The sequence below is a fragment of the Hordeum vulgare genome, chromosome 6H (genome assembly GCF_904849725.1).
Source record: "Hordeum vulgare subsp. vulgare chromosome 6H, MorexV3_pseudomolecules_assembly, whole genome shotgun sequence".
NCBI classification, from domain to species: Eukaryota; Viridiplantae; Streptophyta; class Magnoliopsida; order Poales; family Poaceae; genus Hordeum; species Hordeum vulgare.
Window position 1 is genome coordinate 60,350,538 of NC_058523.1, and position 72,089 is coordinate 60,422,626.

Here is a 72,089-nt window from a genome sequence, read left to right on the forward strand (position 1 = left end):
ACGCTCCCGAGGACACACGGGAATTTCTGTCATGCTAGTTTTCATCATGTTCATATGATTCGCGTTCGTTACTTTGATAGTTTGACATGTGGGTGGACCGGAGCTTGGGTACTGCCCTTAGTTGGACAAGCATCCCACTTATGATTAACCCCTCTCGCAAGCATCCGCAACTATGAAAGAAGAATTAAGACAAAGTCTAACCATAACATAAAACTAGTGGATACAAATCAGCCCCTTACGAAGCAACGCATGGACTGTGGTTTAAGCTTCTGTCACTCTAGCAACCCATCATCTACTTACTACTCCCCAATGCCTTCCTCTAGGCCCAAATAATGAAGTGTTATGTAGTCGACGTTCACATAACACCACTAGAGGAAAAACAACATACAACATATCAAATTACCGAACGAATACCAAATTCACATGACTACTATTAGCATGACTTATCCCATGTCCTCGGGAACAAAAGTAATTACTCACAAAGCATAATCATATTCATGACCAGAGAGGTAATGAGTAGCATCAAGGATCTGAACATAAACTCTTCCACCAAGTAATCCAACTAGCATCAACTACAAAGAGTAATCAACACTACTAGCAACCTTACAAGTACCAATCGGAGTCGCGAGACGGAGATTGGTTACAAGTGATGAACTAGGGTTTGGAGATGAGATGGTTGTCACATATCTAACCCTTAAGCAAGATAGCATTGTGCTCATGTCTTCTTTGCATTTGCATCTAAGAAGTTTCAACAAAAACAACAAAGTGGCAAAGGAAAAACTCAAAACCCTAGCCACCATTTCAATTAAAGGAAATTTCAAACTAGTTCAAATCAATGAACCCAAAATGGCCTCAAGAAATGTTCAAACTTTCTGATAAATCATGAAAGTAAATGAGCATTGGAGAAAACTATTTTCTTGACACTTTAAGCATTTTAAATAAATGCAAAAGCCACTAGTTTCAAATTTAAAAATTGAAATCAGAAACTATAATTTTCCAAAAATGTTGAAAACCTTGGAAATGAGTGGGGATATTATAACAAATATTTCAGGAGGTCTAAAATAGTTTTTACTTTTTGTTTTGGAGCTGAAATAATTAGCAAAGCAATAAATAGCAAAACAGAAAAAACAAAAACAGAGAAAATGGAAAAAGACTTACCTGTCGCCCAAGCCAGGCCCGGCCCATCTCCCCGCTCGTCCCCTCCCTCGCGCCAGTAGGCAGCAGGAGGTGGCCGCCGCCTCCTCCGGCGCGGCCATGCACCTGCGTGCCTGCCTGGCCGCCGGTTCGCGCTGGCGACGACGGGGATAAGCTCCCCAGAGCTTCCCCTATCCATTCCCCGCCTCGGTTCTTCCCCTCCTCCCAGATCCCCTCCTTCTCCCTGCTGCCGCTATTAGAGCCGAGCTCGGGCTCGAGCTGGCCGTGCCCCTGGCCATAGGATCCCCTCCCAGAGCACGCCATTAGCTCCGCCTCGTCGCCCTGGTCGTCTCTGCAGAAGTCGAAGCCTCCTCGAGCCCTGCAACGCCCGCAACACCGTCGTCTTCCTCCTCCGGCCGCCGGACCTCTCCCGTCGATTCGTCGCCCCCAGGCCTTCCCCGAGCCGTCTGAGCTCTGCTCTGCACTCCCCGTGAGCATGCGGTCGTTTCCCCTAAGTTTTCCCCCTTGATCCCCTCCTCTAGCCCTAGTTTCACCGGAGCCCGACGAGGACCGCCGCTGCCGCTCGTCGCCGGTAGCCCTCTGATGATCAGCTCGTCCTTCCGAGGGCACCAGCAGCTCCAGGACGACGCGTAGATGCCGTAGCAGCTAAGAACCGAGCGTAGATCCCTCTGATTCAAAGCCCTCGACGACGCCCGAGCTTCAGCCGCCACTCCGGCTCGTCGCCGACGCCTCTTCCGGCGACCCTAGCCTCCCCAGATGGCCCTCCCAGATCGACCACTTCGCGAGCATGCTGTAGCTGCAAACCGCGTGCGTTTTGGTGCTGTGCAGCGCCGTCTAGGTCGCCTCGGCGAGCCCTCCGCCGCGGGTCTGGTCGCCGACGACCACCCTCCGGTGGCCGTCGATGTGGCCGACCATTAGGGCATAATCGCCCTCCCCTCAGTGGCTGCCAGAGGGCCCCACGCCTGGTCAAACCCCAATTAGGGGCTGGTCAGCGCGGGATTAGTCCCAGAGAGCCTGACCAGTGGGACCCCCGTGTCAGGTTTGACCTGCACAGGTCGGCTGACCTGCTGAGGTCAGCCTGATGCAATAAATGGAATTTCCAGTTTAAAACTAATTCAGGAAATTGCTAAAATTTGTAAAAATCATAGAAATTAATCTGTAACTCCAATGAAAATAATTTATATATGAAAAAGTATCAGAAAAATTCAAGGATTCTGATTATGCCATTTTCAACTATGTTTGAAAAAGTTACAGAACCCTAAATTGTGAAATAAGGAATAATTCAATTCTTTTAATCACCTTATAAATGGAATTTGCAAAAATATTCAAATTTCATCATATTTACAATGATCACACACTGCCCTAGATATAAATCAGTACCATAACATGACATTTCATGCATGTTAACATTAGGTTGATCTGAGCATCAGGTCGAATCAATTAAACCGGTATCTGAGAATACCCGTTTGAATTGCTTTTCGAATGTGATTCAAATCAACTCTAAACCTAAAACATCTTGATTATAATAACTTATCACTTGCATTCTCATGCCATGCTCATGCATCATTTTGATTGCATATGATTGTTATTGAATGTTGCCATTCATTTCGGTAGGCTCCGCACCCCCGGATTCCACCGAATATCCGTCTGACGGATATCGTTCCTCCTCTCAGCAACAAGGCAAGCAACCCTTTTGATCATCACGATAACTCCTATGTTCTTGCTCCTACACCTATTTATTGCATTAGCATCAAATGCTTCAACTGCTTTTGCCACGATAGTTGGACCCACTTCCTTTGCATGACTTAACCTTGTCACAGTAAATAGCCGAACCTTGCAACCTAGCATACCTGGTAGTTGCTTGAGCTATGATGTGCCTTATCCTGCTATGCATGCTATGCTTAGAGTTGTGTATGGTCTGTCATTTGGGAGACGAACAGAAATGTGGAATGTGTTCGGTGAGCAAAGGTCGTGTGTTGAACTTGATTTGGTAAAGGTACCGGTGAAAGGTTGTGTAGGAGTACATGGCGGGTTGTTTCATTGGAACCGTCCTTAGGAACTGAGTTCCGTGTAGGTAATCCAAGACTAGATACTACCACATGCTGGGCCCTGAGATATGACCCCGCTCGGCCTATTAATCGCGTAGTACTCGGTCCAGGAGATGCAAGTAGTTTCTGGTGTTTATAGTAATGCTGGAGGCCGTGCATGGTGTTGACCTGAGAGGTGGACCGTGATGCGGTAGGCAGTGGAACGGTGTACCAAGTGGCACCCGGATGGTGGGCTTGGGAACCCTGCGCACATCGTTTGAGGCCGTGGCGGAAACCTCGGCCGGACTTCCGTACGGGTTACTCTCAGATAGGCGATAAACCTGGACTAGGTACTAGTGTGGTTAACGGTCGTCGCCGACTCCCTTGCTGGGCTTCCGCTTGAAGGTTGACGAGGTGCATGACGTGCACATGGCGATAAGTGGCGGGAGCGTGTGTGACGAAGTACACCCCTGCAGGGTTATGATCTATTGGATATGGACTACTTGGAGACATATGTTGTTCATAGATAACTTCAATGGCTACTCATAAAATTGTCAAGATAAGCGTGAGTGTCGTGGATGGCATTTCTGTATGGAGACGGAATGATTCCACGATAGTGTATTGTTGTGGTGTTAGTGGACTCGTGTGCGAGAAATCAAGTTGTCAAAACTAATTTCAAAAGGCAAGTTGTCTAGCCACGAGTCAAATGCTGGCTTTCCGCATGAAACCCCACAATACCTTTTGATACCTTGCATGAGTAGTTAGTTCTCCTAAAGTCTTGTTGAGTACCTTCATACTCATGTTTGCTTAATAAATGTTGCAGAGGTTGCTAATGACCCTAATGGAGGGTTCTTCGTAGACATCGACGACGACAAGTAGTTGGTGTCCCAGCTACGATCTGGCCCTACGTCGGCTCTGTAGTATAGTCAGGCCACATGCCTACTAGTTGCCCTGTCTGTACCCAGACAGTTTATAACTCCTCCGCTGGCTTGTATTGTATGACTGCTATTATGGGTCGTGAGACCCTTAATGTGTAATATTATGTGTGTGGCTCTTCCGAGCCTCTTAAATAAAGCTTGTATGGTTATGGTTATGTTGTGATGCCATCGATGTATCTATACATATCGGTATGCCATGCGTACGTGTGTCTTACTTGATATGTATGGGGTTCGAATACCTAGTCGTGAACTTTAGTATTACTCCTTACAAGGAAATGCCCCTTTGTGATCCAACGAGCCTTGGTAGTTCGCTACTGCTCCGGACACATTGGTTGACCGGCATGTGTCCTTCTTAGCTGCTATGTCTGTCCCCTTTGGGGAAATGTCACGCGACGTAATGGAGTCCTTGTAGCTTGCTACGACTCGTCTACGTTCGTTGATGACCGACACCTGCTTTGTTGGGTCATGTATGCCTGTCCTTGTGCGGAACTGCCACTTTGGTTTATGACTAGACATGTCGATCCGGGTTCTTTGACATTGGTTTGCTAGCGACACTATCGCATACGTGAGTCAAAAGACGCAAACGGTCCCGGCTAAGGTAAGGCTGCAGCCGTGGAGTTAACCGTGTGTGAGACCACAAAGGGATGCGATGTGTTACAGGCTGGATTCCTATGGCTTAGGATCGGGGTCCCGACAATGTTGGTATCAGAGCCTGACTGACTGTAGGATTACTAAGCCAAACTGGTCGAAGTTGAGTCTAGAATTGCTTTAGTTATATATAAGGGAATTGTTTGTGGAAGGGAACGTAAGATTCTTGTTCTCTTCTCAAGTTATTATGTTCTGGTCATCCTCGTCTTTTCTGCGGGAATTAAGGACTAGATTTCTCATCTTCTCCTAGGCTCGTGTTTCCGATCGGTAGCTTATAGGACTACGGGTCGAGAGATATTGGGTTTCTTTTATCCCTAGGAAGCAGGAAGTAAATTTGATGATCAGAGAGTTGAACTTGATAGTTGAGTGGTAACGCCATTTCATTTTGGGTTGTCTCGAATTTGTTTTGAGCATTTACAGCCGTTATGCTGCCCAATTTTGCATTCAGAGCTCTAATGCTTTTGCATTACTCTCTACTTACAGATGCCTGGCCGTCCTTCTCGTCAGGTGGTACGTTTGACCAGGTGCATTGATGTACCGGGTCATACGGCCATGCTGGTCAGGGTGATGTCGGTGTGCGGTTACCGCTGGTACCCCGAGTACACGGTAGAGGAACAGTACCGAGACTTCAACCAGAGCCAGTACATCTGCACTGTTAGGGTATTTCCAGACTACCCTGGAGCGGAGAAGCCAATCCATTGGTCCTATGGGTTGGGAGTCACTGTTGACATGGCAGTACAAGATGCTGCCTATTCAATGCTGACTATTATGAGAGCGAGACATGCACTGCTGCAGAATTCAGAGTTCTGCTATGTTCCGGCCTCTCAGTCTGGTGAAGAGGGATACCTAAGTGGAGCCTATTTTGATTCTTCTATGGAGGATCCACTTCTGCAGTCCACTGTTGAGATGCTAGAGAACAGAGACAAGGATCCTCGTGCTCTCCGCATGGAGCTCTATGCTACCCGTGCCCGTCTGTGGACAGCTTTGACGCAGCTGGCACCGGTAGTCCAGACAGGGTATGGAGAGATGGAGATGCTGAACCCTGTTAGGACCCATCTTCCGGCCCACGTTGACTGGCCAGCTATAGGAGGAGTCACACCTCTTCGGGGACCCCTCTTACCACCAGTCAGGGGACCAAGGCCACATCCGTGTCCTTATGGATCCCAGGGATCTCAGGCTAGAGTGTTTCCTGATCCGCAGGTTGAGTTTCCGGGTCATGGAGGTAATCTCTATGAGATGTTCTATGCGGATGCCTGAGCTATGAGCGGAAGGATAGTATGGTAGTAGCCGTATGTTCACAGTCCTGCGTGACTTGTGGAGTATGGTAGTAATGTGAAACGAATTCCGGAGGCCTAGATAAATAATGTATAGGAAGCTTGTAAGCCTATGATGAGTAGTTCCACCATTTCAGTAGTTTGCTCTTCGAGTAAGTTTGTACTGAACTATGTAAGGGTGTGTATGAACCATGGTGTATATATAGCAGTTTCTTGTTACCATGTTGTTCGGATATTCATTTCCGCATTCCGTGTGTTCAGTACATTCTTAATCCATAGTTAGCATTGATATGATATTGGTCTAAGCTATGAGTTTGTTTGTCAGGATGGTGTTCACCAGGTTGAACCGTGCCCCTGCTCATGAGCAAGGTGAGGGTAGTCAAGCGTCGCAGGAAGACCTGCCTCACCCACCTTCTCTAGTAGAAGTGATGCTTGAGGCAGAAAGAAACAAAAGGGAGACCAACCGACTGCTAGAGCGTATTGAGCAGAATACGGCTCGTCAGCCTAGGAATGCTGCAGTGTCCCTCAATGACTTTGTGAAGCTGAATCCTCCAAAGTTTCATCATTCTGTCGATCCCCTCGACGCTGATGACTGGCTGTGCAGCATTTCACGCAAGATTCGCTCTGCGAATGTGTCTGAGGCCGACAAGGTGACCTTTGTGGCGTATTTCCTGGAGGGACCCGCCAACCTGTGGTGGGAGAATTTTGAAGCTATGCGTCCTGCTGAACCAGTGGCCACATGGGCAGACTTCAGCGCAGCTTTTCGTCTGCACCATATTCCAGAGGGCCTGATGGACAGAAAGAGAGAGGAGTTCTGTGCCTTCACTCAGGGAAAGTTGTCTGTGGATGCCTATAGCCGCGAGTTCAGTAACATCGCCCGCTATGCAATAGAGGAGGTGTCTACTGACGCCAAGAAGCAAGCAAGATTCCGTAAGGGTCTGAGCCCTGAGCTCCGTCGAGACCTGCGCCTCCATGAGTGTGCAAGCTTTCGAGCCCTGGTCAACAAAGCGATCAGTGCGGAGACTGGTCATACTGACTTCGAAGCCACAAGGAAGCACTCCCGTGACTTTGGCTCATCTTCTGGTTCCGCGTTTCAAAAACGCAGGTTGTGGGTTCCAAACAGTTCTCTGCCGCCAAGATACACTCCGAGGCCATTCTACGTGGCGCCTCAGACGAATCAGGCCAACCCTCCATCAAAAGCTTATGGTGGTCCAGCTAGCAATGCTGCACCACGTGCCAACCAGGTGATATGCTACAAGTGTGGAGAACCAGGGCATTATTCCCGTGATTGTCCTCAGAATGTGGGTGCCAAGCAACCCGGAAAGTCCGTCGGGCAGGCCAAGTCGGGCAAAGCGTTTTATGTGAAGCCCACTCCTGGACGTGGCCGTGTGAACTATGTGTCAGCAGAAGAAGCTGCAGAGGATCCCGACGTCATGCTGGGTACGCTTCTTGTTAATCATCACCCAGCGTCCGTTCTCTTTGACACCGGGTCTTCTCATTCCTTCATTTCAGAAAGTTATGCATAGTTGCATAACATGTCATTTTGTGATATGCCAATCCCATTGGTTGTCCAAACCCCTGGTAGTAAATGGCAAACCTCTAGGATAGCCTATGACAATGAAATTCTAGTAGACAAGCTAGTTTTTCTAGCCTCATTGATAGCATTGAAATCTTCGGATATTAATATCATCTTGGGCATGGACTGGATGTCAGCTCACTATGCCAAGATTGATACTCACTCTAGAAATGTCCAGCTTACCCATCCGTCGGGTGAGATAGTAAATGTCTCTACTCGAGTTGCCAAATGCCAGCTCTATTCCCTAAATGCCAACCCTCTTCTGGAACTTGAAGACATTCCGATAGTCTGTGACTTCCCGGATGTTTTTCCAGAGGAACTGCCAGGAATTCCACCTGACAGAGATGTAGAGTTCGTGATAGATCTTGTTCCGGGAACTGTCCCAATAGCCAGAAGACCTTATAAGATGGCACCACTAGAGCTAGCCGAACTTAAGAAGCAATTAGATGAGGCCTTGAACAAGGGTTTCATTCGTCCTAGCTCTTCTCCTTGGGCTTGTCCCGTCCTCTTCGTCAAGAAGAAAGACGGAACAGATCGGATGGTTGTAGATTACCGACCAGTTAACCTGGTCACCATAAAGAACAAGTATGCGCTCCCCAGGATCAACGATCTGTACGATCAGCTTGCTGGATCCTCAGTCTTCTCCAAAATGGATTTGAGGTTGGGATACCATCAAATCAAGATTAAGAACGGGGACATTCCAAAAACGGCCTTTGTTACTCGTTATGGCCAATATGAGTACACCGTTATGTCCTTCGGTTTAACCAATGCCCCAGCCACCTTCTCTTGGCTGATGAATTCAATCTTTATGGAGTATTTGGATAAATTCGTCGTAGTATACCTCGATGATATTCTCATCTACTCAAAGAATGAACAAGAACATGCCGAGCATCTAAGGCTGGTATTGATGAAACTTCGAGAGCATCGCCTTTATGCCAAATTTTCAAAATGTGAATTCTGGTTACCAGAAGTGACCTATCTAGGCCACGTAATCTCTGGTAAGGGTATTGCTGTCAATCCCGAGAGAGTTCAAGCTGTCCTTGATTGGACTCAACCTGAATCGGTTAAGCAAGTTAGGAGTTTTCTTGGTCTAGCGAGCTATTGTTGCCGCTTCATCGAGAATTTCTCCAAGGTTGCAAAGCCTCTGACTGAACTCCTCAAGAAGGATAAAAAGTTCGAGTGGACACCATAGTGTGAGCATAGTTTTGAGGAACTGAAAAGACGCCTGACTTCCGCACCTGTGTTGCTACCACCAGATTTTTCTAAGGACTTTGTTATCTATTGCGACGCCTCGCGACAAGGATTAGGTTGCATTCTCAAGCAAGATCGTCATGTGATCGCATACGCATCTCGACAGTTGCGTCCACATGAGGATAATTATCCCACACATGACCTTGAGCTTGCAGCTGTGGTCCATGCACTAAAAACCTGGCGACATTACCTTCTGGGTAATCATTGCGAAATATTCACTGATCACCAAAGTCTGAAATATATCTTCACCCAGCCGGATTTGAATCTCAGGCAAAGACGGTGGGTTGAGTTGATCTCGGATTACGACTTAGGGATAACTTACACCCCGGGGAAGGCCAATGTTATGGCCGATGCACTAAGTCGTAAGTCTTATTGTAACAATTTGATGCTACAACAAGGTCAACCACTTCTCCATGAGGACTTTCGGAAGTTGAATCTTCATATTGTTCCTCAAGGATTCCTTTCTACCCTGGTGGCGAAGCCTACTCTTAAGGATCAAATTATAGCTGGCCAAAAGCGTGACAAGGGTATATCATGGATCAAGGAGAATATTTTTAGCGGAAACGCTAAAGAATTTTCCATGAATGATCAAGGTGTGGTGTTCTTCCAGAATTGTTTAGTGGTTCCTAAGAACCCACATCTAAGGCAGTTAATCCTTAAGGAGGCTCATGATTCCCCTCTCACCATTCATCCCGGTAGTACTAAGATGTATCAGGACCTACGCCAGAGGTTCTGGTGGACTAGGATGAAGAGAGAAATTGCTGAGTTCGTTGCTAACTGCGATGTTTGTCGTCGAGTTAAGGCAGAACATCAAAGGCCTGCTGGCACCCTTCAACCTTTAGCTATTCTTGAATGGAAATGGGATAAAGTTAGCATGGATTTCATTACCGGATTTCCCAGGACCAAGAAAGGAAATAATGCTATCTTTGTGGTCATTGACCGTCTTTCCAAAGTGGCTCATTTTCTTCCTGTTCGTGAGAGTATAACAGCTAGCCAGCTAGCAGAGTTATATATCTCTCGAATAGTGTCTCTTCATGGTGTTCCCATGGAAATTAACTCGGACCGTGGAAGTATCTTTACTTCTCGCTTCTGGGAAAGTTTTCAGAATGCCATAGGGACTCACTTATCTTTTAGCACTGCTTTCCGTCCCCAATCAAGTGGTCAAGTAGAAAGAGTGAATCAAATTCTAGAAGATATGCTCCGAGCTTGTGTTATATCGTTCGGTATGAATTGGGAGAAGTGTCTTCCATTCGCCGAATTCGCTTATAACAACAGTTATCAATCAAGCTTGGGCAAAGCCCCTTTTGAAGTTCTCTATGGACGAAGATGTCGAACACCTCTTAATTGGTCAGAAACCGGAGAGAGGCAACTCTTTGGCCCGGACATGATCCAGGATGCAGAAGAGCAGGTTCGCATTATTCGTGAAAAGTTGAAAACAGCCCAGTCTCGTCAAAAGAGCCAATATGATCGTCATCCTAAGGCTGTGACCTTTGAAGTTGACGAGAAGGCTTACCTTCGGGTTACACCTTTGAAGGGTACCCATCGATTCGGTATCAAGGGCAAATTGGCTCCTCGTTACATTGGACCTTTTCGCATTCTTGCCAAACGAGGAGAAGTTGCCTACCAGTTGGAACTTCCTCTGCATCTTTCCAAGGTTCATGATGTTTTCACGTCTCGCAACTCAGGCGTTGCTTTTTGGATCCTATCCGTGAAGTGGACCACGAAACGCTTGATCTACAAGATAACCTTTCTTACCGAGAATACCCCGTGCGTATTCTTGATCAAGCTGAGCGTACCACTCGACGTTGAAACCTCAAGTTTCTTACAGTTCAATGGTCAAATCATTCTGAAAAGGAGGCAACTTGGGAAAGAGAGGATCGTCTCCGACTTGAATATCCTGCGTTATTCCCGACGACTTCTAAATCTCGGGACGAGATTCTTTTGAGTGGGGGTGAGTTGTCACATCCCTAACCCTTAAGCAAGATAGCATTGTGCTCATGTCTTCTTTGCATTTGCATCTAAGAAGTTTCAACAAAAACAACAAAGTGGCAAAGGAAAAACTCAAAACCCTAGCCACCATTTCAATTAAAGGAAATTTCAAACTAGTTCAAATCAATGAACCCAAAATGGCCTCAAAAAATGTTCAAACTTTCTGATAAATCATGAAAGTAAATGAGCATTGGAGAAAACTATTTTCTTGACACTTTAAGCATTTTAAATAAATGCAAAAGCCACTGGTTTCAAATTTAAAAATTGAAATCAGAAACTATAATTTTCCAAAAATGTTGAAAACCTTGGAAATGAGTGGGGATATTATAACAAATATTTCAGGAGGTCTAAAATAGTTTTTACTTTTTGTTTTGGAGCTGAAATAATTAGCAAAGCAATAAATAGAAAAACAGAAAAAACAAAAACAGAGAAAATGGAAAAAGACTTACCTGTCGCCCAAGCCAGGCCCGGCCCATCTCCCCGCTCGTCCCCTCCCTCGCGCTAGTAGGCAGCAGGAGGTGGCCGTCGCCTCCTTCGGTGCGGCCACGCACCTGCGTGCCTGCCTGGCCGCCGGTTCGCGCTGGCGACGATGGGGATAAGCTCCCCAGAGGTTCCCCTATCCATTCCCCGCCTCGGTTCTTCCCCTCCTCCCGGATCCCCTCCTTCTCCCTGCTGCCGCCATTAGAGCCGAGCTCGAGCTCGAGCTGGCCGTGCCCCTGGCCATAGGATCCCCTCCCTGAGCACGCCATTAGCTCCGCCTCGTCGCCCTGGTCGTCTCTGCAGAAGCCGAAGCCTCCTCGAGCCCTGCAACGCCCGCAACACCGTCGTCTTCCTCCTCCGGCCGCCGGACCTCTCCCGTCGATTCGACGCCCCCAGGCCTTCCCCGAGCCGTCTGAGCTCTGCTCTGCACTCCCCGTGAGCATGCGGTCGTTTCCCCTAAGTTTTCCCCCTCGATCCCCTCCTCTAGCCCTAGTTTCACCGGAGCCCGACGAGGACCGCCGCTGCCGCTCGTCGCCGGTAGCCCTCTGATGATCAGCTCGTCCTCCCGAGGGCACCAGCAGCTCCAGGACGACGCGTAGATGCCGTAGCAGCTAAGAACCGAGCGTAGATCCCTCTGATTCAAAGCCCCCGACGACGCCCGAGCTTCGGCCGCCGCTCCGGCTCGTCGCCGACGCCTCTTCCGGCGACCCTAGCCTCCCCAGATGGCCCTGCCAGATCGGCCACTTCGCGAGCATGCTGTAGCTGCAACCCGCGTGCATTTTGGTGCCCTGCAGCGCCGTCTAGGTCGCCTCCGGCGAGCCCTCCGCCGCGGGTCTGGTCGCCGGCGACCACCCTCCGGTGGTCGTCGATGTGGCCGACCATTAGGGCGTAATCGCCCTCCCCTCAGTCCCTGCCAGAGGGCCCCACGCCTGGTCAAACCCCAATTAGGGGCTGGTCAGCGTGGGATTAGTCCCAAAGAGGCTGACCAGTGGGCCCCCCCTGTCAGGTTTGACCTGCACAGGTCGGCTGACCTGCTGACGTCAGCCTGATGCAATAAATGGAATTTCCAGTTTAAAAACAATTCAGGAAATTGCTAAAATTTGTAAAAATCAAAGAAATTAATCTGTAACTCCAATGAAAATAATTTATATATGAAGAAGTATCAGAAAAATTCAAGGATTCTGATTATGCTATTTTCAACTATGTTTGAAAAAGTTACAGAACCCTAAATTGTGAAATAAGGAATAATTCAATTCTTTTAATCACCTTATAAATGGAATTTGCAAAAATATTCAAATTTCATCATATTTACAATGATCACACACTGCCCTAGATATAAATCAGTACCATAACATGACATTTCATGCATGTTAACATTAGGTTGATCTCAGCATCAGGTCGAATCAATTAAACCGGTATCCGAGAATACCCGTTTGAATTGCTATTCGAATGTGATTCAAATCAACTCTAAACCTAAAACATCTTGATTATAATAACTTATCACTTGCATTCTCATGGCATGCTCATGCATCATTTTGATTGCATATGATTGTTATTGAATGTTGCCATTCATTTCGGTAGGCTCCGCACCCCCGGATTCCACCGAATATCCGTCTGACGGATATCGTTCCTCCTCTGAGCAACAAGGCAAGCAACCCTTTTGATCATCACGATAACTCCTATGTTCTTGCTCCTACACCTATTTATTGCATTAGCATCAAATGCTTCAACTGCTTTTGCCACGATAGTTGGACCCACTTCCTTTGCATGACTTAACCTTGTCACAGTAAATAGCCGAACCTTGCAACCTAGCATACCTGGTAGTTGCTTGAGCTATGATGTGCCTTATCCTGCTATGCATGCTATGCTTAGAGTTGTGTATGGTCTGTCATTTGGGAGACGAACAGAAATGTGGAATGTGTTCGGTGAGCAAAGGTCGTGTGTTGAACTTGATTTGGTAAAGGTACCGGTGAAAGGTTGTGTAGGAGTACATGGCGGGTTGTTTCATTGGAACCGTCCTTAGGAACTGAGTTCCGTGTAGGTAATCCAAGACTAGATACTACCACATGCTGGGCCCTGAGATATGACCCCGCTCGGCCTATTAATCGCGTAGTACTCGGTCCAGGAGATGCAAGTAGTTTCTGGTGTTTATAGTAATGCTCGAGGCCGTGCATGGTGCTGACGTGAGAGGTGGACCGTGATGCGGTAGGCAGTGGAACGGTGTACCAATTGGCACGCGGATGGTGGGCTTGGGAACCCTGCGCACATTGTTTGAGGCCGTGGCGGAAACCTCGACCGGACTTCCGTACGGGTTACTCTCAGATAGGCGATAAACCTGGACTAGGTACTAGTGTGGTTAACGGTCGTGGCCGACTCCCTCGCTGGGCTTCCGCTTGAAGGTTGCCGAGGTGCATGACGTGCACATGGTGATAAGTGGCGGGAGCGTGTGTGACGAAGTACACCCCTTCAGGGTTATGATCTATTCGAATAGCCGCGTCCGCGGATATGGACTACTTGGAGACATATGTTGTTCATAGATAACTTCAATGGCTACTCATAAAATTGTCAAGATAAGCGTGAGTGTCGTGGACGGCATTTCCGTATGGAGACGGAATGATTCCACGATAGTGTATTGTTGTGGTGTTAGTGGACTCGTGTGCGAGAAATCAAGTTGTCAAAACTAATTTCAAAAGGCAAGTTGTCTAGCCACGAGTCAAATGCTGGCTTTCCGCATGAAACCCCACAATACCTTTTGATACCTTGCATGAGTAGTTAGTTCTGCTAAAGTCTTGCTGAGTACCTTCGTACTCATGTTTGCTTAATAAATGTTGCAGAGGTTGCTAATGACCCTAATGGAGGGTTCTTCGTAGACATCGACGACGACAAGTAGTTGGTATCCCAGCTACGATCTGGCCCTACGTCGGCTCTGTAGTATAGTCAGGCCACATGCCTACTAGTTGCCCTGTCTGTACCCAGACAGTTTATAACTCTTCCGCTGGCTTGTATTGTATGACCGCTATTATGGGTCGTGAGACCCTTAATGTGTAATATTATGTGTGTGGCTCTTCCGAGCCTCTTAAATAAAGCTTGTATGGTTATGGTTATGTTGTGATGCCATCGATGTATCTATACATATCGGTATGCCATGCGTACGTGTGTCTTACTTGATATGTATGGGGTTCGAATACCTAGTCGTGAACTTTAGTAGCACTCCTTACAAGGAAATGCCCCTTTGTGATCCAACGAGCCTTGGTAGTTCGCTACTGCTCCGGACACATTGGTTGACCGGCATGTGTCCTTCTTAGCTGCTGTGTCTGTCCCCTTTGGGGAAATGTCACGCGACGTAATGGAGTCCTTGTAGCTTGCTACGACTCGTCTACGTTCGTTGATGACCGACACCTGCTTTGTTGGGTCATGTATGCCTGTCCTTGTGCAGAACTGCCATTTTGGTTTATGAATAGACATGTCGATCCGGGTTCTTTGACATTGGTTTGCTAGCGACACTATCACATAAGTGAGTCAAAAGACGCAAACGGTCCCGGCTAAGGTAAGGCTGCAGCCGTGGAGTTAACCGTGCGTGAGACCACAAAGGGATGCGATGTGTTACAGGATGGATTCCTATGGCTTAGGATCGGGGTCCCGACAATGGTGCTGATGAATATGTTGATGGAGACGAGTCCCCTCCGATGAGAGGAGTGTTGGTGATGACGATGGCGACGATTTCCCCTCCGGGAGGGAAGTTTCCCCGGCAGGATCGTCCTGCTGGAGCTCTAGATTGGTTCTGCTCAAGTTCCGCCTCGTGGCGGCGGCGCCTCCTCGAAAAAGCTCCACCCTGATTTTTTTTCTGACGAAACCCTTCATATAGCAAAAGAGGGGGGCCAGTGGGCCACCAGGGTGGCCACAAGCCCTGTAGCCGCGGCCAGGGGGCAGGTCGTGGCTACCAGGCTTGTGGGCCCCTAGCAGCTCCCCTCTGGCACTTACTTTGCCCAGTATTTTTTATGTATTCCCCAAAAATTCCACGTTGATTTTCAGGGCGTTTGGAGTTGCGCAGAATAGAGGACTCAGACTTGCTCCTTTTCTAGTCCAGAATTCCAACTGCCGGTATTCTCCCTCTTCAAATAAACCTTGCAAAATAAGAGAGAAAAGGCATAAGTATGGTACCACGAAGTATAGTAACAGTCCATAAAGAGCTAAATATCAACATGAAAGCATGATGCAAAATGGACATATCAACTCCCCCAAGCTTATACCTCGCTTGTCCTCAAGCGAAAACCAAGATCCATAAACATGTCCACATGTTTAGGGATGAAGGTGTCGATAAAACATAATACGGACATGAGGGCATCATGATCACACATAGAACAGCAATTCATCATAAAGATTCTTATGGGAAAGTAACAATTCCTTCACAAAGCAAAGTATGAATCAAAAACCTTACCGAGAAGTAGCCAACAACAGTCCATAGTCATTGAAGCAATAGCAATTTATCATATCATCAGAAAGAGTCAAATAAGAGCTTGTAAAGCAAATCCACATACTCAATCATCTCTTTTGTTTTCCACAATTGTTACAACTCACGTGGTACTCATGGCATCAAAGTTTCAGTTGGACACAGAGAAAGTTAGGGGCTTATAATTTTGCCTCCCAACCATTTACCTCAATGGTAAAGTCAACAATAGTAAAGCATAAGTACTCATCTCCAAGTTGATATATGAATACAGATCTTTCCCTAGCATATGACGTTCACCAAAATGAAGACGGAATAGGGAATTGGTGTTGATCACCATGACTTTCACAAGGACGAAAGGAAAGGTACAAGATAGGCCCTTCGTAAAGGGAAGCAGAGGTTGTCATGCGCTTTTAAGGTTTGGATATACGACCTCTTAGTGTAAAGGAACGTCACTTTATATTGCCCCCTGTGATAAAGAACTTTATTATGCAGTCTATCGCTTTTATGTCTTCCTCATCACACGTTCGTACAAAGATTATTTTCCACACACTAATAAATCATACATACTTTAGATCGCAACTTTTTATTGCTTGCACTGATGACAACTTACTTGAAGGATCTTACGCAATCCATAGGTAGGTATGGTAGACTCTCATGGCAAAACTGGGTTGAAGGTTTACGGATGCACAAGTAGTATTTATACTTAGCATGGAAGTTTTGGCTAATCTGAGATGGAAGCAATCGTCACATGCTAGCGGATCTCTAGACATAAAACATTGTTTGGGATCAAGCAAACACAATTCATTATGTTGTCTTCCTTGTCCAACATCTACTTCTAAGCATGTAATAGTTTTGTGAGTGCTCACAATTATAGAAAGTGTCTAAGATGATATATTTATAACTGGGGTCTATGTTGGCCTATTCTCAACAAATTTCAATCATCATACTTGTTATATGTGAAGCTATCACTTTCCATAAGATCATCTCATGATCTTTCATGCTCTCGTTCTTTTCATACATTTGATCACGACACAAAACAAAGCCCTTGACTAAGATACTCTTTATTATATAGCTCGCAAGCTCGAATATATCGGGGGAGACACAAGTTAAAAGACTCAAACTAAACACTAAAGACTTATCCCACTAAGATAAGAAAGTAAAAACTGAAAAATGAAAGAACTAAAACAAAGGTAAAAGCAAAAGATATAAGGGTGATACGATACCACGGCAACTCTCCCAAGCTTGGCACAAGCCAAGGGAGTTGCCCATACCAATGCTTAGTTGTCTTCCTTTGGTGGTGATGGTGGTGGAGTCTTTGCCTTTGATTCCAAGAGAGCTATCAATCCTTGATTTATACCTTGGAGATCTGCGACATGATTCTCCAGCAAAACAACTTCACGAGAAAGGGAAATATTGCGAGCACGACTTGTTTCACAAAACCTCAAGAGTTGAATCCAGGATGGAGACAGCACGTGGAGGAAGGGTTGGAGAAAACCCACTCCTTCAACGTCTTTAATGTTGAACATAGGATGAACTTCCTCCCTAGCTTGGGTTTTCTGCTTAGTTTTGTCCCTGGCTTCCGTGACTTCTACTCTTTTCAGATCAGCATCTACTTCTTCATGAACTTAAGGGAGATTATTCTCCCCAACAGATTCCTGAGACATCTTTGCTCTAAATCTGTGGCAGACAACAGGCTTGAAATGAAAACAGAGGAAAACTGCGCGATACGGAGATCAAAACCCTCGGGTGTATATATAATGATTTTTTTGGACTAGAAGGAGTGCACCGCAACAAAACGGAGTCCGGGATGCACACGAGGTGCCCACAAGCATTGTAGCCGCGGCCAGGGGGGAGGCCGCGGCTACCAAGCTTGTGGCCGCCACGTGCGCTCTCCGGACTGCTTTTTATTTTTCTATTTTTCCATAAATTCCAAAATAGAGAAAATTTCCTACTGGAAAAGTTTTGGAGTCCAATTACTTACTGAAACACATACCTCTTCGTTTTCAGAGTCTGAAACAGGCTGATAAACATCCCTTATGTACTTCTCTGGAGTTATCATATTGATGATATTGCTCTCAACATTTATGGGAGTACCAGAGATATAATGCTTGATTCTTTGCCCATTTACCACTCTAGGAAAATTACCTTCCGTGTTATTGATTTTGATGGCACCGGAACGATATACTTCCTCGACAACGTAGGGACCTTCCCATTTAGAGAGAAGCTTGCCTGCGAAGAATCTTAAGCGAGAATTGTATAGCAGGACATAATCACCTACATTGAACTCACGTTTTTGTATTCTTTTATCGTGCCATCTCTTAACCTTTTCCTTGAACAACTTGGCATTCTCATATGCCTGGGCCCTCCATTCATCTAATAAGCTGATATAAAACAACCGCTTCTCACTGGCAAGTTTGAAATCGAAGTTGAGCTCTTTGATTGCCCAATAAGCTTTGTGTTCTAGCTCAAGAGGTAAATGATAGGCCTTACTGTAAACCATTTTATACGGCGACATGCCCATGGGATTCTTATAAGAAGTCCTATACGCCCATAGTGCATCGTCAAGTTTGCTAGACCAATTCTTTCGAGATCTATTGACAGTCTTTTGTAAGATTAATTTGATCTCCCTATTACTAAACTCCACTTGACCACTAGACTAAGCATGATAAGGAGATGCAACTCTATGGTTGACATCATACTTAGCGAGCATCTTCCGGAAAACACCATGAATGAAGTGTGAACCACCATCAGTCATCAGATATCTAGGGACTCCAAATCTTGCGAAAATGAATTCTTTAAGCATCTTAATAGAGGTGTGGTGATCAGCATTTCTAATGGGGATAGCTTCTACCCACTTACTGACGTAATCAACAGTGAGTAAGATGTGAGTATACCCATTGGAACTCGGGAAGGGTCCCATATAATCAAAGCCACGGACATCAAATGGTTCAATGACAAGTGAATAGTTCATAGGCATTTCCTGACGTTTACTGATGTTCCCTATTCTTTGGCATTCGTCACAGGACAAACAAACTTACGGGCATCCTTGAAGAGAGTGGGCCAATAGAAACCTGATTGCAATACCTTATGAGCAGTTCTATCTCCAGCATGGTGTCCTCCGTAGGCTTCGGAATGACACTTCTGCAGGATCTGTCCGTGTTCATGTTCAGGCACACAACGTCTAACACCATCTACTCCTTCCTTATAAAGGTGAGGATCATCCCAAAAGTAGTCTCTCAAATCAAAGAAGAATTTCTTCTTTTGCTGGTAGGTGAAACTGGGTGGTATGTATTTGGCTACGATATAGTTTGCGTAATCAGCATACCACGGTGCACTATGTGAAGTGCGGATGACATTCAATTGCTCATCGGGAAAGCTGTCATCAATAGGTCATGGGTCATCAAGGACATTCTCTAGCCTGGACAACTTATCTGCTATAGGGTTATCAGCTCCCTTTCGGTCAACAACGTGCAAATCAAATTCCTGTAGCAGGAGAACCCGTCTGATTAGCCTAGTCTTAGCGTCATTATTCTCCATAAGGTACTTAATAGCAGCATGATCAGAGTGAATAATGACTTTTGAGTCAACTATATAAGATCTGAACTTTTCACATGCAAACACGACTGCTAAAAGTTCCTTCTCCGTAGTGGCATAGTTTCTTTGGGCACTGTCTAGAGTTTTACTAGCGTAGTGAATGACATTCAACTTCTTGTCAACTCTTTGTCCTAGAACAGCACCAACAGCATAATCAGTAGCATCGCACATGATTTCAAAGGGCATGTTCCAATCTAGTGGTTAAACAATAGGTGCGGTTATCAAGGCCTTCTTAAGTATTTCAAAAGCTTCCTCACAATCCTCATCAAAAACAAAAGGAACATCCTTCTGCAATAGGTTGGTAAGAGGCCTAGAAATCTTAGAGAAGTCTTTAATGAACCTTCTATAGAAACCAGCATGACCTAGGAAACTTCGTATACCTATGATATCTGTGGGGCAAGGCATTTTCTCAATTGCATCAACCTTAGCCTTATCAACTCCAATGCCTTTCTCAGAGATTTTGTGTCCTAAGACGATGCCTTCATTAACCATGAAGTGGCACTTCTCCCAGTTCAAGACGAGGTTGGTATCTTTGCATCTCTGTAAGACTTGATCAAGGTTGCTAACGCAATCGTCAAAGGAAGAACCGTAAACGGAGAAATCATCCATCAAAACCTCAACCATCTTTTCCCAAAAGTCAGAGAATATTGCCGTCATACATCTTTGAAAGGTGGCACGTGCATTGCATAAGCCAAAAGGCATACTTCTATAAGCAAAGGTACCGAAGGGGCAGGTGAAAGTGGTTTTCTCCTGATCAGATTGTGCAACAGGTGTAACATCCCAATTTTCCTAATTGGGAATGTTTTACATTGTAGCTAAGCATCTATGCATAAGTGATTGAAATAAATTTAGCTCGTGAATTTCTTTCGTCTTTTCGATTTGCATTTTCATTTTTTCTTCCTCGCGCGAGAAATGCCCGGAGAAAGCTCTCTTGCACGCAAGAGAGAGAGCGGAGGAAAATGACACTCCAAAAGTGTGGGCAATTTTTGAAATGTTGGAGCCAAGAAAACCCAAAGTTCTTTTGCAAAAATAATTGCAAAAAGAAATAAAGCAAATTTGGGAATTTCTAAAAAAACATTTTTTTCAAGTTTTTATTTTGGCTTTAAAAAAATGTTATTCGTGTAGAGATTCTTTTTCTGATTTTTTTTGATATATAATACCATATATAGATATTTTGATTTATTTTATTTTTTAGCTTTTATATTTTCTGTTTTGGAAAAGGTAGAAAAATAGGAAAGGGTTATTTTTTTTAACAGCCGCCGCCCTGGGCGCATCTTAGCTCGGCCGAATCCCACTTCCCACGGATCCGAGATCCCTAGAATTCGGCCAACCGAGCCACTCCTCCCTGCCTCCCTCCCACTTACCTGCAGGCCCTCACCTGGCCGACACCTCTCTCCCGTCAGCCTTTCTTCCTCCTCTCCTTCCTTCTTCTCCTAGTACCGAAACCGAGCCGCACCACCAGGGATTCCTTCCCCGTTTCTCCCTCACCTTCCATAGCACCACCCCCTCCTGGCCTATATAAGAGAGCCCCACCCGAGCCGACCCCGTTCCTACCCCGAGCCGCTGCCGCCCGAAGCCTCGCCACTGCTGCCGCCGGTGCAAGCTACTGCACCGTCTACCCCGCCCCTGGGAGCAACCCCGTCGCCGCCCCTCTCTTCCCCGAGCGCCTCCCCTCGGAGGAGCACCCCGCCGCCGCCTCCCCGACATCCCCATCGCCCCCGGAGTCCCCACCCTCGCCGGCGACGCCGCTCCCTCACCGGAGCTGCTGCCCAGCCGCGGTACCCTCTCCTCCTCTATGTTATTTTTTTCTCTTTTTGTTTTATAACCGTTGGATCTAAGAGGATGGTCTGGATTAGATCACTAGATATCTGTTCGGTTTATCTTAGAAAACCCACGGTTTTTATTCCCACTTAAGTTTAAACCAGTAGCTTTTGCTTAGCTTCGGCCGTTTGCCCGTAGCGTTGCAACAAACACCCCTCTCGGCCAATAGTAGCCTGCCACGTATACCCTCTGTTAGCTACTAGTAGTTTTATTTCTTTTTCTGTCTATTTTACAAAAACAGAAACTTTCTGTTTTGTTTTGGCCACAACTTTTTATCCCGAAGTCCAATGGCATTGATTATTTTTCCAGTAGCTCACAAATTTCCTGTAGTTTTTAAAAACATATAATTTGTCTATGTTTGAAGTTATTAAATATAAGTTAGAGCATATTTAGTTTAAACCTTGTTTTGCCTATTACAGGAGTTTGAAAAATGATTTTGAGTTGATTCTTTTTGCTACTGCTTTCTAGTCATAAATCTTACTGTGGTAGAAGTTTCAGAATTTTTAATGTATTTCTACTGGTGTTTTCAAGAGAAACAAGTTTTTGCCATACCGGCGCGCGATAAATTCTTTTGCGTAGTCTTTAGCAAATCCTTGCATGTGATGTTTTTTTTTACTTGTGGCTTGATGGAAGTGCTTATGGTGTGCTTTGTGTTTGTATCGGTAGATCATCCGGAGTGCGAAGCGTGTTACTTAGAGACGCTCGAGCAAGACCACTATCATCAACGCAAGTCATCTTTGATCATGTTATTTTACCTATGTTTTCGATGCATGGTAGATCACCTTCTTTGCCAATTTGCATGCTGCCTAGGTACTTGGAAACTTTAGTATAAGTTGTAGTATCATGTGGTAGGAACACAACAACCTCGATACTTGGCCCCGGGACGACAATTTCTTAATGCTATGCTTGAGTAGACGGGTTATCGGTTGAGTGTATACCACGAGTGATGCGAGGTTGATATAATAATCAAGACCGGCTAAGACAAGATTTTCAAGACCTCGGACGCAATGCAACTCTGGGTGAAGAACGGTTGATTGGCTCCCTGGAGAACCCAGTGGATGCCCGGGATGCTGGAGAGGCCATGTCATCCTGCGGAAAGCTTCACCCAGGCTCGAAGAGACGGACGGAGACTTCAAGACCCAAGGCTTACCGGCACAGCCACAAGTCATTATGGGCTCTGGCTTGGTTGGACAACGCGGCGACTCTGGACGGGCGGTGCTAGCAGATGAAGAAGAACGGTAGGAATGGATGGGCACCGACAGGGATTCAGAGGGACCCGTTGAAAGACCATCTTTTGATCATCCGGTCTTCAAACACCCTGAAGTGCGAGGACAAACCCGGAGGCGATCAAATCTTGTGGGGAACGTGGGCAAAACTCTGCAGAGTGCCCAACCTAATCGATTAGCCGTGTCCACGGTCATGGACAACTTGAGCCGAAGGCATTGAATTTCCCCTGAACTCTTGACACAACTTAATAATGATGTGGGTGTTAACAACTTTTTGGTTACGAGAATTGGTTGGCGGAACCATGTCGTCAACAACAAACAATGTAGTAATATTTTGCTTCCCACCCCTTGTTGTAGGATAAAACTGGCTTTTTGCAAAACTTAGCCCCACTGGCCAAATATGCATGTAGAGATAGTTGATTATCATTTTTACTCCTCTCTTTGATGACTCGCCGGCATATTCAATATGCTGACCTACACGGCTGCAACGTATCATGTTGTAGAGTACTTTTCCGACCAGGAGTGAGGCTACGATCTACGCTCAGCGACATGCCCTTGGAGTCGGATGGACTCGTCTACCTGATGCTTCCGCTTAGTCTTCGTTAGATATCTCATGAGTTGGCCTTCAGCCACTTTATTGTAATCCTTTATTGTAATAAAGTACTCTTTATGAGATTTCGATTAATAAAGCTATGTGGTTGAACTCTTGAATATATACATTATGTACTGTGTGTGTACCAGCATGATCTTGGGATGGTACGGAAACACCAGAGGCTTGACTCGTCTTGAGTCAGGTTGCTACAGAAATGGTATTCAGAGCACACGCTGACCTTAGGACGTAACCTCTAGGAATGGAAAAGCCTTAGGAAGAAAACTATTTTCTCTTATGTCTATAAATCTTCTATTTCCTCTTCTGATCATTTCTGACTTCTCTCCGATTTTCCAATGTTTAGATGGCCACCTTCATCCCTGTTAAGTTCACCGAGTTTTGCCAGCCCGACACCACTATGCCGTTTGGAAAGGAGCTGGTGCAGATCACCAAAGACTTGAGGATTGCTCTGCCGACTATCACAAGGAAGCCAACTTCGTCTTACCCGGAGGATTCACGCTACAGGATCGAGGTGCACATTCCCGGAAGAACATTCCAGCCGCGCACTGAGCCGATGGATTTCAAGTTCATCGCACCCAACTGGATTCTCGGAAGGGACATCGCGATCCATTGTGCACTCGGACGTATCAAGGAAGGATACAAAGGCTGCCCTATTTCTCCAGACCTATTCACCGTATCTCGGAGAAACGAAGACGGAGAAATCATCTCAAGCAAGACCAAGGACGCTCTCTTGTCTTATGCCTAGACCTTGGAGAAGTACAGTGGGACTCTGGAGCATCACGTGATCAAGGACGCCAGGAAGATCAAACAACTGTCACTCCGCGAGCTTGAACTTGAAGAAGCAGCCCGGGAAGCCCACTATGAGCACGAACTGGAGGTGAAGGACTTTCTGGAGCGGATCGAGAAGCTGAAGACTCGAGTTGCATACCTGGAGGAGGAACTGGACATGGGCGAGAACCTTCATCCCGAAGGAGACGTAGCCCCCTTGATCAGCAACGACGAAGACTATGAAGAAAGTTCCACCGAAGGACCCGCCACCATGCTTTTCTGAGGAGGACACTTAGACTAGACCACCAAATTTACTTTATCGTTATACGTTTTAGGCCGATGTTTAGGATTATCAAATTTTGTATCCCCGTGTGAACCTTGTGATGATAATGAATAAAATGTGTGGTGTGATACTTGTGCGTTGCGTTCATATGGGTAGTGTAATTACTCTTAGACCATTGTTCTATGCTAATCTCACCCCTCTACAAACATCAGATGCCTCCGAGACGCGCCCCTGAGTCTAACTTTCCGCCGGAACTCACTCAGTTGATCCAGCAACAAAACACCCTGATGCAACTGATCATCCAGAACCAGAACAACAACAACAACCGTCCCCCATACCAGGCCGACAATCTCACCCGTTTCTTGAGGTTGAACCCTCCAACTTTCTCCAGCAGCATTGAGCCCATTGTGGCAGATGATTGGCTCCGCAAGATGGAACGTGAGCTTATCACTGCTAGTTGTACTGAAGCTGAGAAGGTGCGTTTTGCCGCGCATCAACTTCAAGGCCCTGCAGCTGCTTGGTGGGAGAACTACACCACCACTTATCCCATTGCTGGAGTCACTTGGGAGCAATTCAAGCAAGCCTTCCGCACCGCACATGTCTCAGCTGGTGCAATGAGTCTGAAGAAGCGTGAGTTTTGCAACTTACGCCAGGGAAATCGCTCTGTGGCCCAGTATGTTGATGAATTCAGCATGCTCGCCCGTTATGCACTGGAGATGTGGCCGATGATGCGGCCAAGCAGGAAAAGTTCTTGGAAGGACTCAATGATGAGCTAAGCATTCAGTTGACTGTAGCCACCTTCAACAACTACCAGGAGCTGGTTGATAAGGCCCTCATCTTGGAGGGGAAACACCAGCAGATGGGGAACCGCAAGCGGAAGTATGGGATTGGAAAGTTCAACTCCGGCACTCAGCAGAAGCCTCGCTACACCCCTTATCCAGGGAATACCGGGACTGGATCCGGTAAGTTTGGAGGACACGTTCAGCATAACCACCCGATGCAGAACCATGGAGGCCACAACCATGGAGGAAATGGGAACCACCGCAACAACAACAACTTCAAGAATGGCGGTACTGGCACTCAGCAGCATTCAGCTCCAGCTCAGAAGGATCTGACTCACATCACCTGCTTCAAGTGTCAGAAGACGGGACACTATGCCACTGAATGTCCCCAGAACAAGCAGGGAAATGGAAACGGCAACGGCAACTCTGCAGCAAAGAAGCCCAATCCTTTTCCTCGAGCCCAGGTGAACCACCTTGATGTTGAAGAGGTCTATGATCACCCCGATACTTTGGTTTGTAAGTTTTTGCTAAATTCACGTCCAGTATTGGTACTTTTTGATTCCGGTGCAACGAATTCATTCATATCAAGGGTAGTTGTGGAAAACTATAGTTTGCCAACTAGAACCCTCAGCCAACCTATTAAGGACAGTTCCCCAGGAGGCATGATGACAGCCGGGATAGGATGCCATGCTTTGAGTCTCAACATCGGGAACCATAATTTTCCCACGGACATCATCGTATTAGAGTCCCAGGGATTGGATGTACTCCTAGGCATGGATTGGTTGGCCAAGTATGAAGGGAATATCGATTGTGCCCTTAAGTCTATTTTGCTCACCACCCCCGAGCGGAAACGGATTAAGTACGTGTCTCAGCGCCCGACACGGAGTAAGCGAGTAAACTCTCTCACGGGAGTAGTCCAAGAGGAAGTACCGATCATACAGGAGTATCCAGATGTATTTCCGGAGGAATTGCCGGGCATGCCACCCGATAGAGAAATTGAGTTCTTGATTGAGCTATTACCCGGAACAGCCCCAATATCCAAGAGACCTTATCGGATGCCCGCAAACGACTTGATAGAAATCAAGAAGCAAATAAAGGAGTTATTGGACAAAGGGTATATTCGCCCGAGTTCTTCACCTTGGGGAGCCCAGTGCTCTTGGTTGAAAAGGACAAGTCCTTGAGAATGGTTGTCGATTATCGTGCATTGAACGATGTGACCATCAAGAACAAGTACCCCTTGCCGATGATCAATGATCTGTTTGATCAGTTAGTTGGAGCTCGCGTATTCTCAAAGATCGATCTTCGATCCAGGTATCATCAGTTAAAGATTCGTGAACAGGATATACCCAAGACAGCCTTCACCACTCAATACGGCTTGTATGAGTACACGGTCATGTCATTTGGACTGACTAATGCTCTGACATATTTTATGAATCTGATGAACAAGGTATTTATGGAATACTTGGACAAGTTTGTCGTGGTGTTCATCGATGACATACTGATATTCTCCAAGAACGAAGAGGAACACAAGGAACATCTGCGTCTAGTTCTGGAGAAACTTCGAGAGCATAAGCTATATGCAAAGTTGAGCAAATGTGAGTTTTGGTTGAAGGAAGTCGGATTTCACGGACACGTCATCTCAGGAGAAGGAATAGCAGTGGACCCTGCCAAGGTCGCAGCAGTCACCGAATGGGTAGCACCCACCTCAGTCAAGGAGATCCGCAGTTTCCTCGGACTTGCCGGATATTACCGGAGGTTCATTGAGAATTTCTTAAAGATTGCCAATCCCATGACAGAGTTGTTGAAGAAGGAATCCAAGTATATTTGGACTGAGGAATGTGAAACCAGTTTTCAAGAGCTGAAGAAACGTCTTGTTAGAGCCCCAGTGCTGATATTGCCGAACATTCAGAAGGATTTCCAGGTTTACTGTGACGCTTCTCGTCAAGGACTTGGAGGAGTGCTCATGCAAGAAGGCAAAGTTGTAGCCTATGCATCCAGACAGCTCAGACCTCATGAGTTGAATTATGCCACAGATGACTTGGAACTAGCCGCCGTAGTGCACGCTCTCAAGACTGGAGACATTTCCTGATCGGAAACAGTTGTGATGTTTACACTGATCACAAGAGCCTGAAATATATCTTCACGCAGAAGGAGTTGAACCTCAGACAGAGGCGATAGCTGGAGTTGATCAAGGACTATGACATGAGATTACATTATCACCCAGGCAAGGCAAATGTTGTAGCCGATGCGTTGAGCCGCAAGAGCTATGTGAACACGCTCACAGCGGGAGGATTACCCCAGGAGTTAGTCGATGACCTCCGAGAGCTCAAATTGGAAATAATTCCAAGAGGATTTGTTGCCACTCTAGAAATTCAGTCCACCTTGACCGAAAGGATCCGCGAGGCACAGAAATCAGACAAGGAGATAGTTGAGATTAAGCAGAAAATGGAAGACGGGAAGGCTAAAGGTTTTCGTGAGGATGAACACGGAACTTTATGGTTTGAGGATCGCATCTATGTGCCCAATGATCCCGAACTCAGGAAGTTGATACTTCAGGAGGCCCATGATTCCCCGTACTCGATACACCCCGGTAACACCAAGATGTATCTGGATCTGAAAGAAAGTTTCTGGTGGACAGGATTGAAGAAAGACATTGCCGAGTTTGTAGAAATATGCGATGTTTGTCAGCCAGTAAAAGCCGTGCATCAGAAGCCAGCAGGTTTACTCCAACCTCTGCCGATACCCGAGTGGAAATGGGAAAAGCTTGGTATGGACTTCATCACAGGATTACCCAGGACCCGTTCTGGCTATGATTCTATTTGGGTTGTGGTCGATCGTTTGACCAAGGTAGCTCACTTCATCCCGGTGAAGACTACTTACACGTGTGCCAAGCTGGCCAAGATATATATATGACGAGGATCGTATGTCTGCACGGAGTACCGAAGAGCATTGTGTCCGATAGAGGGACTCAGTTCACATCAAAATTTTGGCACCAACTGCATGAAACCTTGGGAACGAGATTGGAGTTCAGTACAGCTTTTCACCCGCAGACTGATGGACAGACCGAGAGAGTTAATCAAATTCTGGAGGACATGTTGAGAGCTTGCACACTAGACTATGGGTCTAGTTGGGATGACAATCTACCGTATGCCGAGTTCTCATACAACAACAGCTACCAGACCAGTCTGAAAATGGCCCCTTTCGAAGCTCTATACGGAAGGAGGTGCAGAACACCGTTGATGTCGGATGGAGTTGGAGACCGACAACTTTTTGGTCCCGACCTTATCCGAGATTCTGAAGAGAAGGTCAAGCTTATTCGTGACCGACTCAAGATAGCTCAGTCCAGGAAGAAGAGTTATGCCGACATCAAACGCAAGGAAGTAACGTACGAAGTGGGAGACCGAGCATATCTTCGGGTGTCTCCACTTCGAGGAATCAAGAGATTCGGTGTGAAAGGAAAATTAGCACCACGTTTCATTGGCCCCTACAAAATTCTTGAACGTAGAGGCGAAGTTGCATACAAACTGGAACTACCGGAAGGATTGTCCGGAGTTCATGATGTCTTCCATGTTTCCCAGTTGAAGAAATGCCACGCTGAGATGGCCGATGTTCCGTTGAGAGATACAGTGCCCCTAGAGGCCATACAGCTAGACAGTGCTCTGACGTATGAGGAGAAACCCGTCAGGATTCTCGAGACTGCCAACGGAGTTACCCGCAGCAAGATCATCAAGTTCTGCAAGGTGTTGTGGAGCCACCACACCGAAGAAGAAGCCACCTAGGAACGAGAAGAGGATCTTCGTCGAGACCACCCGCACCTATTTTCTAGCCATCCTGAATCTCGAGGGCGAGATTCATCTTAAGGTGGGTAGGTTTGTAACATCCCAATTTTCCTAATTGGGAATGTTTTACATTGTAGCTAAGCATCTATGCATAAGTGATTGAAATAAATTTAGCTCGTGAATTTCTTTCGTCTTTTCGATTTGCATTTTCATTTTTTTCCTCGCGCGAGAAATGCCCGGAGAAAGCTCTCTTGCATGCAAGAGAGAGAGCGGAGCAAAATGACACTCGAAAAGTGCGGGCAATTTTTGAAATTTTGGAGCCAAGAAAACCCAAAGTTCTTTTGCAAAAATAATTGCAAAAAGAAATAAAGCAAATTTGGGAATTTCTGAAAAAACATTTTTTTCAAGTTTTTATTTTGGCTTTAAAAAAATGTTTTTCGTGTAGAGATTCTTTTTCTGATTTTGATTTATTTTCTTTTTTTAGCTTTTATACTTTCTGTTTTGGAAAAGTTAGACAAATAGGAAAGGGTTATTTTTTTTTAACAGCCGCCGCCCTGGGCGCATCTTAGCTGGGCCGAGTCCCACTTCCCAGGGATCCGAGATCCCTAGAATTCGGCCAACCGAGCCACTCCTCCCTGCCTCCCTCCCACTTACCTGCGGGCCCTCACCTGGCCGACACCTCTCTCCCGTCAACCTTTCTTCCTCCTCTCCTTCCTTCTTCTCCCAGTATCGAAACCGAGCCGCACCACCAGGGATTCCTTCCCCGTTTCTCCCTCACCTTCCATAGCACCACCCCCTCCTGGCCTATATAAGAGAGCCCCAGCCGAGCCGACCCCGTTCCTACCCCGAGCCGCCGCCGCCCCATCCCCGAGCCGCTGCCCGAAGCCTCGCCACTGCTGCCGTCGGTGCAAGCTACTGCACCGTCTACCCCGCTCCTGGGAGCAACCCCGTCGCCACCCCTCTCTTCCTCGAGCGCCTCCCCTCGGAGGAGCCCCCCGCCGCCGCCTCCCCGACATCCCCACTGCCCCCAGAGTCCCCACCCTCGCCGGCGACGCCGCTCCCTCGCCGGAGCTGCTGCCCAGCCGCGGTACCCTCTCCTCCTCTCTGTTATTTTTTCTCTTTTTGTTTTATAACCGTTGGATCTAAGAGGATGGTCTGGATTAGATCACTAGATACCTGTTCGGTTTATCTTAGAACACCCAGGGTTTTTATTCCCACTTAAGTTTAAACCAGTAGCTTTTGCTTAGCTTCGGCCATTTGCCCGTAGCGTCGCAACAAACACCCCTCTTGACCAATAGTAGCCATCCACGTATACCCTCTGTTAGCTACTAGTAGTTTTATTTCTTTTTCTGTCTATTTTACAAAAACAAAAACTTTCTGTTTTGTTTTGGCCACAACCTTTTATCCCGAAGTCCAATGGCGTTGATTCTTTTTCCAGTAGCTCACAAATTTCCTGTAGTTTTTAAAAACATATAATTTGTCTATGTTTGAAATTCTTAAATATAAGTTAGAGCAGATTTAGTTTAAACCTTGTTTTGCCTATTACAGGAGTTTGGAAAATGATTTTGAGTTGATTCTTTTTGCTACTGCTTTCCAGTGATAAAATCTTACTGTGGTAGAAGTTTCAGAATTTGTAAAGTATTTATACTGGTGTTTTCAACAGAAACAAGTTTCTGCCATACCGGCGCGCGATAAATTCTTCTGCGTAGTATTTAGCAAATCCTTGCATGTGATGTTTTTTTTACTTGTGGTTTGATGGAAGTGCTTATGGTGTGCTTTGTGTTTGTATCGGTAGATCATCCGGAGTGCGAAGCGTGTTACATAGAGACGCTCGAGCAAGACAACTATCATCAAGGCAAGTCATCTTTGATCATGTTATTTTACCTATGTTTTCGATGCATGGTAGATCACCTTCTTTGCCCAATTTGCATGCTGCCTAGGTACTTGGAAACTTTAGTATAACTTGTAGTATCATGTGGTAGGAACACGACAACCTCGATACTTGGCCCCGGGACGACAATTTCTTAATGGTATGCTTGAGTAGACGGGTTATCGGTTGAGTGTATACCACGAGTGATGCGAGGTTGATATAATAATCAAGACCGGCTAAGACAAGATTTTCAAGACCTCGGACGCAATGCAAATCTGGGTGAAGGACGGTTGATCGGCTCCCTGGAGAACCCAGTGGATGCCCGGGATGCTGGAGAGGCCATGTCATCCTGTGGAAAGCTTCACCCGGGCTCGAAGAGACGGACGGAGACTTCAAGACCCAAGGCTTACCTGCACAGCCACAAATCATTATGGGCTCTGGCTTGGTTGGACAACGCGGCGACTCTGGACAGGCGGTGCTAGCAGATGCAGAAGAACGGTAGGAATGGATGGGCACCGACAGGGATTCAGAGGGACCCGTTGAAAGACCATCTTTTGATCATCCGGTCTTCAAACACCCTGAAGTGCGAGGACAAACCCGGAGGCGATCAAATCTTGTGGGGAACGTGTGCAAAACTCTATAGAGTGCCCAACCTAATCGATTAGCCGTGTCCACTGTCATGGACAACTTGAGCCGAAGGCATTGAATTTCCCCTGAACTCTCGACACAACTTAATAATTACGTGGGTGTTAACAACTTTTTGGGTACGAGAATTGGTTGGCGGAACCATCTCGTTAACAACAAACAATGTAGTAATATTTTGCTTCCAACCCCTTGTTGTAGGATAAAACTGGCTTTATGCAAAACTTATCCCCACTGGCCAAATATGCATGTAGAGATAGTTGATTATCATTTTTACTCCTCTCTTTGATGACTTGCCGGCATATTCAATATGCTGACCTACACGGCTGCAACGTATCATGTTGCAGAGTAATTTTCCGACCAGGAGTGAGGCTACGATCTACGCTCAGCGACATGCCCTTGGAGTCGGATGGACTCGTCTACCTGATGCTTCCGCTTAGTCTTCGTTAGATATCTCATGAGTTGGCCTTCAGCCACTTTATTGTAATCCTTTATTGTAATAAAGTACTGCTTATGAGATTTCGATTAATAAAGCTGTGTGGTTGAACTCTTGAATATATACATTATGTACTGTGTGTGTACCAGCATGATCTTGGGATGGTACGGAAACACCAGTGGCTTGACTCGTCTTGCGTCGGGTCGCTACAACAGGTATTTGCGAGGAACCTGAATAACCGTCTAGAAAGCAGAAGTGTGTGTGTTTAGATAGCCTTTCTAGCATTTGATTGATAACGGAAAAGGATAATGGTCTTTCCTGGTTGCCTTGTTCAGTTTCCGGAAGTCTATCACCATCCTATAGCCAGTAATAATCCTCTGTGGGATTATTTCATTCTTATGATTAGGAACGACGGTGATACCTCCCTTCTTAGGTACGCAATGTATTGGACTTACCCAATCACTATGAGCAACAGGATAAATGATTCCTGCTTCCAGAAGCTTTAATATTTCTTTTCTCACGACCTGTTTCATCCTAGGATTTAACCTCCGTTGATGATCAGCGACTGGCTTAGAATCAGGATCGGTTTTAATCTTGTGTTGACATAGAGTGGGACTAATACCCTTAAGATCATCAAGAGTATATCCAATAGCAGCACGGTGCTTCCTCAATGTTTTTAATAACTTCTTCTCTTTGTGATATAAGAGGTGAGCACTAATAATAACAGGATATATCTCCTTCTCATCAAGATAGGCATACTTAAGTGTATCTGGTAACTGTTTAAGGTCGAAAACAGGATCACCCTTTGGTGGGGGAGGATCCCCAAGCAGTTCAACAGGCAAATTATTCTTAAGAATAGGATATTGTTCTAAAACAATTTTATCTATCTCATCACTTTCATCCATATGCATATCATTTTCATGCTCAAGAAGATATTGCTCTAAAGGATCCGTACGAGGCACGGCAATAGAAGCTAAGGCAATAGTTTCATCCCTACCAAACGACTCTTTTTCATGAGGTTGTCTACCAAACTTAGAGAAATTGAACTCATGTGAAACGCCTTCAAAGCCAACAGTGACAGTTTGCTTCTCACAATCAATATGAGCATTGACAGTGTTGAGAAAGGGTCTACCAAATATGATGGGACAAAAGCTATCTTGTGCAGTAGCAAGGACGAGGAAATCAATAGGATACTTCGTCTTACCTCACATGACTTCTACGTCTCTCACAATTCCCATAGGGCAGATAGTGTCTCTATTAGCTAGCGTAATAGTGACATCAATGGGTTCTAACTCAGCAGGTGCAATCTCATCTTTGATTTCATCATATAGGGACCGGGGTATTGCACTAACACTAGGACCCATATCACATAAACCATGATAACAGTGATCTCCTATCTTGACAGAAACAACGGGCAGGCCAACTACAGGTCCCTATTTGTCTTTCGCGTGAGGTTTAACAAATCTAGCGGAGTCCTCACAGAATTTGATAACATGCCCGTCTATGTCTTCGGCTAAGAGATCTTTGATAATAGAAACACTAGGGTCAACTCTAATTTCCTCAGGGGGTGCAAGTGGTCTAATGTAACCCCTACGTATCACAGCTGGAGCTTTAGAATAATCCTTTTCCCTAGCAGGGTAAGGTGGTTTCTCAGTGTAGGCAAAAGGAACAATAGGATCATTATAGGCAATGACTTTCTCTTCAACTAGATTGGGTTAACTATGTTGACTTCTACAGGAGGATGATACTTAAACCACTTCTCTTTGGGAAGATCAATATGAGCAGCAAAAGATTCACATAGAGAAGCTACTATCTCAGAGTCAAGTCCATACTTAGCGCTAAAATCTCTAGAAGTGTTTGTTTCAACAAAAGATTTAACGCAATCAAACTGGAAATTCATACCTGACTCCTTACATTCTTCAAGCTCCCAATCTTCAGAGTTACGTTTGATTCTTTCCAATAAATTCCACTTGTGGTCAATATCCTTCTTCACAAAAGAACCGGTACAAGAAGTGTCAAGCATGGTACGATCTTCATGAGAAAGCCGAGCATAAAAGTTTTGAGTGATAATTTCTCTCGAGAGCTCATGATTGGAGCATGAATATAGCATTGATTTAAGCCTCCCCCAAGCTTGAGCTATGCTTTCCCTGTCACGAGGCCAAAAGTTATAAATATAATTCCAATCATGATGTACTAAGTGCATAGGATAAAACTTTTGATGAAATTCCAATTTCAACAGATTGTAGTCCCATGATCGAGTATCATCACATAGCAAATACCATGTCAATGCCTTATCCTTCAAATATAATGGAAATACTTTCTTCTTTACCTCATCCTCGGGAAAACCTACAACTTAAATAAACCACAAACTTCATCTACATAAGTTAGATGCAAGTCTGGATGTGATGATCCATCTATTGTAAAAGGATTAGCCAGCAGTTTCTAAAGCATACTCGAAGGAATTTCATAAAAGATATTTTTAGTAGGTACCTTAGGTTGAGGAGAAACTCCTCGTGCTTCCGTTCGTGGTGAAGATACCTGAAAAAATTCCTCAAAGGAACAGTTTCCATAGTGACAAGTGACAATAAATTTCAGCACAGTATATAAATGTTTCCTTACCAAATTCCACTTACCAAAGGCGCTTCACTCCCAAGCAACAACGCCAGAAAAGGGTATTGATGACCCACAAGTATAGGGAATCAATCGTAGTAGTTTTGATAAGTAAGAGTGTCAAACCCAACGAGGAGCAGAAGGCTCTGATAAACGGTTTTCAGCAAGGTAATAACTGCAAGCACTGAAAGTAGCGGTAACAAGTGATGGCGTAGCGAGGTGAAACATAGCAGGTGAAAAGTAACAAGTAACAAGTAATAGCAACGGTGCAACACGGTGCCACAATCCCTTTTGTAGCAAGAGATAAGCCTGAACAAAGTCTTATAGGAGGAAAAACGCTCCCGAGGACACACGGGAATTTTTGTCATGCTAGTTTTCATCATGTTCATATGATTCGTGTTCGTTACTTTGATAGTTTGACATGTGGGTGGACCGGTGCCTGGGACTGCCCTTACTTGGACAAGCATCCCACTTATGATTAACCCCTCTCACAAGCAACCGCAACTACGAAAGAAGAATTAAGACAAAGTCTAACCATAGCATTAAACTAGTGGATCCAAATCAGCCCCTTACGAAGCAACGCATAGACTGGGGTTTAAGCTTCCGTCACTCTAGCAACCCATCATCTACTTACTACTCCCCAATGCCTTCCTCTAGGCCCAAATAACGGTGAAGTGTTATGTAGTCGACGTTCACATAACACCACTAGAGGAAAAACAACATACAACATATCAAATTACCAAACGAATACCAAATTCACATGACTACTATTAGCATGACTTATCCCATGTCCTCGGGAACAAAAGTAACTACTCACAAAGCATAATCATATTCATGACCAGAGAGGTAATGAGTAGCATCAAGGATCTGAACATAAACTCTTCCACCAAGTAATCCAACTAGCATCAACTACAAAGAGTAATCAACACTACTAGCAACCTTACAAGTACCAATTAGAGTCGCGAGGCGGAGATTGGTTACACGTGATGAACTAGGGTTTGGAGATGATATGGTGCTGATGAAGATGTTGATGGAGACGAGTCCCCTCCAATGAGAGGAGTGTTGGTGATGACGATGGCAATGATTTCCCCCTCCGGGAGGGAAGTTTCCCTGGCAGGATCGTCCTGCCGGAGCTCTAGATTGGTTCTGCTCAAGTTCCGCCTCGTGGTGGCGGCGCCTCCTCGAAAAAGCTCCACCCTGATTTTTTTCCGGACCAAACCCTTCATATAGCAGAAGAGGGGAGCCCGTGGGCCACCAGGGTGCCCACAAGACCTGTAGCCGCGGCCAGGGGGGCAGGCCGCGACTACCAGGCTTGTGGGCCCCTGGCAGCTCCCCTCTGGCACTTCTTTCGCCCAGTATTTTTTATATATTCCCAAAAAATTTCACGTTGATTTTCAGGGCATTTGGAGTTGCGCAGAATAGAGGACTCAAACTTACTCCTTTTCCAGTCCAGAATTCCAGCTACCGGTATTCTCCCTCTTCAAATAAACTTTGCAAAATAAGAGAGAAAAGGCATAAGTATGGTACCACTAAGTCTAATAACAGTCCATAAAGCGATAAATATCAACATGAAAGCATGATGCAAAATGGACGTATCATCTCTCTCATCATCTCTGTCGACCGGTCTCTCTCAGGAGATATATAGGTGAGTAAAAAAATTCATTTAAAGAATGGTAATATGTGTGTGAATGAGAATATATATATGGAGAGATTTTTGCGAGTGTGACATGCCCTCGAGTTGCTTATGTCTTGCCGAAATGTCGATTTATTTTCATTTCGATGAATTTCGAGCAAACTCAATATGTCCTATTTTTAGGCAAGGTCATGCCAAAATTTTATATGACTTTGAAGCATGCATGCATTTATAACCCTTTTGCTCGTTATACCGTGCAGTCGGTCATGAAGGAGAGTGGATGGAAGGTGGAGCGGTACATGCAATCCGCGGTGATGGACATGTATGCAAATAATCCGCGGTGGAGCGGTACAGTCGGTCATGAAGGAGAGTGGATGTATGTGTGCAAGATGCAAGGAAGGTTTCCTTTTGGACCCTTTTGATCGTGGCACTTTGAAGGCACGCCTGCTGGTGAAGGGTTTCATGGATGGCTATACTCAGTGGATAAGTGAAGAAGATGATGATGAGGGGGACGTCCAAATGACAGGGAATAACGACATAGGGCTAGACGAAGAGATGACCGATCGACACGAAGATGATGGTGCCGGACATGGCGGCGGGGAAGAGTCCGGAAATGACGGCGGCGGAGAAGATTCTAGACATGGCGAAGAAGAGTCCGGACATGGCGGAGAAGAGGCGATGGTCACGCCGCAGTCTTCGACGCTACTAAGGCCAGTAGTGCAAGACCCTCATGTTCAAGACCTCCATCGCAAGAGTACGACTAGCGAGAGAGCTGCTTCTAGAGAGGAGGCCAAGCTGGCTCAACTTGAAGTGGACTCGAGGACTTCGTTGTATGACGGTTGCGATCCCGAGGTGACCCGCTTGAGTTTAATGCTAGAACTTCTAAAGACGAAGGCCAAAAACAAATGTACAAACAAAAGCCTTGATGAGCATTTGAAGTATCTACATAATAAAGTTCTTCCCGCAGGGAACCTGTGTCCTAGTAGTGTCGAGGAGGCCAAGAAAATCGTTTGCCCTTTTGATTTGCCACACATTAGGTACCACGCATGCATCAACGATTGCATAATTTATCGGGGGGGGCACGAGGAAAAAACCAACTGTCCAGTGTGCAATGCTTCTCGATACAAGAAGGCTGGAAAGAAAGCTCCTGAGAAAGTTGTATGGTACTTTCCGATCACTCCCTGTCTGCAGAGGTATATCATAGATCCTAAGGAAGCAAATCTCATGCGCTGGCACGAGGAGAGGAAGAAGCCCAACGATGGAGATGATCCGAGGCTGAGACACCTCGTAGATGGTAGCCAGTGGAGAGCATTCAACACCGTATATGGATTTGCTAAAGAAGATCCAAGGAACATCATGCTTGGTGCGAGTACCGATGGCATGAATCCGTTTGGAAACCAGAACACCAACCACAACACATGGCCCGTTTTTTATGTATGTACAACCTCCCCCCATGGAAGTGCATGAAGACAAAGTACATACACATGTGCATGCTGATTCAAGGGCCAAAACAACCGGGAAATAGTATTAACCTGTATATGGGGCTTCTGCAAGAGGAGCTAGACACGTTATGGACATCACCGGCATGGACATGGGACGCCAGCAAAGGAGAGTATTTCCATATGAGATCCGCGCTGATGACGACAGTGCACGACTATCTCGGTTACGGGTACAGCTTAGGAGAGGTGTGCCACGGATACTACGGATGCACGAGGTGCATGGATGATACAATGTCTCAGCAGCTTACGTCAACGAAAGATGTCGGTCTGGGAAAATTATGTACATGGGGCATCATAGATGGCTTGAGAAGGATGACCTGTGGAGAAAGCATGCAGATCTATTCAATGGGTTGGCTGAGCTTCAAGGACCTCCATGTAAGAGGAGCGGCGCCGAAATCGACGAGCTGTTCAGAAACTGGGAACAATGCCCCACGCCGGGAAAGATCAAAAAGGTGCCAGAGCCGCTACTGAAGGTATGGAAAACGAGGTCTGTTTTCTGGGATTTGGAGTACTGGCCCAATCACGACACGCCTCATTGCCTTGATCAAATGCATATCACGAAGATTGTCCTTGAAAGCTTGCTTGGCACACTAATGAACATGTCGGAGAAGACCAAGGATGGGCCGAAGGCAAGGAAAGACTTGGAAGATTTGAAGATCAGGAAAGACATCCACCGTAAAAAGTTGATGGACGAGACAGAGACGGAGGCAGAGGAGGGGGAAAGGGGCAGAAAAGTCAACAAGAAGGAGGAGAATTATGGCCCCCTTCTTTCTTCACCTTAAGTCCGAAGGAGATCGATCAATTCATCAAGTGCCTTATGGGAATCAAAGTCAGTTCCGGTTATTGTGGGAAGATAAGCAGATTTCTAGACCCCAAGAAGAAAAGGTTCAGCGGGATGATGTCTCATGACTGTCACGTGGTGATGACGCAGATACTCCTGGTTGCCATTAGAGGGATAATGGACAAGCACGTTCATGAGACGCTTACTGGTCTCTACAACTTCTTCGACGTTATCTCTCAAAAGTCCATAAGTGTGAAGCAGCTCCGAAGGCTACAAGAAGAGATCGCTGTCATACTATGTGAGCTTGAGATGTACTTCCCGCCCGCGTTCTTTGACGTCATGGTGCATCTGTGTGTCCACATCATGGACGACATCATCGACCTTGGGCCGACATCGAGAGGATGAATGGGGTCATCAAAGGATTCGTTCATAACAAGTCACGTCCCGAAGGGAGCATCGTCTAGGGGTATCTGACGCATGAGTGCATCTCCTTTTGCGAGAATTATATAAGCATCGGAGACCCTTTTGTTGGTTTGCCCGTCAAGAAGCACGATGGGAAGCTCGAAGGAGATGCTCACAACAACGGCTGGAGGGAATTGCACGTGGACTACTCGGATCAACGGAATGACTTTGAGATGGCTAACTTAGTAGTGCTACAACACCTAGATGTGGTAGATGATTATTTCGCATGACACAAAGAAAGCATCACAAAGAAGTACCGTGATAAGGGGATTCTCAAGACGGACGATGAAGTTACTGTAGAGCACAACGCTACTTTCTTGCGTTGGTTCAAAGAGCAAGTTCTTGAAAATCCCCCGAAAGAGGGTAGTTCGGACGGATTTCTCATACACGCCTTGGCACATGGCCCTGCGCCCAAGCTAGCGACCTATCAGTCCTACGATATCAGTGGGTACACATTCTACATGGAGGCCAAAGACATGGACAATGATTACCAGAACTCAGGGGTGACAATTCAATGCGTGACCGACGCCAAGGGCACATGTGAAAGATTCTACGGAAGGGTCGAAGAGATCTGGGAGCTTGACTATGCTAGAATCCACGGTGCGACAATGTTGTGTGTCTGATGGGCCAAGGACGTCGTCAGAGAAAACAAGTATTTCACCACCATGTCTATACCCGACGCGAAGGGCACTACCGTGAACGTTAACATCATCGCCAAAAATGATCCGTGGGTACACGCTAAGCACGTGAGACAATGCTTCTTCATAACCGACCCGACCAATCCCAACCGTGTTGTCATGAGGAGATTCAAAAGGAGCATCATCGGAATGCGTAGAGTCGCCAACCTGGAAGACTACGACCAATACGACAACCCGATGAGGAAAGATGACGATGACGATGAAGCATACGTGAAAAGAAGAATCAAGACTACATTACGTAAGAAAGATCGTACTCCATGGATCCGCAAAAGTCACAAGGAGGGGCTCAATTACTCGGCAACGAACAAGAAAGGGAAGAAGCTCAATGTGAAACGTCGTCGACGCAGCTGATCAGAAACCTACATTTATATATATGTATCAATTTTGTGTACGCACCTAAGTAACCGTTATCGGTCAACTGATATGTTACCACCACATGCATGGTTCTGGTGATATTCGCGCATTGGGGGAGAGGGAGAAGCCGTCGTCGTCGGGAGAAAAAAAAAAGTAAAAGAAAACGAAATAAAAATAATAAAAAGAAAAGAAAAATAATAAAAATAAAATAATAAAGAAAAATAATAAAAAGAAAGTAATAAAGAAAATAAAGTAAAGAAAGTTAGCAGTAGCGCTGGGTTGGTACCAGCGCTACTGCTAAGTTAGTAGTAGCGCCAGTACTAAACGAGCGCTACTACTATATGTCCTATAGGAGTTAGCTGTAGCGGTGGATTAGTACCAGCGCTCCTGCTAAGTTAGTAGTAGCATTGGTACTAATCCAGCGCTACTACTATGTTTAGTTAACCCGGCTCAAAATTTTCCTAACTCCCCCTCTCCCTCCACTCCACCTCCCCCCCCCTCTCCAACGCTCCTGTTTTGCCACCGCCTCCCGCTGGAGACCTCCCCGCCCGTCCACGCACTCCCTCGACCTCACATCGCCCCCTCCAAGCACCGCCTCCCCCCTCCAGGCGCCGCCGCACCCCTTCACAAGGTGTGATTTGTTTCCCCCCTCCGATGATAACCCCAGTCCTTTGCCTAGGGTTCGTTCGTGGATTAGATCGGGAACCTCTCGCGCGGTAGGGTAGATTGTCAGGGATCTGTCGTTGTGCCACTAGTTGATGATAGATTGATGGTTTAAATTAGGAGGAGCACAATCATACTGCTGCCATGCACACGTTCGGTTGGTGTGCTCTACCAGTTTAAAACTCAAGCGTTTTCTGCGTCCAATTTCTTAGAGATTGTCCCGGGGATCATGTGTGTGAGATGGCCCTGAATCTTGTCATGGAACAATGTCGCTCTAGGAACGACTCCTCGCGGGTAATGGAGTTTCAGGTCATTGAGAAGTTACAATGCGAATGGAGTCAGAAAGTTTCAGCATTGTTTTTAAGATGAAGTACATCTAATTCTTTTTTGTGTTTGAGCGGAAGCAAAAACAAAAACTTGACGTGCAGTAGAAACTGAGGAAACTAGAGTAGTTTGTCAAATAGGAGTAATTACTAAAGAATCATGAAAAAAATTCATCATATTTACGGTTTCTTTATATATGAAAGTTCCTAAACTTTTTCCCTTTTCAATTTTTCAAACAATCCTGATTTTCTCGAGAAATAAAATTGTTGTGAATATTGTTTCGTTAGATAGGCACCTGTTGTGTAGGGAAACTCCTTGTCATCCTAATCACTTTGAATGAGGTGAGAGACCTAAATTCTAGGGTTTTGAAAGTTGAGGGTTAAGTTTGTTTGGTTCAGAAACATCATACATTTTTAATGAAACCGAGCGTTATTCCTGCCCAGGGTGAGTCCTTGACCTAGAATCGCCACCCCCTCTTTGTTCATCACCTTTGTCGTATCGCTCCTGCCCTACAACAACACGAGGGTGACTCCTCGACCTAGAGCCACCACCCCCTCCTAGTTCCTCACCTTCGTCGTATCGCTCCTGTCCCACAACAACACGAGGGTGACTCCTCCACCTAGAGCCGCCACCCATCCTCGTTCCTCATCTTTGCCGCATCGCTCCTCCCCACGGCAACACGTGGTGTCTCCTTGACATGTACCACTTGTGACTGAATTTCCAATCCAGTGGATAGTAGCGGAATGCTAGTTTAGTTGGTCTCTTACTACGTAGGATCTTAATTGTTCGTGTCCCAAAACTGAATATTGTTTTCCGTACCATAACATAACTGTGGGGCAGCTTGTTTGGCCAAATGCTAGTTTGGTTATCTCTTACTATGTTGATGATTTATCATGTCTAGTTTCTGCTCGTATTGTACTCTTGTTATGAACTATATTTAAGTGCGCTTTCTTCTTTGTTGGAGTATATCCATGTAGATTGCTCCGAGTGGCCTATTGTCGGAATATTGATTCATTTCAGTTCCGGCAAATTTCAGGCGCTCCATATGTCCACTTTTTAGCAAAGCTCATGTCGAAATTTTCGGCATGACTTCTGCTAGAAACTAGGACATATGGAGTACCCGGGATTTGCCGGAAGGGGAACGACTCAACATTCCGACCAAATATAGGCCCCTTTTTGTCTTTGTTATATCTTTTATTTACAATTGTTGCATAGGAAACATGTCTACCGAAGCCGAAGTCGTGGGTGATTTTGCTCGCCCCGCAAACTCCATGGAGGCAGCAAATCACTATTTCGATTACATGGATGAACACCAGATGGGGTTGCATGGTGGCGGCAGTGGTCCCAACCCCGACACCGGCACTGGCACCAGCACCGACTCCGCCCCCGAGACCAACAACGATGATGTCGTACCCGGTAAAGCACCGAAGAAGAAGAGGACACGAAGACCAAACGAGCTTGGCATCGGACAAATTGTGGTCATGGAGATTCACCCCAAGAATTTAGAGCCAACGGCACAAGAAGAAGCACGCAAGTGCTGGGGCAATCAACTTGGATGCATCCTCACGGAAACTGCCAAGATCAACGACGAGAAGTTGAAGCAGATACCACATATGGAGCACATGCTCCTAAAGAAGTTGCACAATAGGTTCATGTTCCCCGGCCGGAATGAAAAGGAATATAAAGAGCCGTGGGACGACCCTGCCATGACAAAGATAAACGAGAAGGCAATGGTGACGTTCACCAACGACTTGTCCTCCTGGAAATCTTCGATGAAAAAGCGATTGTGAAGAATGAACCATCGTCCAAGATTCATGCTGATAGTCCAACAATAACGGTAGAGGACTTTGCAAAATTCCAGGAGAACTGCAATAAAGAAGTCAAGGCAAAGTCGAAGAAAATGAAGGCGCTCCAGGCCAGGAACATGCCTCCCCACCGCCTTGGAAGTCGTGGTTACGAGGGGAAGAGGCACATATGGGCCAAGGAGGACGCCAAACGTGAAAGTATCGGGATCCCGGACCCCTTGGCGGAGTTCACCGACCCGCTGCAGCATGACTGGATCAGGGCCCGGTACATGTGGGACAAAGCCAGAAAGATCTTTTACACGAACCCGAACACGAGGGAGTTCATGAGACTTCTGGTAATTGTTAAATTACCACATTATCATATTAGCTTCCAATCAATTGGACTGCAAGTTTTGTCACATTAGTAAACCATTTATAACCCACAAGTATAGGGGATCGCAACAGTTTTCGAGGGTAGAGTATTCAACCCAAATTTATTGATTCGACTCAAGGGGAAGCGAAAGAATATTCTCAAGTATTAGCAGTTGAGTTGTCAATTCAACCACACGTGAAAGATTTAGTGTATGCACCAAAGTATCAGTAGCAAGGTAGTATGATAGCAGCAGTAGCAGCAGTAACCAGTAGCAGCAAAGTAACAACAGTAGCAACAGAGTAACAGAAGTAGCAAGAGAGTAATAGTAGCAGTAGAGACAGCAGTAGCGGCAAACTAACATAGCAAGGACCAGTAGGAAAAATCGTAGGCATTGGATCGGTGATGGACGATTATGTCGGATGCTATTCATCATGTAACAATTATAACACGGAGAGATATGTAACTAGCTCCCGTTCGTCAATCTAATGTAGGCATGTATTCCGTATGTAGTCATACATGCTTAGGGAAAATAAATTGCATGACATCTATTGTCCATCCCTCCAGTGGCAGCGGGGTCCTAATGGAAACTACGGGATATTAAGGTTCTCCTTTTAATAAAGAACCGAGTCAACGCATTAACACTTGGTCAATACATGAACTCCTCATACTATGGTCATCTCCGGGAGTGGTTCCGGCTATTGTCACTCCGGGGTTGTCGGGTCATAACACATAGTAGGTGACTACAGCTTGCAAGATAGGATCTAAAACACACATATATTGGCGACAACATAATAGGTTCAAATCTGAAATCATGGCACTCGGGCCCTAGTGACCAGCATTAAGCATGGCAAAGTAGTAGCAACATCAATCTCAGAACATAGTGGATACTAGGGATCAATCCCCGTCAAAACTAACTCGATTACATGATAGATCTTATCCAACCCATCACCGTCCAGGAAGCCTACAATGAGATTACCACGAACAGTGAAGAGCATCATGGAATTGGGGATGAAGGAAGGTTGGTGATGACGATGGCGACGATCTCCCCCCTCCAGAGCCCGCAACGGACTCCAGATCTACCCTCCAGATGAAGAACAGGAGGTGGCGGCACCTCTGTATCGTAAAACGCGATGAACTCTTCTCCTTGATTTTTTCCGGACGAAATAGACTATACAGAGGTGGATTGAGAGGCGGTGGAGCTTTGTGGGCCCCACAAGCCTGCCAGGCGCGGCTAGGGGGCCGCGCCTGGTGGGCTTGTGGGCTCACGGCTCCACTTCCTCCGTTGATACTTGCGCCAATATTTTTCATAAATCCCAGAAAAATTCTCCGTAAATTTGCAGGTCATTCCGAGAACTTTTATTTCTGCGCAAAAAAAACATCATGGCAATTCTGCTGAAAACAGCGTTAGTCCGGGTTAGTTCCATTCAAATCATGCAAATTAGAGTCCAAAACAAGGGCAGAAGAGTTCGGAAAAGTAGATACGACGCAGACGTATCAACCATCCATGTTCCTTTTGCACAAAGAGCAGCACCAAAAGGCAGCCGAAAGCGACGAGTCATCACAGTCGTCGGCGAGGCCCAAGTCGGACACCTCATTCAACCGGGCCCTGAACATACTGAAAAAGGTCCTCGTGGACAAGCCGCCGTCCTATGGACGTGTGGACGGTGTCGGAGATGGCGTCTCATTGGAAGACGTGCTACCCTGAGGAGGCAGAGGAAAGAAGGAAGAGACGGTTGGTCGTCACTCAGGAAGGCATGGACGAGAACGTCGCGATTGCGGTCAATAAGACCAAAGCTGAAACCAAATAAGAGCGGTGGCCAGCTTGATTCCGGCAATTTTCAATTGGTCGAAGAGCAATCCAAATGCACAGCCGAAGGACTTTCCCCTTGCCAGCTTTGTCGGGAGCAACTCGGCGAATACCACAACACCAACACCTCCCCAAGCAACCGCAAAAGGTCCCGTTCCTGTTCATAGCAGCCCAACCTCCGTCTCTGGCATGCTCAATGGGCCTTCGTCGCTGGCTGAGCTCGACCCCTCACGGTAATTACGCGTCATATCCTTTTCACCAGCATGTCTATATTCTTGAATTTCAGTTGCCTTTCAGATGTTTGATGTCGCAGACATGTCTCCTTCGTAGGCCGGCGACACCCCGTGCACCCTACTCTACGACATCAAGGGCCGGAAGGTGGATGTGGGAAAGGCAACCATCATGAAGCCGAAGTACCGCATGTTCCACAACTGAGAGATGCTCGATGGCGTCTTCAAAGTTAACGTGGCCAGTTTCTTAGCAAGCTTCGGGGATTTGCCTCCTCCAATACCAGTCGGTGAAGACGAGACCCCTAAGAGGATTGACACATGCAAGAACTAGTTCTTGCCTTGGCCGAAGTCTATTCATCGTCTCGAGGAGCCTAGTATCACACCAACGCCACCTTCTCAAGAAGGTATGAACACCACCCCACCTACCAAATTACATTCACCTGTCGTGGCGGATGATGGTAGCGTACGACATGAGGGGGAGCCTCCATTAGTGCCAGATCATGTCGCCCCCGCTGTCGAAGAAGCAAATGTTGATGATAACATGGAGGATGATGATGAGGACTAGAACCAGTATTTCAATACCGCCTATGATGGATTGATGGCTCGGGACGCCGAAGACTTAGGCTATGACCTTGGAGATGCTGACTTGATGCTGCCTCATTTGCCGCAGCCAGAATGTCCGAAGGCGGAATGCAAAAAGTCTCTACCAGCCATCCTCGCAGGAGACGCCTCCAGATGCCGCCTCTACCCAGCAACCCCCCGAGGCCCGTCCACTGTTTAGCCCGAGGACACTGGGTGGTGGTTAGGGAAGGTATGGTATGCTCACTACCGCCAACCGCCAAGAAGCAAAGGAAGAGACCGGACAGGAAAGGCCCTAAAGGCAACATATGTGTTTCAAGCAGCTAGCCGCCTCTGAAACCCCTGGTGGTAGACAGAATACCTGTCGAAGGTAAGCCAGGTTTCCATGTCGCTGGCGAGCCGATCCAATCTGCCAAAGCGCTAGATCACATACTAAGCAATGATCTAAAGAGACTCCATGAAGATGTGCTGGCCAGAGAAAAAAGCCTTCTGGTCGCGAAAGATCCAGGATACCCGCTTTACGCGGCTCAGGTGCCGGGTGGGAAGTTGTACGCCGATACCTGGCCCGCAAATCAGTTCCTCCTGCGATTTGACTAAATCTACAACATGTTCCACATGACCAAGCTGGATTTCCAGTTCATCCGCATGTATGCGTTGTATCTCAACTACTTCATCAATATGGACAGCACCAAATATATCTGCGTCGCGGACCCATACTATATGCACGAGAGCTTCTTGGCAGTTTGCAAAGAGCACCGTGACTATGCGAGCAAGTACCTCGGCGAATTCATGATCGCTAATAAGGACAAGGAAGCGATTCTCCTGCCTTATCATCCCTCGTAAGTCATCCACGCATATCCTTTCATACATGTTAATCATTCCTTTGCAAGCATGGAGGCTAATTTGAGGTGTACTTAATTTGTGCGGGGAGGGCGGCGCCGTCCTTATCGTTCTGTACTCAGAATACTCCCATGCTATGTACTTGGACTCGTCGAAGAACATCAAGAAAAGGATTACACGCACGTAAAGTGTGTTCTCGATTGTACCCTGTTAACCTTCAGCCTGGCTGGTGGATATATCAAGGTGAAAAAGTAAAGGAATAAAGCACCGGCTTTCGGCCATAAGACCGACTTCTACTACATCTAGCAGCTGCACAACAGTACGGCTGATGGATTCTACCTCATGCATCACCTGATAGAGTACAGAAGGGATAATCAACGCCTTCGCATGTCAGCTACTACCAAAGATGCCGAGATTGTCGGTTGGGCCACAAGCATAGGAAAGACACTGGATCATCAAATCCGAGCTGAGTTTTATCACCTACAGTGTGAACTAGCCCAAGTGATCATGAAGCAAGTCCTCGAACCAACGGGGATGTTCTACCATGGGCCAATCACGCGGGTTGATGTCTGAGCACTGCTAGTCGCTCAGCGTCTGGACCTGAAGCCTTTCATGAAGCTCGGGTACGTTCTCCCTGACTATGAAGATTGGAACGCCGACCTGGAGGACTGATTGCCAATGACAATGTGATGTAACTAAACCGTTGTCCTGAACTAGCGTGCCTTATCACTACTGTCTTTCTATGGCAAAACTTTGAAATTATGCACGGCGAAACTATGTGATGTAACTAAACTGTGGTCCTGAACTAGCATAGATCGCTCTAATTAATTAGTTTGGGTATGAGGAACTTTGTCATTTATGTTTACTATTGGTTGCTTTTATTTTGCTAATCATGCCTCTTGGTTTTCTTAAGTACATTATGTTGCATATTATCGTTCAAATCAACAACTCATGATGCAGGTACCTAGATCAGAGATGGCGAAGGACTACTACGCCGTGTACGTTGGGAGGGTTCCAGGAGTCTACGACCACTGGCCAGCCGCTAAGGCCCAGGTGCACAGGTACCCGGGTGCTAGCCACAGAGGGTCCGACACTAGAGCCGAAGCAGAAAGTAGTTACTTGAGGTGGACACTCCGGCATGAGCAGGGGCAGGACCGCCGGTACTACATAGTCGCGCTATTCCTCATGCTGGTTGCTCTTCTCTTCTACATCATGTTGTAGATAGAGATGATGAAACTTGTGGGTGTGCCATGTCCATGCAGTTGCACTTATTCGAGACATGACATGATCACACTTATGTATCGCTATTTTCGAGATTATGTGATGATATTTGTATTGAATGCTGATGATGATGATGGTATGACGAGACTACTGTATGCCTATGATATGTGAGAATAGTGTATGTTTAATGTCATGTGATGAAATCATTGTACAGAATCTGTATAAATACATCACAAATACGTAGAGGGTGCAAATCTGTGAAAGCATTAAAAGTTAGCAGTAGTGCTTGAAAGTACTTACAAGTAGCGCGTCTTAGCAGCAGCGCACCATATGAACAAGCGCTTCTACTATAGTTATCAGTAGCGCTGGACAGGGAAGCGCTACTGCTAACACTACTTACCAGTAGCATTGCCCATACCAACGTTACTACTAGTGTTTAGCTGCAGCGCGATAGCAGTAGCGCTTGGCCCAGCGCTACTGCTATGCATATTTCCAGCGCTACTATAGTGTTTAGCTGTAGCGCGATAGCACTAGCGCTTGGCCCAGCCCAGCGCTACTGCTATGCATATTTCCAGCGCTACAACTAGGGTTTCCCTAGTAGTGTTCACAATTTTTTTATCCATGCCATACCATTATCTTAACAAATACAACCATTAAATATGAATTGTTCTAATAATCTTTGTAGCTATTTGGTAGATAGTTCTCAGCAAAGATATCAAAATTTGATGTGGCTATTTGTTGCATTTTTTTATTATATAATGAAAATTGATCTGAATGTCCTTTCCTTTGATGATCGACTCACTTGGGAAACCATCTTATAAGAACAATCATTCTAGGCTTATTGAAGCTATCATATTCTTCCATAAGCACTCACTATAATGAATCTTAGAGATGTGTTAGTATTTAAATATCTGTTGTTGATAATATTTACGTGCAAATTCAAATAATGCTTTCATGTTACCAAGGTCTATCATTTTCTTCTTTGTTTTGAGTTTGAGTAAAATATCTACATATAGATTTTGTGTGCTGGTTTGGTTACTTCAAATAATTCATTTTGTGGCATTCTTGTTTGGTTTCTCTTGCTTGCTAGTATGCAAGATGTGAAATAGATCTACTACTTATGTCTTATCACTTTCCTCCATATGCTAGCTTGAGATGGAAAAAAGGAAGGACGCGTCGGTTCTAGAAGGTGAAGAGCCGAAGTCTCCTGCTGAAATTGTTGACGAAGTGCTCAAGACCGAAGTCAAGCAAAGCACATTCGTAAGGAATGTTGGGCTCCAGTCATCTGGGAACAAGTCCATCAAAGCAAGTGTTGTTGTGGCTGCACATGTGTGTGATCTTGAGCAGAAGCTGGAGAGGTCGGAGCTTCAAGCTAAAGTGATGAAAGAAGAATTGGTGCTTTTAAGCAGTGGCATGGTGAGTGTGGCAATTCAGGTCAAATGGTGAGTGCGGCAAAATCTAGTCTTTTTTTCTTCCCCAATACAGATCCAACAATGAGAGCAGATAATTGTGAATGTCTTAATATTGATCCTTAAACCCTTTCAGATCAGTATCTTGGTTTACCAGCTTATGTTGGAGCAAACATAAGCGACTGATTTAACTAATTTATTGAGAGAGTCTGCTCTCGTATTGTTGAATGGAATGAGAAACAATTATCCATGGAAGGAAAGGACATTCTCCTAAACGGAGTGCCCCAAGCAATTATGTATATGCCATGTCATTATTTAAAATTCCAAAAGGTATACGTAAGTAAATTGCAGATGAAATTGCCAGATTTTGGTGGGCTGACGATGAGAATCACAAGAGAATGCAATAGTGGGCATGGTGGAAGCTCCGTTTCCCTGAAAAGGATGGAGGGATGGGTTCTCGTGACCTCAATTCTTTTAACTTAGCTATGTTGGCAAAGCAATGTTGGAGATTTCTATATGACCCATAATCTTTATGTGAAAGGGTCCTACGAGCCAAATATTACCCCTCTGGTGACTTGCTTGCTCCTGGACCATAGAAAGGCTCTTCCATCACATGGCAAAGCACTTTTTTTTAAAGATCAAGCAGCTCGCTGGCTTATATTGAACAAAGTAGGTAGAAAGGCGGGCTACAACAAGGTGGGATTGATCCTAAGGATCAAGGAAAAAAAGAAGAGTAAAAAAGGGAACAACATCCCAGAAAAGACCTACGAACTTCTCCCGGTGATTCCCCGAATGGGTGCTCGAGACAGGCCGCTCCCGCCTGCCTCCAGAAATCATTATTATTAGTATTCGAGAAATCACAAAGTTTGGTATTTTCGTTCATGGTGACTTCAGCAAGCAAGCAAGCATACAAGCAAACAAAGAGCAGGCGAGAAAAAGGGCGAACGAAAAAGGCAAATTGGTGAAGTGGGGGAGAGGAAAACAAGAGTAAAAAGTGTAAGGCTGAAAATATGGTGTGGAGTAGACCCTCGGGGCCAAAGTTTTCACTAGAGGCTTCTCTCAAAATAGCAAATATTATGGTGGGTGAACAAATTACTGTCGAGCAATTGATAGGACCACGCAAAGTCATGACGATATCTAAGGCAATGATCATACATACAGGCATCACGTCCGAGACAAGTAGACCGATACTTTCTGCATCTACTACTATTACTCTACACATCGACCGCTATCCAGCATGCATCTAGTGTATTGAGTTCATGTCGAACAGAGTAACGTTTTAAGCAAGATGACATGATGTAGTGGGATAATCTCAAACCAATGATGAAACCCCCATCTTTTTACCCTTGATGGCAACAACACGATGCGTGCCTCGCTACCCCTTCTGTCACTTGGTGAGGTCACCGCACGGTATGAACCCAAAACCAAGCACTTCTCCCATTGCAAGAACCATAGATCTAGTTGGCCAGACAAAACCCATAACTCGAAGAGAATTACAAGGATATGAAATCATGCATAAGAGAGATCAGAAGAAAATCAAATAAGATTCATAGATAATCTTATCATAAATCCACAATTCATCGGATCTCGACAAACACACCGCAAAATAAGATTACATCGAATAGATCTCCATGAAGATCATGGAGAACTTTGTATTGAAGATCCAAGAGAGAGAAGAAGCCATCTAGTTACTAGCTATGGACCCGTAGGTCTATGGTGAACTACTCACGCATCATCGGAGAGGTCATGGTGTTGATGAAGAAGCCCTCCGTATCCGAATCCCCCTCCGGCAGGGCACCAGAACGTGCCCCAGATGGGATCTTGCGGAGACAGAAGCTTGCAGCGGCGGAAAAGTACTTTCGATGATCTCCTGATTTTTTTGGGATATTCAGGGAATATATAGGTGCAACCCCTAGGGAAAAGGGTGTCCAGGGGGGCCACAAGCTTGTGGGTCGCGGCCTCCCCCCTGGCCGCGGGGTGAGTGCTTGTGGGGCCCTGATACGTCTCCAACGTATCTATAATTTTTTATGGTTTCATGCTATTATCTTGTTAAACTTTGGATGATATGCATGCCTTTTATATATTTTTTGGAACTAACTTATTAACTCAGTGCCAAGTGCCAGTTCCTGTTTTTTCCATGTTTTTGACCCCTTTCAGAAGAGATTTTGAAACGGAGTCCAAATGGAAGAAAATCCCTGAAAAGATTTTTTCGGGAACGGAAGAAGATCGGGAAGCTTGGGAGCCAAGGCAGGGGAGCCTCAGGGGCCCCACAAGCCCCCACCCCACGGCCAGGGGGGAGGCCGCGCCATCCAGGATTGTGGGCCCCCTAAGTGCCCCCTGACCTAGGGGTTGCGCCTATAAATTCCCTAAAAATCCCGAAAAAACAGGAGATCATCGAAAGTACTTTTCCGCCGCCGCAAGCTTCTGTCTCCGCAAGATCTCATCTCGGGCACGTTCTGGTGCCCTGCCGAAGGGGAGATTTGGACACGGAGGGCTTCTTCATCAACACCATGACTTCTCCGATGATGCGTGAGTAGTTCACCATAGACCTACGGGTCCATAGCTAGTAACTAGATGGCTTCTTCTCTCTCTTGGATCTTCAATACAAAGTTCTCCGTGATCTTCATGGAGATCTATCCGATGTAATCTTCTTTTGCGGTGTGTTTGTTGAGATCCGATGAATTGTGGATTTATGATCAGATTATCTATGAATCTTATTTGATTTTCTTCTGATCTCTCTTATGCATGATTTCATATCCTTGTAATTCTCTTCGAGTTATGGGTTTTGTCTGGCCAACTAGATCTATGGTTCTTGCAATGGGAGAAGTGCTTGGTTTTGGGTTCATACCGTGCGGTGACCTCACCAAGTGACAGAAGGGGTAGCGAGGCACGCATCGTGTTGTTGCCATCAAGGGTAAAAAGATGGGGGTTTCATCATTGGTTTGAGATTATCCCACTACATCATGTCATCTTGCTTAAAACGTTACTCTGTTCGACATGAACTCAATACACTAGATGCATGCTGGATAGCGGTCGATGTGTAGAGTAATAGTAGTAGATGCAGAAAGTATCGGTCTACTTGTCTCGGACGTGATGCCTGTATGTATGATCAGTGCCTTAGATATCATCATGACTTTGCGCGGTTCTATCAATTGCTCGACGGTAATTTGTTCACCCACCGTTATACTTGCTATTTTGAGAGAAGCCTCTAGTGAGAACTATGGCCCCTAGGGTCTACTCCACACCAAATTTTCAGCCTTACACTTTTTACGTCGTTGCACTTTCCGCCTTCAGATCTCACTTTGCAAACAATCTTGAAGGGATGGACAACCCCTTTGAAACGTTGGGTGCAAGCTTGTTTGTGTTTGCGCAGGTACTCTAGACTTGACGATACCCTCCTTCCGGATCGATACCTTGGTTCTCAAACTAAGGGAAATACTTACTGCACCTGTGCTGCATCACCCTTTCCTCTTCAAGGGAAAAACCAACGCAAGCCCAGCCTCCGTTAATGTGTCCATTTCTGGCGCTGTTGTCTGTGGGATAGCAGAAGAATTTCTGGCGCCATTGCCGGGAAGGAAGATCAAGTCAAGGACTCATCCAAGTAGGTGTCGCAAACTCATTTCTTGCATTTACTTTGTTTGCTAGTTGCCTCTCGCACTACAAGAATATCCCCTACAAAGCAACATATATTGTGCAACGTTTTGATTATATGTTGCAAAATTTACAATAGATACACATATAAGGGTGGTTGGATATGCGTTGTACTGCAGCTCATGACCCATTGCAACTGACCACACAACGCCTAGTAAAGCCCAAGGCACTAACCTAGCCTCTTGTCTAGCCTAGCCCAAGTTGGCTTACACGATTAATCTAGGTCGTCCCCTTTCTCCGGCTTCCCCAATTCCTGTCGAGCCCTCCCACACCGGCCGTCGCCCCTCGTCAGTTGTTGCCATTCCTTTGTGCGGCTACGACCTACCTGCATCCAGGAGCGCCTCTCCTCACCACTGCCCTGCGAGTCTGCGACCCTCCATCATGGAGAGCCGTCCTTCATCACCATCGTGCGACTCTACATCCCGGTGCGCTGCCCCTCGTCACCGCTCTGCTGCGACCAACGACGAATCCAAGGTACGGCCATGACAAGCACAGACAACAACATCCCTAATTCCACATCTGTAGCCCCTCGGGGTACCAATGCATCATCCACGTCTGTGGCCACGTTCGTCCTCCACTGGTGCTCCTGATCCCCCTAATTGTTTATCACTATTCATGTGTCGACCATGTAAAACGATCCAGGCAGCCTATGTCTGATCCATTCCCCACAATCTTTCAATATCCACTATCCCAACGACGCTGTAAGCCATCTTGGCTGACGAGGACGTCCATGCCCGACCAAAACTGGAGTTTTATCTGATTGGACAACCGCTATTGTTGATGAAGTTGCCGAGAAGAGGAACAATTGTAGACTAGTCGCAGGTAAGCACAGAGCAAGAAGAGATAATGTTTTTGCTTTTGACGATTTTTATGTTGTTTTGTGCTACCGTAATCTGAGACGTACAACCTAAAATTCCGTTTTGGGAGATACTGATGATGTGCTTTTTTTAGTTTCAGACCTCTACTTTGTATATAATGAGAAAGTACAGCTTAGGGTCTCCTGATGGAAGATGTTGATGATGTGCGTTCTTTAGATTCAAACATTTGAAGTTACGTATTACTTGGATGGCTAAGATTTGTAGGTGCTATATACAACCAATTAGTCGTTCTTTACTTTCAGACAACTAAGTTCAGATGGAATTTCTTTGATTGTATTGTTGCAAGCAGGGAGGTATGTGCATCACGAGGTTAAGGTGGCACCGTAACAACATTTATTTTAAACTACATGCGAGATCAAAAAATGATCCTAAGTTAAGCTCTTTCCTCGTATTTATTTCTTCTTGGTTTCTTTTAATGTCGTTCTTTTGTTATTAAGAACATATTTGTGTTGATTTCTTTCTAAGTCCATGCATCTAGTGTATGGAGCTAGAACTTGCTTAGGAAGAACTGTTTTGTAATTAAGATGTGGTTTTTGCAATTCGCCGACTGAATCCATGATACTAAATTGTATGTTACTATAGTTCATATATATATGTTATACACAGACGTGCAGTTACTAGGCACACACTATGAGCAGATAAGCCAGTCTCCATTTCTTTCGTTAAGCACAAAATATGACCTTGCATACATGTATTTCCATAATCATGTAATCGAATATATACTAAAGCAAAGACTCATGTTGTATGCTTCTGATTTTAAAATTGTGTAACCTCTTTGCCGCAATTCTTCTTTGTCACATAATAGGGAAATATATTTAGCAAAAAAAGGAAGCTCACTCAGCAGGTCATTACAGATTACCTCGTAAAAGCCCAGGCGATGAAGATAATAATCAAGTTGAGAGCCCCCAAAGAGGACGTATAACAGCTGAATGAGCTTCTCATCCATGCTTTGGATGCATCCCGTATCTCCAAGTGTGTAGGTATTAGCTTCATACAATTTTATTTTATACCAATGTTTTAAATAGCGGGCTATGGAAAATAGCAGCGGACCTCCAAATAAGCTATAGCATGCTATAGCGTGCAATTTGTACATGAGATTATTTAGCAGCGCCTTGCTGAAAAGGCTATAGTAGGGCTATAGCGCCGACTATTTAAAACGCACATACCGAACTACAGGTTTGATTTATTGGACAATTTCTTATTACCAGTTTACACATTTTTGCATGATGCATGGATGATGAGCTCACACAACTTTAGAGAGCATGGATCATATGATTACTTGCAATGGGGCTAAGCTAAGAGAGGATTACCGATTCTTATCATACAATATATACACATGCACGCATGCTGTCATATTGGTATGTATAGTATATGTTCTATGTTTTTTAAGCTCTCAATCTTTGTTTTTATTTTGGAAACACTTCAAACATAAATGAACTAGAAATCCAGGTTATCTGCCTCGCATTATATAGTGTAAAAATGATATAGACCAAATAGAAAGACAAGTCACCTCTTTGATGTTATGCAAAATGAAAACCAGTCATCCCATTTCTGTTATCTATAGAACATTTAATTGATTTGTTGTATATCATCAAAACAAAGTAAATGCCCTCCTTTTAAGGGTTCATCTCGTATAGAGGTGGCAATACACATCTTTCTACAGAAACATAGATACATGGCCCCTTCTAAATATTCATTGGAATATTTTATTTTGAGTTTCTAGTTTTATCATCCTATACTGGCCATCTTGTTTTTCTTCTGAATTCATGACATAAAATAATCAGTTGTGAGATGTTCAAAATGCATTACATGTTTTCTAGTTACTATTACATTACCAGAGAAAGTTATTTGATTTTTTGTTTTATATGTTAATGCATTGTGTGTTAACAGTACATTTTGTTTTTCAGTTTGTAGATCCAAAAGATAAATGGATGATTATATGGGTGCGTGGCAATTATACTGATGATGATGATGACGATCCTTCCATGATGATGATGTTGGATGCTTCCAATTTGGGTTTAGTTATACGGATGATGTTCCTTGATTAAGTGTTAGTAAAGCTGTAGTGTTGTTCATGGATGCTTTCGGTTTGAGTTTTGTTGTCAAGAAAATATTTAGACTACGCATCACATTTAGATGATGTTTTCTGTTGTAATATCCACTTGTTGTAATCCAACATTTTATATAATATATAATTTGATCCTCCTGCGAATATATTCTCTTATTTATTTCACTTGTAATATATAATTATCACCATTATGTCTAGCATTAATTTAATTGCTGACAATGTATACATATAAAATAATATTATTTATATTATATATGTACCAAGACCTGAAGGGTTGCAAACTCTCTGTTGTCAAGGAAGGGGATTTTGTTTCCTGTACATTAATCACCAACGTATAAAAGTGTCGTACAAGTTTGTTTTATGTATTGCATTTTTGCAATGGACCCTTTTACCAACGGTAGTATAACCGTTGTAATATGCTCTAGCAACATTGGATAAGGCAACGCATCACAAACCGTTGGTAAAGACACTAACAACGCATATATGAACTTTTAGATACGGAAAAATGTGTTTCTATAAGGGGGGTCCTCTTGTAGTGTCGTTTTCCTCTCCCCCACTTCACGAGTTTGCCTTTTTCGTTCGCCTTTTCGTACGCCCTTGCTCTCACCTGCTCTTCGTTTGCTTGTGTGCTTGCTTGCTTGCTGAAGTCACCATGAACGAAAAAACCAAACTTCGTGACTTCCCGAATACTAATAATAATGATTTTATTAGTACTCCGATTGCTCCCGCCACTAGTGTGGAGTCATACGAAATCAATGCTGCTTTGCTGAATCTTGTTAAGAAAGAGCAATTCTCTGGCCTTCCTAGTGAAGATGTCATATCCCATCTCAATACCTTCACTGAGCTTTTCGATATGCAAAAGAAAAAAGATGTGGATAATGACGTGATTAAATTGAAGCCTTTTCCTTTCTCGTTGCGAGAACGCGCAAAAACTTGGTTTTCTTCTTTGCCCAAAAATAGTATCGATTCTTAGGATAAGTGCAAATAGGCTTATATATCCAAGTATTTTCTGCCGGCTAAGATCATCTCTCTTCGTAATGATATCATGAATTTCAAGCAACTTGATCATGAACATGTTGCACAATCTTGGGAGAGAATGAAATTAATGATTAGAAATTGTCCCGCTCATGGCTTGAGTCTTTGGATGATTATTCAAATCTTTTACGCTGGCTTGAATTTCGCTTCTAGAAATATCTTGGACTCCGCCTCAGGTGGAACGTTCATGGAAATCACGTTAGGGGAAGCCACAAAGCTCTTATACAACATCATGACGAACTACTCTCAGTGGCACACTGAAAGATCACCTACTAGTAAGAAGGTACACGCTATAGAAGAAATGAACTCGTTGAGTGCTAAGATGGATGAGTTAATGAATTTGGTTGCTAGTAGAAGTGCTCCTTTGGATCCTATTGATATGCCTTTGTCTTCTTTGATTGAGAGTAGCAACACTATCTTGGACGTTAATTTTGTTGGTAGGAATAACTTTGGCAACACCAATGCTTTTAGAGGAAACTATGTTCCTAGGCCTTTTCCTAGTAACTCCTCTAATAATTTTGGCAACTCCTACAACAATACTCATGGAAATTACAATAGATTACTCCCTGATCTAGAGAGTAATATCAAAGAGTTCATCAACTCACAAAAGATTTTCAATGCGTCCATAGAGGAAAAACTACTCAAAATTGACGATTTGGCTAAAATCATTGATAGAATTTCTTGTGATGTTGATGCTTTGAAAGTTAGATGTGCTCCTTGATACGTCTCAAACGTATCTATAATTTTGATCGTTTCATGCTGTTATCATGTCATCTTTGGATGTTTTATGTACCTTTTAAATCTCTTTTGGGACTAACTTATTGATTCAGTGCCAAATCCCAGTTCTGTTTTTTGTGTGTTTTTGACTCTTTTCAGATCTGAATTTGGAACGGAGTCCGAATGGAATAAAAACCCCAAAATGATTTTTTCCCGAACCGAAGAAGATCAGGGGGCCTCTGGGCCAAGCCAGGTTGGCTCCAGGGAGCCACAAGCTCCCACTCCGCCACCAGGGCGAGGCGGCGGTGTCAGGGCTTGTGGCATCCCTGGCCGCCCCCTGACCTAGATCTTTGGCCTATATATTCCCAAAAATTCAGCAAAAAATCAGGGGAGCCTCGAAAATACTTTTCCGCGAGATCTCATCTGGATACCCTTCCCGGCGCCCTGCCAGAGGGGAGTTTGGAGTTGGAGGGCTTCTGCATCATCATCAACGCCCCTCCAATGACTCGTGAGTAGTTCACTTCAGACCTACGGGTCCGTAGTTAGTAGCTAGATGGCTTCTTCTCTCTCTTGGATCTTCAATACAAAGTTCTCCATGATCTTCATGGAGATCTATCCGATGTAATCTTCTTTGGCGGTGTGTTTGTCGAGATCCGATGAATTGTGGATTTGTGATCAGATTATCTACGATATATATTTGAGTCTTTGCTGATTTCTTATTTGCATGACTTGATATCCTTGTAAGTCTCTCCGAGTCGTGGGTTTTGTTTGGCCAACTATATCTATGATTCTTGCAATGGGAGAAGTGCTTGGTTTTGGGTTCTACCATGTGGTGACCTTTGCCAGTGATAGTAGGGGCAGCAAGGCACACATTAAGTATTAGCCATCAAGGGTAAAAAGATGGGGTTTTCATCATTGGTTTGAGATTATCCCTCTACATCATGTCATCTTGCTTAAGGCGTTACTCTGTTCTTTTGGACTTAATACACTAGATGCATGCTGGACAGCGGTCGACGTGTGGAGTAATAGTAGTAGATGCAGAAAGTATCGGTCTACTTGTTTTGGACGTGATGCCTATAGATATAATCATTGCCTTAGATATCGTCACGACTTTGTGCGGTTCTATCAATTGTTCGACAGTAATTTGTTCACCCACCGTCTACTTGCTTTTATGAGAGAAGCCACTAGTAAACACTACGGCCCCCGGGTCTATTCACATCCATCGTTTACACCCCCGCTTTTAGTTTGCTTGTTACATTGTACCTTTCAGTTCTCACTTGGCGAACAATCTATAAGGGATTGACAACCCCTTCATAGCGTTGGGAGCAAGCTTTTGTGTTTGTGCAGGATCTTGAGATACTCCTCCACTGGATTGATACCTTGGTTCTCAAACTGAGGGAAATACTTACCACCGCTGTGCTACATCACCCTTTCCGCTTCGAGGGAACACTAATGCAAGGCTCCAAGGCCACGGGGGAAATCCTTTGCATACTTGCCTAGGAAGTCCCTTAAGGCATAGCCGCAGCTGAAGGATTCCTGGTGCCGTTGCTGAGGAGTATCAAGTAACACTCCTATTTCTGGCGCCGTTGGAAGGTCTTTTGTTGTAGTTGCAGGAGTATTTCTGGCGCCGTTGCCGGGGAGGAGAGATCAAGATCTATCCAAGTAGGTCTCACAAACTCATCTCTTGCATTTAGTTTTGTTGCTAGTTGCCTCTCGTTTTCCTCTCCCCCACTTCACATTTGCCGTTTTCATTTGCCTTTCTCCTCGCCGTTTTCTTTTGCCTTTGCCATTTTCCTTTGCCGGTTTTCTTGCTTGCTTGTGTGCTTGTTTGTTTGTTGAAGTCATCATGGCTGAGAACACCAAACTTCGTGACATCTCGAGCACTAATAATAATGATTTTATTAGTAGTCTGATTGCTCCACCCACTAGTGTGGAATCGTATGAAATGAACGCAGCTTTGCAGAATCTTGTTATGAAAGAGCAATTCTCTCGCCTTCCTAGTGAAGATGCCACATCCCATCTCAATAACTTCATTGAGCTTTGTGATATGCAAACGAAAAGAGATGTGGATAATGACGTGATTAAGTTGAAACTTTTTCCTTTCTCGTTGCGAGATCACGCAAAAACTTGGTTTTCTTCTTTGCCTAAAAATAGTATCGATTCTTGGAATAAGTGCAAAGATGCTTACATATCCAAGTATTTTCCTCTGGCTAAGATCATCTCCTTACGTAACGATATCATGAATTTCAACCAACTTGATCATGAACACGTTGCACAATCTTGGGAGAGGCTGAAGCTTACGATTAAAAATTGTCCCGCTCATGGCTTGAGTTTGTGGATGATGATACAAATCTTTTACGCTGGCTTGAATTTCGCTTCTCACAATATCTTCGACTCCGCCTCAGGTGGAACGTTCATGGAAATCAATTTAGGAGACGCTACAAAACTCCTAGACAATATCATGACCAACTACTCTCAGTGGCACACTGAAAGGTCGTCTGCTAGCCAAAAGGTGCACGCTATAGAAGAAATTAACTCGCTTAGTGCTAAGATGGACGAGTTGATGAATTTGGTTGCTAGTAAAAACGCTACCGTAGATCGTAATGACATGCCACTATCTTCTTTGATTGAGAGTAGCAACGCTAGTTTGGACGTGAATTTTATTGGTAGGAACAATTTTGGCAACAACAATGCTTTTAGAGGAAACTATGCTCCTAGGCCTTTTCCTAGTAACTCCTCTAATAATTATGGAAATTCCTACAACAATACTTATGGAAATCACAACAAATTACCCTCTGATTTAGAGAGTAATATCAAAGAGTTCATCAACTCTCAAAAGATTTTCAATGCGTCCATGGAGGAAAAGCTACACAAAATAGCGATTTGGCTAAGAGCGTTGATAGGATGTCTTGTGATATTGATGCTTTGAAAGTTAGACGCGCTCCTCCCATGGTCAAATTGGATGAAACTTTGAAAGCTATGCGTGTCTCCATGAATGAGAGCAAAGAAAGAACCACCCACATTCGTGCTAGACATGAATGGTTTAAAAGGGTGCGTTCTAGTGATACAAATCACGAAGATCTGAAAGTGCTTGGTGTGTCTACTCTTGAATCTTTGTTTTCGCGTGTCAAACCTATTTATGGAGGGGCTGGATATGAGTCCACTTTGGTGGAAAAACGCCCCAATGATTCGTAGTCCACCTATCTTGATGATAAAGATGTGGAGAGTGGAGTAGAAGAAGTCAAAATTTTGGGTAGTAATGAAACTCCCACTTTGGATTTCAAGGAATTCAATTATGATAATTTCTCCTTGTTTGAATGCATTTCTTTGATGCAATCCATTGCAAACTCTCCACATGCTTATAGCCAAAGCAAAGCCTTTACCGCACATATCGTAGATGCTATGATGAAATCTCTTAAGGAAAAGCTCGAACTAGAAGTCTCTATACCTAGAGAAGTTCATGATGAATGGGAACCTACTATACAAATAAAGATCAAAAACTATGAGTGCAATGCTTTGTGTGATTTGGGTGCTAGTGTTTCCGTGATTCCACAGTCTTTATGTGATATTCTTGGTTTTCATGAGATTGAAGAGTGTTCTCTTAATTTGCATCTTGCGGATTCTACTGTCAAGAAACCCATGGGAAGGATCGATGATGTTCTTATTGTTGCAAATAAGAACTATGTACCCGTGGATTTCATTGTACTTGACATAGATTGCAATCCTTCATGTCCCATTATTCTTGGTAGACCTTTCCTAAGGACTATTGGTGCTATCATCGATATTTAGGAAGGGAATATTAGATTTCAATTTCCTTTAAAGAAGGGCATGAAGAACTTTCCTAGAAATAAAATAAGATTGCCTTATGAATCTATGATGAGGGCTACTTATGGTTTGAGCACCAAGGATGACTATACGTAATTCCATCACTTTTTGCCTAGCTAAGGGCGTTAAACAAAAGCGCTTGTTGGGAGGCAACCCAACGAATCTATCCTTTTTCTTTCTATTTTGTGTTTTCCACACTTTCATAGTTCTGTTATGATTGTGTTTTTTGTGTTCCTTTTTGCGTATGTGCCAAGCAAAACTGTTATGATTAGTCTTGGGGATGATCGTTTGGTCATGCTGGAAAAGACAGAAACTTTCCCCTCACGAAAAGAATTTTTATTTTTTTTCTGTAAGAGCTTTTGAGTTGATTATTTTTGCTGCTATTTTCTTCTCAAATTCTTTAGGCTGTCTTAATTTTTCAGAATTTTTGAAGTACCAGAGGTGTACGAAATATACAGATTGCTACAGACTGGTCTCCTGTTAACAGATTCTGTTTTTGTTGTGTTGGTTGCTTATTTTGATGAAACTATGGATAGTATCGGGGGGTATTAGCCATGGAAGATTGAAAATACAGTAACCCAACATCAGCACAAGTAGAATTTAAGTTTGCTACAGTACCTAATTAAGGAAGTTGTGGTTTTCTTTCTCATACTAATGTTTTCACGAGTTTCTGTTTAAGTTTCGTGTTGTGAAGTTTTCAAGTTTTGGGTGAAGTTCTTATGGACAAAAGGATAAAGAGTGGAAAGAGCTCAAGCTTGGGGATGCCCAAGGTACCCCAAGAGATTCAAGGATGTCGTAAAAGCCTAAGCTTGGGGATGCCCCGGGAAGGCATCCCCTCTTTCGTCTTCAATCCATCGGTAACGTTACTTGGGGCTATATTTTTATTCACCCCATGTTATGTGTTTTTGCTTGGAGCGTCTTGTATCGTAGGAGTCTTTTATTTCTGCTGTGTCACAATCATCCTTGCTGCACACCTAGAGAGAGAGACATGCACTGACCGTGATTTTGTCGAGCTTCACTTATATCTTTTGGTAGACAATTCTGCTCACATGTGCTTCACTTATATATTTTGAGCTAGACACTTTTTCTCTATGTGTCTCACTTATATATTTTAGAGCACAATGGTGCGTGGCTTGGTAGTTGATCTATGCTTTGAAAGTAGTCTCAAAAGGGGTAGTTATCCAAAGTGATACGAAAACTTCCACCTTCATGTGCATTGAATAGTTAGAGAAGTTTGATTCATCTCAATTAGTTTTGAGTTGTGGTTATGGTAATATTGAAGTCATGCTAGTAAGGTGTTGTGGATCTAGAAATACTTGTGTTGAAGTTAGTGATTCCCGTAGCATGCACGTATGGTGAACCGCTATGTGATGAAATCTGAGCATGATTAGTATATTGATTGTCATCCTTTGCGTGGCGGTCGGGATCGCGCGATGGTTTATACCTACCAACCCTTCCCCTAGGAGTATGCATTGAATGCTTTGTTTCGATTACTAATAAACCTTTTGCAACAACTATATGAGTTCTTCATGACTAATGTTGAGTCCATGGTTTAGATGCACTTTCACCTGCCACCATCACTATCTTCCTAGTGCCGTGCAACTTTTGCCGGTGCACAAAACCCACCATTAGCCTCCCTCAAAACAGCCACCATACCTACCTACTATGGCTTTTTCAAAGTCATTCCGAGATATATTGCCATGCAACTACCACCATGACATGTGCAACCACGTCTACATTGCCATTACATGATCGTAAAATAGCTAGCATGATGTTTCCATTAATGTATATGCCATGCTAGATCATTGCCACGGTACACTACCGAAGGCATTCCATATAGAGTCATCGTTGCTCTAAGTTTTGAGTTGAAAGTGTGATGATCATCATTAATGAAGCATTGTCCCATGTGAGGAAATAAAATAGGCCAAAGAAGCCCACCGAAAAAAGAGGCCAAAGAGCCCACCAAAAAAAATGAGAGAAAAAGAGAGAAGGGACAATGCTACCACTTTTTCCACACTTGTGCATATTAAGCACCATGATCTTCATGATTGAGAGTCTCTCGTTTTGTCACCACCATATAGCTAGTGGGAAATTTTCATTATATAACTTGGCTTGTATATTCCAATGATAGGCTTCCTCAAAATTGCCTTAGGTCTTCGTGAGCAAGCAAGTTGGATGCACACCCACTAGTTTTCTTTAAGATCTTTCACTTACTCTTAGCTGTAGTGCATCATTTGTATGGCAATCCCTACTCATTCACATTGATATCTATTGATGAGCATCTCCACAGCTCATTGATATGCCTAGTTAATGTGACTATCTTCTCCTTTTTTGTCTTGCAACCTCCACAACATTCCACACCATCTATAATGCTATAACCATGGCTCACGCTCATGTATTGCGTGAGAGTTGAAAAGGTTTGAGAAAGTAAAGGTGTGAAACAATTACTTGGCCAATACCGGGGTTGTGCATGATTTAAATTCGTTGTGCAATGATGGTAGAGCATAGCTAGACTATATGCTTTTGTACGGATAACTTTCTTTTGGCCTTGTTATTTTGAAAGTTCATGATTACCTTGCTAGTTTGCTTGAATGATTATTGTTTCCATGTCAATAGAAAACTATTGTTTTGAATCTAATGGATCTGAACATTCACGTCACATAAGAGGAATTACAAAGGACACCTATGCTAGGTAGCATGAAAGCATCAAAAATTCATTCTTTATCACTTCCCTACTCGAGGACGAGCACGAGTTAAGCTTGGGGATGCTTGATACGTCTTAAACGTATCTATAATTTTTGATGGTTTCATGTTGTTATCTTGTCATCTTTGGATGTTTTATGTACCTTTTATATCTTTTTTGGGACTAACTTATTCATTCAGTGCCAAGTGCCACTTCCTGTTTTTTCTGTGTTTTTGACTCTTTTCAGATCTGATTTTGGAACGGAGTACACATGGAATAAAAACCCCGAAATGATTTTTTCCCGAACGGAAGAAGATCACGGGGCCTCTGGGCCAAGCCAGGTGGGCTCCAGGGAGCCCACAGGCTCCCACTCCGCCACCAGGGGGGAGGCGGCAGTGTCAGGGCTTGTGGCCTCCCTGGCCGCCCCCTGACCTAGATCCTTGGCCTATATATTCCCAAAAATTCAGCAAAAAATCAGGGGAGCCTCAAAAATACTTTTCCGCCGCTGCAAGCTTCCGTTTCCGCGAGATCTCATCTGGAGACCCTTCCCGGCGCCCTGCCGGAGGGGACTTTGGAGTTGGAGGGCTTCTTCATCATCATCATCGCCCCTCCAATGACTCGTGAGGAGTTCACTTCAGACCTACGGGTCTGTAGTTAGTAGCTAGATGGCTTCTTCTCTCTCTTGGATCTTCGATACAAAGTTCTCCATGATCTTCATGCAGATCTATCCGATGTAATCTTCTTTGGCGGTGTGTTTGTCGAGATCCGATGAATTGTAGATTTGTGATCAGATTATCTATGATATATATTTGAGTCTTTGCTGATTTCTTATTTGCATGATTTGATATCCTTGTAAGTCTCTCCGAGTCGTGGGTTTTGTTTGGCCAACTAGATCTATGATTCTTGCAATAGGAGAACTGCTTGGTTTTGGGTTCTACCATGTGGTGACCTTTCCCAGTGACAGTAGGGGCAGCAAGGCACACATTAAGTAGTTGCCATCAAGTGTAAAAATATGGGGTTTTCATCATTGGTTTGAGATTATCCCTCTACATCATGTCATCTTGCTTAAGGTGTTACTCTATTCTTTTGGACTTAATACACTAGATGCATGCTGGATAGCGGTCGACGTGTGGAGTAATAGTAGTAGATGCAGAAAGTATCGATATACTTGTTTTGGACATGATGCCTACATATATAATCATTGCCTTAGATATCGTCAATACTTTGCGCGGTTCTATCAATTGCTCGATAGTAATTTGTTCACCCACCGTCTACTTGCTTTTATGAGAGAAGCCACTAGTAAACACTACGGCCCCCGGGTCTATTCACATCCATCATTTACACCCCCGCTTTTACTTTGCTTGTTACTTTGTTGCTTTCAGTTCTCACTTGGCGAAAAATCTATAAGGGATTGACAACCCCTTGATAGCGTTGGGAGCAAACTTTTGTGTTTGTGCAGGATCTTGAGATACTCCTCCACTGGATTGATACCTTGGTTCTCAAACTGAGGGAAATACTTACCACCGCTGTGCTACATCACCCTTTCCGCTTCGAGGGAACACCAACGCAAGGCTCCAAGGCCACGGGGGAAATCCTTTGCATACTTGCCTAGGAAGTCCCTTAAGGCGTAGCCGCAGCTGAAGGATTCCTGGTGCCGTTGTTGAGGAGTATCAAGTAACACTCCTATTTCTGGCACCGTTGGAAGGTCTTTTGTTGCAGTAGCACTCCTACCAAAATTAACATGGATGAAACTTTGAAAGCTATGCGTGTTTCCATGATTGAGAGCCAAGAAAGAACCGCCCAAATTCGTGCTAGACATGAATGGTTTAAAAAGGCGTGTTCTCGTGATAAGAATCATGTAGATCTTAAAGTGCTTGGTGTGAGTCCCATTGAATCCTTGTTTTCTTGTGTCAAACCTAATGATTATGGGGCTGGATATGAATCCACTTTGGTTGAAAAGTTCCCCAATGATTCGGAGTCCATCTATCTTCACTATAGGAATCAACTTCATTGCCGTCTCCCATCACAGGTGGCAAAGACAAAATCCCGGACGGCTAAGACAAAATCACAAATGGCAAAGATTCTCACGGCCGACAAAATTTCTGCATCAGCCTACGACCGCATAGGGCCTTCTTTGCCGTCTGCCCCCCCCCAAAGCGGACGGCAAAGCTCTTTGCCGTCAGCTTTCCTTAGGAGCAGTCGACAAAGTGCTCGAGACGGCAGCCGACAGGCGTTGCCTCCGTTAGGGGTTAACGGAGGCTTTGCCGTGTGCCTCCCCCTCCATCTTTGTCGTCTGCCTCCCCCCCTCCATCTTTGTCCTCTGCCTACTCCTCCCCTCCCCCCTCCATCTTTGTCGTCTGCCTCCCCCCCTCCATCTTTGCCGTCTGCCTACTCCTCCCGTCCCCCTCCATCTTTGTCGTCTCCCTCCCCCCTCCATCTTTGTCGTCTGCCTACTCCTCCCCTCCCCCCTCCACTCTTTGCCGTCTGCCTCCTCCTCCCCCCCCTCCTCTGTGCCCTATTCTTTTTCGTCTGCCCACCCTGGAGGCTGATGGCAAAGAGACTATATAGACACCCCAGGATGCACAGCTGGGTGCCATGTGGCACCTTTGCCATCTGCCAGCTGATGGCACAGGTCTTTGCCATCAGCTGGCAAACGGCAAAGAGCCCATATAGTACCTGTTTTTTTTGTTTTATATTATTTCACAGCACACACACACACACACACACACACACACACATATATATATATATATATATATATATATTTGACAGCACATTTATATAATTCAGCACACATATATGATATATAGTTCACCACACATATACTTGCCAACACATATATATAATTCACCACACATATATTATATACATATAAATCAATGTACATCCCCATATATCCAAAGAACCAACATACAAAGTATTGCACTGTTTATCCATATATACATATACATATAGTTCAACATTGTTCATCAACTCAAATGAAAACTAGATGATATACATATAAAGTTCATCCATCGACATTGTTCAACTCCATGAATGCCAGCTTCCATGCCTGTAGTATATCCAATCTGCAAAAATGTGAATAAGAAAGTCAGAAGAAGAACAAAATATGATGTTTTTCAGCTAATTATGTCATTTTTAGCGGAAAACAAGCTAAGAATATAATATTCATGAGCTAACCAAGGTTCTTATGCCATTTTGAGCTTATTATGGTATTTTGGAGCTAAATGGGCTAATTATGTCATTGTTGGGGAAATTAAAGCAAGGATAGTAGAAAGAGGAGAAGAAAGAGGAGGGGGAGGAGAAGAAGAAGAAATCAAGAAGAAGGAGGAGGAGGAGGAGGAGGAGAAGGACTAGAAGGTCCTTGGCCTTCTCCTTCTCCTCCTTCTCCTCCTCCTTCTCCTTCTTCTCTTCTTCTTCTTCTTCTTCTTCTTCATCTTTCTTTTCATTTTGCCTATTTCTTCTCCTCTTCTCCTCTTGTTGGAGCTAAATTACCTAATTATGTCTTTTTGGAGCTAAATGGGTTAATTATCCCATTTTAGAGGAAAATAAGCTAAGTATATAATATTCATGAGCTAACCAAGGTTCTTATGCCATTTTGAGCTTATTATGGTATTTTGGAGCTAAATGGGCTAATTATGTCATTGTTGGGTTATTTAAAGCAAGGATAATATGAAAGAGGAGAAGAAAGAGAAGCAGGAAGAGGAGAATAAGAAATCAAGAAGAAGGAGGAGAAGGAGGAGAAGGAGGAGGAGGAGAAGGACTAGAAGGTCCTTGGCCTTCTCCTTCTCCTCCTCCTCCTCCTCCTTCTTCTCTTCTTCTTCTTCTTCTTCTTCTTCTTCTTCTTATTTTTCTTCTTTATTTTCATTTTGCCTATTTCTTCTCCTCTTGTTGGAGCTAAATTACCTAATTATGTCTTTTTGGAGCTAAATGAGTTAATTATCCCATGTTATAGGAAAACAAGCTAAGTATATAATATTCATGAGCTAACCAAGGTTCTTATGCCATTTTGAGCTTATTATGGTATTTTGGAGCTAAATGGGCTAATTATGTTATTGTTGGGTTAATTAAAGCAAGGATAATATGAAAGAGGAGAAGAAACAGGAGGAGGAGGAGAAGAAGAAGAAATCAAGAAGGAGTAAAAGGAGGAGAAGGAGGAGGAGGAGAAGGACTAGAAGGTCCTTGGTCTTCTCCTCCTCCTCCCGCTCCTCCTCCTCCTTCTCCTTCTTCTATTCTTCTTCTTCTTCTTCTTTCTTTTCATTTTGTATATTTCTTCTCCTCTTCTACTCTTGTTGGAGCTAAATTACCTAATTATGTCTTTTTGGAGCTAAATGGGCTAATTGTCCCATTTTAGAGGAAAACAAGCTAAGTATATAATATTCATGAGCTAACCAAGGTTCTTATGCCATTTTGAGCTGGTTTTTTGGAGCTAAATGGGCTAATTATGTCATTGTTGGGTTAATTAAAGCAAGGAGAATATGAAAGAGGAGAATAAAGAGGAGGAGGAGGAGGAGAACAAGAAGATATCAAGAAGAAGGAGGAGAAGGAGGAGAAGGAGGAGGAGGAGAAGGACTAGAAGGTCCTTGGCCTTCTCCTCCTCCTCCTCCTCCTCCTCCTTCTCCTTCTTCTCTTCTTCTTATTCTTCTTCTTCTTCTTCTTTCTTTTCATTTTTCCTATTTCTTCTCCTCTTCTCCTATTGTTGGAGCTAAATTACAGAATTATGTCTTTTTGGAGCTAAATGGGCTAATTATCCCATTTTAGAGGAAAACAAGCTAAGTATATAATATTCATGAGCTAACCAAGGTTTTTATGCCATTTTGAGATTATTATGGTATTTTGGAGCTAAATGGGCTAATTATGTCATTGTTGGGTTCATTAAAGCAAGGGTAACATGAAAGAGGACAAGAAATAGGAGGAGGAGGAGAAGAAGAAGAAGAAATCAAGAAGAAGGAGGAGAAGGAGGAGAAGGAGAAGGAGAAGGACTAGAAGGTCCTTGGCCTGCTCCTCCTCCTCCTCCATCTCCTTCTTCTCTTCTTCTTCTTCTTCTTCTTCTTTCTTTTCGTTTTCCCTATTTCCTGTCCTCTTCTCCTCTTGTTTGAGCTAAATTACCTAATTATGTCTTTTTTGAGCTAAATGGGCTAATTATCCCATTTTATAGGAAAACAAGCTAATTATATAATATTCATGAGCTAACCAAGGATCTTACGCCATTTTGAGCTTATTATGGTATTTTGGAGCTAAATGGGCTAATTACGTCATTGTTGGGTTAATTAAAGCAAGGATAATATGAAAGAGGAGCAGAAAGAGGAGGAGGATAAGAATAAGAAATCAAGAAGAGGATGATAAGGAGGAGAAGGAGGAGGAGGAGAATGACTAGAAGGTCCTTGGCCTTCTCCTCCTCCACCTCCTCCTCCTCCTCCTCCTTCTTCTCTTCTTCTTCTTCTTCTTCTTCTTCTTTCTTTTCATTTTGCCTATTTCCTCTAGTCTACTCCTCTTGTTGGAGCTAAATTACCTAATTATGTCTTTTTGGAGCTAAATGGGCTAATTATCCCATTTTAGAGGAAAACAAGCTAAGTATATAATATTCATGAGCTAACCAAGGTTCTTATGCCATTTTCAGCTTATTATGGTATTTTGGAGCTAAATGGGCTAATTATTTCATTGTTGGGTTAATTAAAGCAAGGATAACATGAAAGAGGAGAAGAAAGAGGAGGAGGAGGAGAAGAAGAAGAAATCAAGAACAAGGAGGAGAAGGAGGAGAAGGACTAGAAGGTCCTTGGCCTTCTCCTCCTCCTGCTCCTCCTTCTCCTTCTTCTCTTCTTCTTCTTGTTCTTCTTCTTTCTTTTCATTTTGCCTATTTCTTCTCCTCTTATTGGAGCTAAATTACCTAATTATGTCTATTTTGAGCTACATGGGCTAATTATCCCATTTTAAAGGAAAACAAGCTAAGTATATAATATTCATGAGCTAACCAAGGTTCTTATGCCATTTTGAGCTTATTATGGCATTTTGGAGCTAAATGGGCTAATTATGTCATTGTTGGGGAAATTAAAGCAAGGATAATATGAAAGAGGAGAAGAATGAGGAGGAGGAGGAGAAGAAGAAGAAATCAAGAAGAAGGAGGAGAAGGAGGAGAAGGAGGAGGAGGAGAAGGACTAGAAGGTCCTTGGCCTTCTCCTCCTCCTCCTCCTCCTCCTCCTTCTCCTTCTTCTCTTCTTCTTCTTCTTCTTCTACTTTCTATTCATTTTCCTATTTCTTCTCCTCTTCTCCTCTTGTTGGAGCTAAATTACCTAATTATGTCTTTTTTAGCTATATGGGCTAATTATCCCATTTTAGAGGAAAACAAACTAAATATATAATATTCATGAGCTAACCAAGGTTCTTAGGCCATTTTGAGATTATTATGGTATTTTGGATCTAAATGGGCTAATTATGTCATTGTTGGGGAAATTAAAGCAATGGTAATATGAAAGAGGAGAAGAAAGAGGAGGAGGAGGAGAAGAAGAAGAAATGAAGAAGAAGGAGGAGAAGGAGGAGAAGGAGGAGGAGGAGAAGGACTAGAAGGTCGTTGGCCTTCTCCTCCTCCTCCTCCTCCTTCTCCTTCTTCTCTTCTTCTTCTTCTTCATCTTCTTTCTTTTCATTTTGCCTATTTCATCTCCTCTTATCCTCTTGTTGGAGCTAAATTGCCTAATTATGTCTTTTTTGAGTTAAATGGGCTAATTATCCCATTTTAGAGGAAAACAAGCTAAGTATATAATATTCATGAGCTAACCAAGGTTCTTAGGCCATTTTGAGCTTATTATGGTATTTTGGAGCTAAATGGGCTAATTATGTCATTGTTGGGGAAATTAAAGCAAGGATAATATGAAAGAGGAGAATAAAGAGGAGGAGGAGGAGAAGAAGAAGAAATCAAGAAGAAGGAGGAGAAGGAGGAGAAGGAGGAGGAGGAGAAGAACTAGAAGGTCCTTGGCCTTCTCCTCCTCCTCCTCCCCCTCCTTCTCCTTCTCTTCTTCTTCTTCTTCTTTATTTGCATTTTGCCTATTTCTTCTCCTCTTCTCCTCTTATTGGAGCAAAATTACCTAATTATGTCTTTTTTGAGCTAAATGGGATAATTATCCCATTTTAGAGGAAAACAAGCTAAGTATATAATATTCATGAGCTAACCAAGGTTCTTATGCCATTTTGAGCTTATTATGGTATTTTGGAGCTAAATGGGATAATTATGTCATTGTTGGGGAAATTAAAGCAAGGATAATATGAAAGAGGAGAAGAAAGACGAGGAGGAGGAGAAGAAGAAGAAATCAAGAAGAAGGAGGAGAAGGAGGAGAAGGAGGAGGAGGAGAAGGACTAGAAGGTCCTTGGCCTTCTCCTCCTCCTCCTCCTCCTCCTCCTTCTCCTTCTTCTCTTCTTCTTCTTCTTCTTCTACTTTCTTTTCATTTTCCTATTTCTTCTCCTCTTCTCCTCTTGTTGGAGCTAAATTACCTAATTATGTCTTTTTTAGCTAAATGGGCTAATTATCCCATTTTAGAGGAAAACAAGCTAAGTATACAATATTCATGAGCTAACCAAGGTTCTTATGCCATTTTGAGCTTATTATGGTATTTTGGAGCTAAATGGGCTAATTATGTCATGGTTGGGGAAATTAAATCAAGGGTAATATGAAAGAGGAGAAGAAAGAGGAGGAGGAGGAGAAGAAGAAGAAATCAAGAAGAAGGAGGAGAAGGAGGAGAAGGAGGAGGAGAAGGACTAGAAGGTCGTTGGCCTTCTCCTCCTCCTCCTCCTTCTCCTTCTTCTCTTCTTCTTCTTCTTCTTCATCTTCTTTCTTTTCATTTTGCCTATTTCATCTCCTCTTATCCTCTTGTTGGAGATAAATTACCTAATTATGTCTTTTTTGAGTTAGATGGGCTAATTATCCCATTTTAGAGGAAAACAAGCTAAGTATATAATATTCATGAGCTAACCAAGGTTCTTAGGCCATTTTGAGCTTATTATGGTATTTTGGAGCTAAATGGGCTAATTATGTCATTGTTGGGGAAATTGAAGCAAGGATAATATGAAAGAGGAGAATAAATAGGAGGAGGAGGAGAAGAATAAGAAATCAAGAAGAAGGAGGAGAAGGAGGAGAAGGACTAGAAGGTCCTTGGCCTTCTCCTCCTCCTCCTCCTCCTCCTCCTTCTCCTTCTTCTCTTCTTCTTCTTCTTCTTCTTTCTTTGCATTTTGCCTATTTCTTCTCCTCTTCTCCTCTTGTTGGAGCTAAATTACCTAATTATGTCTTTTTTTCGAGCTAAATGGGTTAATTATCCCATTTTAGAGGAAAACAAGCTAAGTATATAATATTCATGAGCTAACCAAGTTTCTTATGCCAT